This window comes from Triturus cristatus, chromosome 6, assembly GCF_964204655.1.
Source record: "Triturus cristatus chromosome 6, aTriCri1.1, whole genome shotgun sequence".
In the NCBI taxonomy this organism is placed as follows: domain Eukaryota; kingdom Metazoa; phylum Chordata; class Amphibia; order Caudata; family Salamandridae; genus Triturus; species Triturus cristatus.
Genome location: NC_140589.1, coordinates 83,067,500 through 83,139,588, shown reverse-complemented (window position 1 = coordinate 83,139,588; position 72,089 = coordinate 83,067,500). Strand labels below are relative to the sequence as shown.

Here is a 72,089-nt window from a genome sequence, read left to right as displayed (position 1 = left end):
ATATATACAGCAGTAGCACAAGTTCTTGATGGTCCTGATGAAAGCCTGATTACCATTTAATCCTTAGGCTGAAACATGTAGACCCTCTGGTTTTTGGACGTGAGCAGTTATTTTGTTAAAACTGCCTCTACACTGATTTTAACTTTGTCACTTGGATAGATATTATTAAAAGTTTATTTCTGTCCTAGTAGATGATTTTAACATTATCACTTTTTTCACTCTTTTATTTTATGCACTGCTTCCATCACCACCATTAATGCACAAGATAGCCATATAAAGATTCAGGGCACATACCTCATCTTAGATGAATGGAGAGGTTAAGTTTGCCCGTTCTACCTTTAGCCCTGATCAACTTTTGGGCTCAGAAAGGGCTATCGGATCCTAAATGATGTGGGCTGCTATTCTGGTGGCTGATGGGATTCATTATTCATTATGAAAATGTTAAGTGCTCTACTTGCTTGATCTAGTATTTTGGTTGACCCTAGATTTCTTTGTTGTTGTGATGGCGAGTAGAGTGGTCTTGGTGCTGTGGTTGCTGCGGAATCTGGATTGGGAGGGGTCGAGGATGGAGTGCACAAGGCTGCATAATTTGCCTTTTCCTGCTGCATAATTTACTCAACCCTGCTGCATGATATGCCCTCTCCTGCTGCATAATTCCAGTTTCCCTGACCATGGCTCTTCTTTCCAACCTGGGCCTGGAGGGTGAACCTGTGATAGAGGAATAGCCTGCCTGAGAAGCCTTTGGTGGGTTTCAGACCTGTCTTACTGTACTCAGCAGTGTACCTAGTCATGTGGTCTATTAGCCACCGTGTTGCGTGTAGAATGAGTAAACCTAAATTCTATTCCTGACTTCGACACCTGATCAAATTATCTCACCAAGGACAACTTTTCGTACAGATGCCCTGCTTCCTTCAGCTGCCACCATTGTGAGTCTCTGGAAACAAGCTAACCCAAAGGTAAGACCCACATTAGGAGAGTTCAACGTTGGTCCTTAAACTAGGCACCTTTCATGACAGGCTGAACTGCGGTGCATTGGGCCTCACTCACAAAGCTATTTGTGCATCAAAGTTGAACTGACATTCACGAACAGCCTTGTTTTTGGGTGTAAAATAACATTAATAAATCACAAAAGTCAGTTTTTCAGTCTCAAAAGGGTTTACTCACATCAGTGTTTCGGTATGAGTAAACCCCCTGATGAGGGCTCAGAGTGGGTGTTCCTGGGTGGAAATGCTATATGGATGTTTTTGAACAAATATGTATTCAAAAATAATTTTCCAGGCCATTCACACTCTACAAATGATCTAAGATTTTCTCCTGTTTTCACAAGACAAAATGTTCTGGTGTTTGTTTTCACATTGCAAAAAAGAATTTCTGGATTACACCACAAAAGAAGCGACTCCACGCATAACCTGGAAATGTTTTGGGAATTTCCAACAGTATGAACTCTCTCCCCATGTGGGATGGTAACCTGAGGTTGCAGACTTCCAACTGTTTTTAAGAATGGGGCAAAACACGGATGTTTTGTATATAGTCAGTGGTTAGCTGAAACAATGGCATTGATGCAGCCCTCATAAACCAACATTGGACATCCCTGAATTCTGCATCAACTAATCAAGCATTTACAGTAATATGTCCCTAGATGCATTATTACATCTCTTTCCTTTCAATACTACTGCTTCTCAAAAACAATATTCAATGAATACATGTTAACGAAGCATGGACATGTCACTGGAATGTAATTCCATATAGGATCTGGACATTTATTCCAATGCTCTTTGCACTGATATTACCAGCCAGCAATGAATGCAATATCTGCCCATTGTGTACATTACATATTAGGAGATGAGCACATCCTATTGGGGTCCATTTATGGACCCCCTAGGAGTGCCGAGGATACATGTGTGTCCTTCACGATGTCCAGTGGTCATTGCCTCATTTGCAATAGTGGATGGACACATGCAAAGGAGAGTACACCCTTGCACCAGTGTGGTATTACTGACGGGGGCAATGGGGCAAAGAGTCTCTCAGGAGCGTGTGCTACCTAGACAGTTAAAATGACCCCTATATCTAAGGGTAACTTTTAGGAGGCAGAACAGGGCTTTAACCCCCTTCTCCCGGAACCCTCTTGCAATAGCTTGAAGCAAAACTAACTTACATTAAGATTTTGTGTACAGCCAAAAGTAGTAAAGTTCCTCAAAAGTGTAAATTACTCAAAAGTGTAGGTTATAATGACGTGCTCGTTGTCCAGTAACCCAGAACCTTACTCTATTGTGGGATGCATTAGGCTGATGGGCACTCACTCAGGGGCATATCAACAAGGGCTTTATCTCTGCTTTTTTGGCTTTAAAAGCCAAAAAAGGAGAGATAAAACTAGCGCCCTATCAACAACAGGGTGCTAACATGCAAATTTGCATGTTAGCACCCTTTTACTCTACGCTTCCCCTTGCATCTCTAATGAGATGCAAAGGGGGCGTTTCAGAGTAAAATAATAGGAGAAATGTCGCTAAGCGACATTTCTTCTATTATCAAGAATGTCGCTAACCCTGTTAGAGACAAAAAAAGCAGCGCTAACCGCGGTTAACGCTGCTTTTTTACGTCTGGTATTTTTCTGACTTAGCCATGATATCCTATGGAAGGAGGATATCATGGCTAAGTTTGCCTGTCACTATCAACAAGGTAACGTGAGATTATCGCTGGGTTTCCAGCGATAATCTCACGTTAGCCTGTTAGCGTGAGGATTTTTATCGCTATTGAGATAAGCGTTGCTAATAGCACGCTATCTCAGCGATAAAAATTCACGCTAGCCGGCGATAATTATCCTAGCGCTAAGTGCGCTTAGAGATAATTATCGCCGGTTGTTGTTGATATGCCCCTCATTTACCACAATCATTACTCTATTGTGGGAAGCATTAGGCTGATAGGCACTCACTCGTTTACCACAATCATTACTCTATTGTGGGATGCATTAGGCTGATGGGCACTCACTCGTTTACCACAATCATTACTCTATTGTGGGATGCATTAGGCTGATGGGCACTCACTCGTTTACCACAATCATTACTCTATTGTGGGATGCATTAGGCTGATGGGCACTCACTCGTTTACCACAATCATTACTCTATTGTGGGATGCATTAGGCTGATGGGCACTCACTCGTTTACCACAGTCATTACTCTATTGTGGGATGCATTAGGCTGATGGGCACTCACTCATTTACTGTCAGCCTTATATTCATTTTCCTTTGACAGTGAACTTTACCTGTTGCACTGACCCTGACGTCGTGGCAGATACTGTGTGACATCTGCTCCCTTCTAAAGTTGCAGCGCAGCAGGCAGCGTTGCATGCTGGGACTCATTGCCTCAGGTTCCCAGGTAACTTCACTCTCCACTGCATTTATTAATCCTGATATTTTATTGATAAGGTATGTGGGTGGCACAGCGCCAAGGGTGGGATTATTCTGTCATCCGAGCTTGAGCTCTGTCTCTGCTCCAAGGTGACTGCAATAACACCTCATTCTTTGTTACACATCACCATGTTATAGATTCTCAATGAAGAGTTAATATCCAGCGGATTTTGGTTTAATAGGCGAGTGAGTCCGGTTGATTTCACTCACACTCTTCATCTAATCAGCAATTTTCACCAACGAATCCCCTAGGAGCCATTGTTTCTCCTGCATTGTCCTATAAACCGGCAGTTCAGGCAGGACTGTTTCCATTGGGCCAGGACCAAGCCTGAATTGCATATGGCATGTCACTATCTGCAGTGACGCACTGGATGAAAAATGATGCAGTGGAATGTAGCCCAAGCGATTAACAGTGGCTGGGACTTTAGAAAGCATTCCAGCTCAGCGTCTCAGTGTGACATCCTAAGTGCCATGAGTATGACATGGGGTGGGTCCCTTGCTTACATGGCCGCAGTCCAAGGGCTGCATCTTATGTTGATGTTCAACAAGGCAGAAAACAAAGGGGATGTGGCTAGGCGTTTCAGGGTGAACTGTTCCTATTCAATCAATCAGGATTCATAAAAACTTGGCAAATCACCCATGAGGGTCTTAAGGCACTGGAGTTGCTGGCTGCTTCACAGAGAAAGCAGTGAAAACGAGGCAAAAGCAGGAAGAAGCACTCAGAAAAAAGGGGGAGAAGGAGTAAACAGTAAAAAATGAGGGAATAGCAGAGGAAAGCACTCAGAAAAATGGGGGAGAGAAAGCGAAAGAAGTAAAATAAATGAGGCAAAGGCAGGAGAAAGTACTCAGAAAAACGGGCGGAAATGGAAGGAGAAAGCAGGAAAAACAGAGGGTAAAGCAGGTAAACCCCTCCGAAAAACTGCAGAAAGGAAGGATAAAGCAGTAAATAAAAAGAGGCAAAAGCAGGAAAAGCACAAGGAAAAATAGAGTCGCGAAGCCATACGCGACTCACATTATCACTTTTAATTCACCCTCATTAATGCATGCTTGCATACTTAGCGGGGTACTTGGTGCCCTATCACATTTCAAATTGGGCTTATGAAAAGCCAGACCCTGTCAATTTACGCACCACAGATCTTGCGCTTGTGAAAAAAATACTCTTTGTACAACTTGGTCCCTAGTAAGAGTGAAGCCTACAGCTCTCCAGCTGTAACACGAGTGAAGCCCACAGCCCTCCATCTGTCACAAGAGTGAAGCCCACAGCCTTCCATCTGTCACAAGAGTGAAGCCCACCTCTTGCTACAAGAGTGAAGCCCTCCAGCTGTCACAAGAGTGAAGCCCACCCCCCACCCCTTTTACAAGAGTGGAGGCCCACAGCTCCATGTGCAAGCGAGCCTTCAGTGATTTTATGTGTGAGGGTTCGAAACCCATGCCTGCACGACGGGGGCTCTTATGTTGTGTTCCAGGGCCCCGCCCCCTCGCATAGTGCACAAGGTATGCCCCGCACACCCCTTTCCACGCTCGGCCTCGAGGGACACATGGAGCAGTGCCCCCAGCTCTATGATGGCCCTCATGCCCCTCAAACATGCCCCCACGTGGGAGCAATGCCCAGGGGTACCACGAGCCCATGCGTGCACACTGCACCCCCGTCCCTGCTTGCACGCCCTACCTGCAGCACACGCACGCCCCACCTGTAGCACACGCACCCTACCTGCTGGTGCACACGCACTCACAAGAGCCGCCCAGCTCCGCACATGCACAACCAACACCAGAAATAGCCCCGAGCTGCAGGAAGTGAGCTCACAGGAAAGAGGCAGGGATCGGGGGAGAGGAGTGACGGAGGGTCAGGGGGAGGGTCCGGGGTGTGCAGGAGGAGAGCCCAGGGGCGTGCACACCAGGAGGAGGGCACAGGGGGCGTGCATTAACACTCACAAACACTGCCTGGCACTGGACAGAGAGTGTCAGAGGCAGGGATCGGGGAGAGGAGGGATGGAGGGTCAGGGGGAGGGTCCAGGGGGGCATGCACTCACAAGCCATACAGGAAAAAGCGGGCACTGGACAGAGAGTGTCAGAGTCAGGGATCTGGGAGAGGAGGGACGGAGTGTCAGGGGGAGGGTCCGTGGGCATGCACTCACACGCCGTACAGGAAAAAGCAGGCACTGGACAGAGAGTGTCAGAGGCAGAGATCGGGAAGAGGAGAGGGACGGAGTGTCAGGGAGAGGGTCCGGGGGACGTGCACTCACACGCCGTACAGGAAAAAGCATTTCCGTTGCTAGGAAACCAAAATGCAAAATGGCGTCGGGCTGTCCACAGTCCCTACGGACACGCGCATGCTGTCTGCTATGGACAAATGGCAAGAGCAGCCATGTTTGTCCATGCAGACGTGGGAACGCAAGCCCTTCGCAGAATCGATTCCAAAAGGTACTCGCAATGGCGAGTCCAGTGCATGCGCTGCTTTCGCTAGGCGAGACCTATAAACGAGGCAAATGCAAGAGAAAGCAGGGATGAAGCATGGTGGTGTAGCAGCACGGGAGAGCTAGGCCTGGGCTTAAGTCAGAAACAAGCCTGATTTGTATACGGCTGGTCACTGTCTAAAATGGCTCAGTGGATGAAAAACAATGCAATGGCATGCAGCACGAGCGACTGACAGCGACTGAGAACTTTGTAGTGTAACCATCATCTTTGTGTTTTTAAGATGTGTAACGTGCATGCCTGAAGAATATGGACCTCTCTCCCGGACCAGCTTTTCTCAAAACTAGCGTGCAATGTCGTATTCATGGTGTCCTACCACAAACTCTTCTTTTGTCAGAGATATATTCCAAGGAAGGGCAAAGATTAATCATGAGATTTATGATTATGAGGAAGGAAGACCTTGCAAAGCATTCCTTTTCTGAAATACCCCATTTAGCAGCTATCATTTGCCTGAGATTCTCTCCCCCCTCCTTGGGCCCAGTCCTACCTTATATACATTTCTTGTATACGAACGTCATACGGCAGGTGACCCTTAAAGTCGATCTGGCGATGTCTAGAAGGGGCGGGCTGCATTCCAAGCCTTGTGGGACTTGCCATGCAGTTTCAGGGCTGGTTACTTCTATTGATTTGTAATTGATGCAACCTTGATAGTTGACTCTCATTTGAGAGTTCATGTTTTGACTTAGGTCTTTATTAGACTCTTTTTTCGTACTACATTTACAAGAGTGCTTCTCCCGCTTGTTTGTTACCTGAAATCTATTTTGGTTAAGGTTAAGATTGGTGTCCTGCCCCATTTCACATTTAACACACTACAAAGCTGAGAGGAATTGCTATGCTTCTCTGCAGGGGTCTAGACTTTTCAATGGTGGCCACTGATGCAGATAAACAGAGAAGAGAGCTGGGCAAAAAGGGATCCTTGGGCTCAGCGGCCACCACAACTGTGGGGATCTACGGTACTAACGAGGACAAACATGGATTCTATGCATATGTTTACCCTAGAAGGATGTTCTGCTTTATTCCCATGTCCATAGATCACATTCATGCATTGACTATTTTTAATCTGTGGCGCTCTCCAAGCCAGAGCTATAGGTCCCTCTGTTGGACCATGCACCGGCCTTGGATGTTTGACGAAACAGCGTTCTGTGACCCAGGGTTTCGTGGCACTATACAAGACTCTATTGAAATTCAGAGGAAATATCTGTGAACCACCGCGAGTACAGGTGGATGAGAGCCTTGATGGGGAACAGTGGGGAGGGGGAAGGATATGCAGGAGGAATGCGGGGTATGAATATGTCGTATTGCATCTCAACGTTGTAATGTACTGGGAATGTGCTGTGCTGATTTTCACTATGTATATATGTCACATGGAAGAGCTTCACCTTGATGATGTTAAGGTTAATAAAATAAAACGATTCATAAAAAAAAAAAAGACTCTATTGACTGATACTTTGAGATGAACCACAATGTGGAGGAGAATGAGGCGACCGTGCACCTCAGCAGTGATTCGGGGCAGGCACATTTTGTCACTCTGCAGCCTTTGAATGGCAGCCAAAAAGGAAAAAGAAGATTTAGGGATTCTGGTGAAACAAGTCGAAATATTCTTTTTAAAAGTGACTCATTGAGTTTGAGGTGCGAGGTCCGAAGGCTCTGGATGGAACTCCACCAAATAACTATGAAAGAAGAAGCCCGTTAACCTCTATACATTCACCAACATTATTATGAAAAAGGTGATAAAACTGATAGGCTGCTAGCCAATAATCTAAAACATTTTAAAGACAGAAATTATATTAACAAGATCACAGATAATGACCAACATACCACTCTCCCAACAATATTCTGAAAGTCTTTACAGACCATTATACTACACGGTGCTCTTTCAAAGCAAACAGATCGAAGCGCAGAGACAAGATGAGTATCCAGACAAGAGGAGTATCCAGACAAGATGAGTATCCAGACAAGATGAGTATCTAGACAAGATGAGTATCCAGACAAGATGAGTATCTAGACAAGATGAGTATCGGTGACAAGATGAGTATCCAGACAAGATGAGTATCCAGACAAGATGAGTATCAAGAAAAGATGAGTATCCAGACAAGATGAGTATCGGTGACAAGATGAGTATCTAGACAAGATGAGTATCCAGACAAGATGAGTATCAAGAAAAGATGAGTATCCAGACAAGATGAGTATCGGTGACAAGATGAGTATCTAGACAAGATGAGTATCCAGACAAGATGAGTATCCAGACAAGATGAGTATCAAGAAAAGATGAGTATCCAGACAAGATGAGTATCGGTGACAAGATGAGTATCTAGACAAGATGAGTATCCAGACAAGATGAGTATCAAGAAAAGATGAGTATCCAGACAAGATGAGTATCGGTGACAAGATGAGTATCCAGACAAGATGGGTACCCAGACAAGATGAGTATCCAGACAAGATGAGTATCTAGACAAGATGAGTATCCAGACAAGATGAGTATCTAGACAAGATGAGTATCGGTGACAAGATGAGTATCCAGACAAGATGAGTATCCAGACAAGATGAGTATCAAGAAAAGATGAGTATCCAGACAAGATGAGTATCGGTGACAAGATGAGTATCTAGACAAGATGAGTATCCAGACAAGATGAGTATCAAGAAAAGATGAGTATCCAGACAAGATGAGTATCGGTGACAAGATGAGTATCCAGACAAGATGGGTACCCAGACAAGATGAGCATCTACACAAGATGAATATCCAGACAAGATGAGTATCCAGACAAGATGAGTATCCAGACAAGATGAGTATCAAGAAAAGATGAGTATCCAGACAAGATGAGTATCGGTGACAAGATGAGTATCCAGACAAGATGGGTACCCAGACAAGATGAGCATCTACACAAGATGAATATCCAGACAAGATGAGTATCCAGACAAGATGAGTATCCAGACAAGATGAGTATCAAGAAAAGATGAGTATCCAGACAAGATGAGTATCGGTGACAAGATGAGTATCCAGACAAGATGGGTACCCAGACAAGATGAGTATCTACACAAGATGAATATCCAGACAAGATGAGTATCCAGACAAGATGAGTATCCAGACAAGATGAGTATCTAGACAAGATGAGTATCCAGACAAGATGAATATCCAGACAAGATGAGTATCAAGAAAAGATGAGTATCGGTGACAAGATGAGTATCCAGACAAGATGAGTATCCAGACAAGATGAGTATCTAGACAAGATGAGTATCCAGACAAGATGAGTATCCAGACAAGATGAGTATCTACACAAGATGAATATCCAGACAAGATGAGTATCCAGACAAGATGAGTATCTAGAAAAGATGAGTATCTAGACAAGATGAATATCCAGACAAGATGAGTATCTAGACAAGATGATTATCCAGACAAGGTGAGTATCCAGACAAGGTGAGTATCCAGACAAGATGAGTATCTAGACAAGATGAGTATCTAGACAAGTTGAGTATCCAAAGATGAGTATCAAGACAAGATGAGTATCCAGACAAGAGCAGTATCCAGATAAGGTGAGTATCCAGACAAGGTGAATATCCAGACAAGATGAGTATCAGACACGATGAGTATCCAGACAATGAGTATCCAGACAAGATAAGTATCCAGACAAGATGGGTATCCAGACAAGATGAGTATGTAGACATGATGAGAATCCAGACAAGGTGAGTATCCAGACAAGGTGGGTATCCAGACAAGATGAGTATCCAGACAATGAGTATCTAGACAAGATGAGTATTCAGACAAGATGAGTATCCAGACAAGGTGAGTATCCAGACAAGATGAGTATCCAGACAAGGTGAGTATCCAGACAAGATGAGTATCTACACAAGATGAATATCCAGACAAGATGAGTATCCAGACAAGATGAGTATCCAGACAAGGTGAGTATCCAGACAAGATGAGTATCTACACAAGATGAATATCCAGACAAGATGAGTATCCAGACAAGATGAGTATCCAGACAAGATGAGTATCTAGACAAGATGAATATCCAGACAAGATGAGTATCTAGACAAGATGATTATCGGTGACAAGATGAGTATCTAGACAAGATGAGTATCCAGACAAGGTGAGTATCCAGACAAGGTGAGTATCCAGACAAGATGAGTATCCAGACAAGATGAGTATCTAGACAAGATGAGTAGCCAAAGATGGGGAACAACCTTTACAACGCAACTTTTACAACGCACTACCTTTACAACGCATTTTTTACAACGCATAATCCATTACAACGCATGACATTACAACGCATGACACTACAACGCATTTTTAAAAACTACCTTTACAACGCATTCCATTACAACGCATACTACCATTACAACGCATACCATTACAACGCATAATATTACACTACACTATCCAACACTTACCCTACTGTTGCACCCCCTGGAGTTAGAATAGTAATTTTTACCCCTATACTATCCAACACTTACCCTACTGTTGCACCCCCTGGAGTTAGAATAGTAATTTTTACCCCTATTCTATCCAACACTTACCCTACTGTTGCACCCCCTGGAGTTAGAATAGTAATTTTTACCCCTATACTATCCAACACTTACCCTACTGTTGCACCCCCTGGAGTTAGAAAAGTAACTTTTACCCCTATACTATCTAATACTTACCTTAAATGCAATTTAATATTATGCGTTGTAATGGTATGCGTTGTAAAGGTAGTATGCGTTGTAATGGAAATGCGTTGTAAAGGTAGTTTTTAAAAATGCGTTGTAGTGTCATGCGTTGTAATGTCATGCGTTGTAATGGATTATGCGTTGTAAAAAATGCGTTGTAAGTGCATGCGTTGTAAAAGTGTGCGTTGTAACGTCATACATCCTCCAAAGATGAGTATCAAGACAAGATGAGTATCCAGACAAGAGCAGTATCCAGATAAGGTGAGTATCCAGACAAGGTGAATATCCAGACAAGATGAGTATCAGACATGATGAGTATCCAGACAATGAGTATCCAGACAAGATAAGTATCCAGACAAGATGGGTATCCAGACAAGATGAGTATGTAGACATGATGAGAATCCAGACAAGGTGAGTATCCAGACAAGGTGGGTATCCAGACAAGATGAGTATCCAGACAATGAGTATCTAGACAAGATGAGTATCCAGACAAGATGAGTATCCAGACAAGGTGAGTATCCAGACAAGATGAGTATCCAGACAAGATGAGTATCCAGACAAGATGAGTTTCCAGACAGGGTGAGTATCCAGACCAGATGAGTATCCAGACAAGATGAGTATCCAGACAAGGTGAGTATCCAGACAAGATGAGTATCTAGACAAGATGAGTATCCAGACAAGATGAGTATCCAGACAATGAGTATCTAGACAAGATGAGTATCCAGACAAGATGAGTATCCAGACAAGGTGAGTATCCAGACAAGATGAGTATCCAGGCAAGATGAGTATCCAGAAAAGATGAGTATCCAGAGATGAGTATCCAGAGATGAGTATCCAGAGATGAGTATCTAGCTGGATATACTTTACCAGTTTTCCACAAAAACCTTCTAGCACTAGAGCAGGAGATTTTGAAAGAAGTCGTGAGAACGCATTTTAGAAAAGCCTGGTCGGAAGGGTCCGGGACCTGGTGGCCTCCCGGCCTCCTTCTATAAGGCCTACGCTCACATATTAGTAGACCAACCACAGAGAGTTTTTCATTTCTTGTCATCACGCTGAGTGACAGATTCTCTGTTACTGTTGCATCTCATGCTTTTGCTTAAACCAGCCAAGAACCCTCATAAGTGCAGTTCCTTCAGGCCAATTGCACTTCTTAATTGTGATGTCAAACTCTTTGCCTCATCCTGGTTTTTTGGAGGATGGTTGCTGTCCCCAGAAGAAATCCACCAGCGCTTTAACCTCACCAAGATCACCTTCTGCTCTGCCTCTGCCGCATTCGCACAGTCAATATGGTAGCCGATCTTTCTCCTATCTGGGCCCTCACCTTTGGAACAAACTACCTCAGAACACCCATGACTGCTCCAACTTTGCCTGCTTCAAAAAACTCCTTAAAACCTGGCTGTTCTAATTTCTCCAATCGTACAATTACCCCCATACCTGTTTTGCACTCCAGCGCCGAGAATCAGCCCTGCGGGGGTGATTCTCTGCGCTATATTAAGCTCATTTAACATAACAGAACATAACCACCTCTGATGACTTGAGACTCACTCAATTGAGGCATTGGGGCTCGGACTCAAAACGTGACATAAAAGAGAATCTTACTAGATCATCAAGTTCCCTGCCCTCTAGAATGTCTATTCATACATCAGTGTAGACATAAAGGCATCTCATGGCTCTATAAAAGTCTCCAACAACTTCATTCTCAACTCAAACACAGGCATATAAAGCTGTAGGAATACTAATTAGGGATAGAGATCCCAGAGTACTCTTTGTCAGCATATAGTGTTGTGCAACAGAAGCTTTGCTGCGTGTTCAACACAGGGAAAACGCTTACAAAATAATGACCCACTGGTACCTCCCACTGGTCCAACAAAAAGAAATGTTTGGTGGGTCAGACTTATGCTGGAGGGATTGCGGGGAGCGGGCACACTGCTACATATTTAATGAGGATGTACTCAAATTCAGACATTTTGGTGGGGGGTTTTATCCAAAGGCTAATACATTGAAATTGATTACGTCATCCTTATCTTGATGTATTGGTCCCCTGAAGTAGTTGTTGATGGGTCCCAGGATTTTCTGTGTATTAGAACCCTCAAATGTATCGAATGAAGTGTCGTAATCTCCATATTACATGCTTGCTGTTTGAAACCTGCTATCTTTTTTTCAGGCGATTGCGATCAGGAGATCCCTGCCTGAGTGGCATACCAGTCCCCCACTGGATTTGTATTCAACTATATTATATTTTCTGTGTTACACTTGATTACCCATACTTGCATTAACACTCATAAGGTCCTGATGAAGGCCGCTACACCTCTTAGGAGGGTATTAGGCTGCAACATGTCGACCACTATTGCACTTTATGATATCAAATTCCTCTCTGTCATAGCCTGTTTTAATTCTGGTCAGAGGACACTTGAATAAAACTAATTGCGTACCTCTGAACTAGTTTTAACCCACATGTTTTTGATCACATTCCACTTTCTTCACCACACCCTATTTACGTAAGGATTTCGTATTTCGTATACCTCTCTCAAATAAACAAAACATCCCTGAGTTTCTCCCTCTCAGAGAAGGTGTATTGGCCCGCACTATAACTAGGTTTATAGTGCATGGAGGTTATTGTATGAGGAAGCATGCCACCTTTGGCTGGGTGAGGGAAACCATCCAATAAAAGGGACGACCCCTTTATTGCACTAGCATTTTTCCTGCTTTGTAGACCCAGAGTTCCTGTATGCGTCTTTTGATTCTGATTTGGGGAAACAAGCCGTGCTGGTCTCTAAACCCCTACTCTGGCTGGCTTTTGGTGGGAGATTTTATCCCACCTCAATTCCACTACAGATGTAAGGGTGCCTATGTAGCCCTCGGTGCTTCTTCTGGGCTATCCAGGAGAGCCCAACATCACGCCCCTCACCACACCTTTAGACAAACTCCTCCTCCATCTTTTATGAGCGGCATGACTTTCTAGCACTCAGATTTGGAAACAACAGATAGCTCCCGAGCTTACCCTGTGTTAGAGTGAAGTATGGGCCATTTTCGCAATGGAGAAGCTGTGCACTTTAGTCAATGACAGAATTTTTTAGTCGATGGCAGAGTAAATTTGACTGAATACCATTACTGTGTATAACATATATGAAGCATTCTGAGGTCCTGGGGGTGATCTGGTGGCTATGTCTGGCGTTCTACGCTTTCTCAAATTTGCGATCTGTCTTCACCTCCTGAATCTAACAATGAGTCCTCTCTCCGAGGTTTCGATGCAGATACAATTGAATATCACATTTCGGAGGAGTCATTGTTCAACCCATCCATCAGATAATGCTTCCAAATGGTTAGATGTCCCATGCAATGCACCTCTTGATGAATGTTTAAGTACAGAGAGTTTCACTCCTTCCAGACCAGGAAGTTTGGTATCCCCTAAGTTAGGGAAGCATCATCTATTTCCAACGTAGGACTCACTTTGGCTCTACTAATTAGTATTGCACTTACTGACGTTAGGTATGTTAGTTCGTTGGGGATCCCCTGGTCCTGAAGAATGCCCATGACCGGTATTGGCTAGGAATATGGCAGAAACATGTTGGCAGATCATGGATGGTTGTGCTATTCAGCCTGCATTCCATACCAGTATTGTTTTTATCTGTACCAGAGGTTCCCACTAATCAAGGTGATAGCCCGGGTTTGCCTCTAGTTATTTTTAGTTTTCTGGATCCCTTTATGTCAAGTACAGTTTTATCTAAGAACTCCCTCTATTTCAAGGTTGAGATCGCCGTGGTGGTATCATCCAACCAGGCTGGGGAAGTGCCGTCCTTGATGAAGCATGTCATAAATAGTGAGTGAGGTCTCCTCTTCCAATAAGATTGGTATCGCGTAAGGGAATTCCCCAGTACCCAAATAGGGTTATTAGCATGGCATAGACCACAATAGGTCCGCCCCTTTCAACCATCGCACCTGTTTGTGTTGATTCTGAGTTTCTGTGGAGGACGTGCGTTGGCTTGCCTCTACCTCTACTACTGTGACCCACCCACATAACGGATTACCTTGCCCTACCCCGCAATGATTGGACCCAGAACTTTTGATGACCAAATTTGATTTACCCGTGCCATACCCAAACTAATGTATATCTAATATATTAACATGTTATGTATTATTCTGAAATCTGTGCTGCTTTTTTAAGGACAATAGAGAGGGGAAAACTTCAGGGGAAAGGTCTGCATATATTTTTCACTTTTGCTGGGTTTGATTGCAGAGAAAATTGTTTCACAATGGGTGGAAATTATTTCGCAGGGTACGGTAAAAATGTACAAGGGCCACCAGGAAACTCTGTGAGCATCGTGAAAAGCTGGAAGTTCACAAAACTTCAACTGCAGAAAAAAACATTTCACAACCCAACAGCGGGGAGATCTGTGCTCTGGTCAAGTGACACCTGCAAAGAGCTGCAATTAGAAACATAGGGGCATTTTATCAAGACAGGCGATAAAAGTATCGCCGCTTTAGCGGCAGAAAACTGTTCCTAAAACGGCGATAATGGGCTTGATAATATGCTCTATGGAATTCCAATTGAAGCTCAGGTTAGATGTCCTTCACATCTAACATGGGCTTCAATTGGAATTCCATAGAGCATATTATCAAGCCCATTATCGCCGTTTTAGCAGTGGTTTTCTGCCGCCAAAGCGGCGATAATTGTATCGCCTGTCTTGATAATATGCCCCATAAATACTTTGAGGGACTGGCCACTGCAATATGCACCACAGATACATGTATTTCTTTATTCCAGACTGTTTCAGCTTTCTCTTTAATCCCTGGCCTGGCCTTCGCAGCCTTGCTTGGTTGCCCACTCTCTGACCTGGATATTCTCTCCTTGGACAAAAATCTCTGTCGAGACACCAGATTAAGAGAGCTCTTTCAGCAGCTTAGAGGTCAGCCCCTTGTTTTGTCTGGGACACCGATGACTGTGATGCTTTCCAACAATTTCCCACAGCGACCTTGTGAGTCTAAGCCCCTCTCAAGTGCTCGGGCTTACCGCCCTGTGCTGCCTCCCAGAGTCCTGATCAAAGCACCTGTCAGCCAGGCCCAGGCCCTGTGCTCTGTGGCTCCCCCTGGTCTCACTTTTCTTAGAATTCTTCTTCTGTGTTCACTGGAATCCACACCTGCTGCTGTCTCTGTCATTGCAGTGCAGAGGCCTTTTGTAAAGCACACATGCCTGGCACTGGTGACTGAGAAACATTTCACCAAAGATTGAGGAATCTTGCACAAGCACCAGCACTTGTCACCAGTGCAATGCGATGTTTACACTGAGTGATCAGTGTGAGAACCACCTGTGCAGTGGCTAAGAATAACATGTTGCATTGGTCAGTCGTGCAAGGGCTGGTGCACCAGTGCCTGGTTAGAAGTGCACCATTGCTCCATCACTAGTTGAACACAAGTAATCCGGCCTCTGGGGGCGGTACACGCCTGTGGTGTTGGGCCTCAGGCCCACATCACGGAAATGAGGGACACAGACACCAGGAGATACATAGCAGTAACTGGCCCCGAGCACGTGCACCCGGGCCCTTTTATTAGCGGGGTCACGTTCCTCGTGACACCTGTGATGGATGGGTGTGTGGGTGTAGTGTGTCCAGCCCTCAAGGGAGTGGCTGGAAGTCCAGATACCTGCGGAACAGTAGAACGCCCTTCATTCTTGCTGCCCAATCTGATTGTGCTTGTCTGTACAGTTGCACCTTCCCACACTGACTGCCATATTGTGGCGCACAAGACACCAACACTCCAACTTACAGATAGAAATTCTATGTTTATTAGAAGTAAGTAGAGCACAGAACATGGAAAATATCCTTTAGTTTAGGATGCACAATCTAAAATGTCCCTATAACTGCTCTAACATAAACAAGTAATCAACCCTTCTCCCTCCACTAATGGTTTCTATTGCAAACTCTTCAATTTCAAGCACTCCCAACATTTGCATCGAGCCAGCGCGCGCTGGGACCAGACCTGCCTCTTTGCTCTGTTTGCCACCCCAGGGGGAGGGTCCTTCCCAGAGCTGTGCCACAGAGCGGTGGCCACCCCAAGGGGAGGGGGAGGGGGAGGGGGAGGGACGCCATCCCAGGGGGAGGGGGAAGGGTCCCTCCCAGAGCTGTGCCACAGAGCGGTGGCCACCCCAGGGGGAGGGTGAGGGTCCCTCCCAGAGCTGTGCCACAGAGCAGTGCCACCTGCCTCGAGCACTGCTCCGGCTCCACTGCAGCGTACCTCAAATATGTCCAAATGTGGTGTGGCACAGCTTGGCATTTCGTAGGAAAAGCCAGACTAATGCTTGGTTTGGTAGTTGAAGCTTTTACATGACAAAATATGGGATTTTTATGGCTGGGCACCCACCTAACATCTGCAGGAATGTGTCGTGTGGCGCTCTCATGGAAGTTCACCATCTCGCTTCCTTCTTCACTTTTACTTTAGTTATTTTCATTAATGTTTCCCCTTTATAGATTTCGAATGCACAGCGAGGAATGTATTGTTTTTAATAGAAACTTGAAAGGGACTTACATCCCGCCTCCTCTACATCCCACCTCCTCTCTTTCCTGGCTTCTCATTGGCCTCTGTGCGTGCCACTTACCTTTCCTCCATTTCTATTGGCTGTAGCATATTTCCCTGCATTTACCAATGCTTGTTCCTCGTCTGTTTCTCTTATCAGCTTTCCTCCGCCGAAATACTGTTAACATCTGCTTCGTTGGAACTATATTTTCATAACGTTTTGCCTTTTACAATTGCAGCATATTTATATAACAATTTATCACGCAGAGAGATTACGTGATTTGCATAGAATCACTCGATGCTGCAAGGTGCCGCCAAGACTCGAACCGGGATCCCCAGCTCTTAGTCAGCAGCTCTGGCCACTTCACCACATCCTCTCCACTACTGTGTTATCTGTCAGGAAGCTCTTTCCTCCTCCCAGACGATGATTGATGAAAACAGCTCTTTATTCATTACTTAGGTGAAAACGATGCATTACCAATGCTTGTTAGGTTTAGCGTTACCTAAGACCTTTTGAGTTAACTAAAAGTATATGTATAATAAACTTTCAGTCTGTCTTCTTCATCCATTGGCGTGCTATTGTGTCATTTACATATTTCTTCCACCTACTACACTAAACAACATGGGGCACAGGAGTCAGCCCACTTCAGCCATCGGTTAATTTTCTCACACAAACAATTTCCCTTCACTCAGTGCCAGGGGTTACTATGACAATGTGTTCTTTTTGAGTCTAAAACATTTTTTATTTTCAGCCATTTTTTTATGTTAGGAGGGTCCAGCTGCTCCCACAAAAGAAAACAAGCATTGACAAAGCCAAAAAGCTAGAAGCCTATGCCAGACATATTGACTTTGCCAATGCTTGTTTGACAGATATTATTGTGACTTTTTCAGAGTAAATCACCTACTTCTCACAACTCCCTCCCGTTTTACTTACTCTGCTCCTTCTCACTGAGGCTGGCTGCCTCTCCAGATGCTCTACTTGGTATTACAACTTTGTCAGGGGGTTCAATTAAGTTTCTGCCGTTGTGACTATAATGCAGGAAGTGTGTGGCGGACTTGCTCTGAAGTGATGGGACATCACTGTTCGCTATTCAAGTGATACTTTTGCGTCTGCCTGACTTATTATGCCGCCTTAGCTCAACTAATTGCAATCTTTTTAGGGGACTCTGGTGATCTGAAAAGGAAGTATCCATTGTAGCAGCCATGTTCTTCCATGTCCTGCCAAACTTCTGTAAAGTTTTTCAAGAAAACTTTCTGTGCATGCAGGTTTACGTCAGGGGAGCGACTATGGATGGTGGAGAGGCACCAATTACTGGTCCACCATGCTAAAAATGTTTGTGAGGGATGCAGAGCTCACCCAGGTAATTGCAGATTCTCAAGGCTTGGCAAGCACGGTCCAACCTCTTGCTGTTGTACATTCCTCCCATGTTGTCCACCATCTTGAGGGAGTCATCATTGGCCACCTTTGTGTCATCCTGACCTATCATTTATCCAAAGGAGGAGATCTTTTTTGGCTTTGTGCAGGCTCTTCAGAAGGGAGTGTCGCTTGCTTCTAGGCCTCCATTCATAGCCAGTTCACCAACTAGGAGGGATCCACCACGCCAGTAACACGGTTCATTGCGCTGCGGCTGCGCGTTGACCTGGGCTCCTTTGTCCTCATTCTGGTTCAGGTGCTTGATAAAATTGTGGCTTACATGCAGTAGAAGCTTTTATGTCAGGATATCAACAACAAAACATACCATGGAGTAATAAGCATTGTGGCTAAATAATATTTATCATTGGCTGTAGATTTTCTATTCTTAACTCCAGCGGGGTGATATTTTTGAAAACAATGTTTAGGATACAATATTTTTGTCAGGCAATATTTAGGCCTCCATCCTTTGGTATCACACCGATGTGCAGCGTGGTTTGTTCAAATGTGCTTTGTTTTCACGAAGCTCGCGATTAATGGAGCAAGACGTTTGACCATGAAGAGAAAGGTGCTGTTTCATCACAGCTTGCTTTTTCCGAAATATATCATGGGTATTTAATAATAACAATTGGTGCTTGATTGTGTTCTGGCACAAAATGGCTGCAAGTCGGTCTGAGCTTCATGGTTAACTGAGGTCGTCCACCAGTTTTGCACAGAAACTATTTAGTTCTCGGTTGTATTTCCCTTTTTTCGACCCAAGACTTTGTAAACAGATCGATATCATGTACGTCGACTCAGCAAGCTGCCAGGAGCTCCTCAAGTGACATCACATGTCCTTTGACACCCGATGACATCACAGGTTTGACTTCCTCAAACATCCTTACCTACTATTTCCAACCTGGTGGGCTATGTGAAGAGCAAGGAAGGGAAACAAAGAAAGTAAACATGCATCTCAGAGCCCTGCTTACCCACTGCCTCTGCAGCTGCCTTCATGACTCTGAAAGGGGGGTTAGCAGGGGCAGTGGTAAGGGTAGCAAGGACAGGCCAGGGGTAGCAAGGCCAGGAGTAGCACAGACAGGGCCAGGGGTAGCAATGACACGGTCAGGGGTAGCAAGGACAGGGCCAGGAGTAGCAAGGACAGGGCCACGAGTACCAAGGACAGGGCCAGGAGTAGCAAGGACACGGCCAGGGGTAGCAAGGACAGGGCCAGGAGTAGCAAGGACAGGGCCAGGGATCACAAGGACGGGACTACAGCTACCAGGGCCAGGAGCAGCAAGGACAGGGCCAGGGGTAGCAAGGACAGGGCCAGGTTTAACAAACACAGGGCCAAGAGTAACAAGGACAGGGGTAGCAAGGACACAGCCAGGGGTAGCAAGGACAGGGCCAAGGGTAGCAAGGACAGGGCCGGGTTTAACAAACACAGGGCCACGAGTACCAAGGAAAGGGCCAGGGGTAGCAAGGACACAGCCAGGGGTAGCAAGGACAGGGCCAGGGGTAGCAAGGACAGGGCCAGAGGTAGCAAGGACACGGCCAGGGGTAGCAAGGACAGGGCCGGGGTAGCAAGGACAGGGCCAGGGGTGCAAAGACAGGGCCAGGGGTAGCAAAGACATGGCAGTGCCAGAGGTAGCAAGGACAGGGCCAGAGGTAACTAGGGCAGTGCCAGGTTTAACAAACACAGGGCCATGAGTACCAAGGAAAGGGCCAGGGGTAGCAAGGACATGGCCAAGGGTAGCAAGGACACAGCCAAGGGTAGCAAGGACAGGGCCAGGGGTAGCAAGGACAGGGCCAGAGGTAGCAAGGACACGGCCAGGGGTAGCAAGGACAGGGCCAGGGGTAGCAAAGACAGGGCCAGAGGTAGCAAGGACACGGCCAGGGGTAGCAAGGACAGGGCCAGGGGTAGCAAAGACAGGGCCAGAGGTAGCAAGGACACGGCCAGGGGTAGCAAAGACAGGGCCAGGGGTAGCAAAGACATGGCAGTGCCAGAGGTAGCAAGGACAGGGCCAGAGGTAACTAGGGCAGTTCCAGGTTTAACAAACACAGGGCCATGAGTACCAAGGAAAGTGCCAGGGGTAGCAAGGACATGGCCAATGGTAGCAAGGACACAGCCAGGGGTAGCAAGGACAGGGCCAGAGGCAACAAGGACATGGTCAAGGGTAGTCAGGACAGAGCCAGGGATAGCAAAGGCAGTGCCAGGGGTAGCAAGGACAGGGCCAGGGGTGGCAAGGGCATGGCCAATGGTAGCAAAGACACAGCCAGGGCTAGCAAGGACAGGGCCAGAGGCAACAAGGACATGGTCTGGGGTAGTCAGGACAGAGCCAGGGATAGCAAAGGCAGTGCCAGGGGTAGCAAGGACAGGGCCAGGGGTAGAAAGGACAAGGACAGGGGTAGCAAGGACAGGGCCAGGGGTAGCAAAGGCAGAGCCAGGGGTAGCAAGGACAGGACCAGGGGTAGCAAGGACACGGACAGGGGTAGCCAGGACAGGGACAGTGGTAGCAAGGGCAGTGGCAGGGGTGGCAAGGGCAGTGACTGGGGTAGCAAGGACAGGGCCAGGGGTAGCAAGGACAGGGCTAGGAGTAGCAAAGGCAGTTCCAGGGGTTGCAAGGATAGGGTCAGGGGTAGCAAGGACAGGGCCAGGGGTAGCAAGGACAGTGCCAGGGGTTGCAAGGATAGGGCCAGGGGTAACAAGGGCAGTGCCAGGGGTAGCAAGGACACAGCCAGTGCAGCAAAGACAGGGCCAGGGGTAGCAAAGACAGGGCCAAGGGTAGCAAGGACAGGGCCGGGGGTAGCAAAGACAGGGCCAGGGGTAGCAAGGGCAGTGCCAGGGTTAGAAAGGACAGGGACAGGGGTAGCAAGGACAGGGACAGGGGAGGCAAGGGAAATGCCAGGGTTAGAAAGATCAGTGCTAGGGGTAGCAAAGACAGGGCCAGGGGCAGCAAGGGCAGTGCCAGGGGTAGCAAGGACAGGGCCAGGGGTAGCAAATACAGGGATACGGGTAGCAAGGGCAGGGCCAGGGGTAGCAAAGGCAGTGCCAGGGTTAGAAAGAACAGGGCTAGGGGTAGCAAAGACAGGGCCAGGGGCAGCAAGGGCAGTGCCAGGGGTAGCAAGGACAGGGCCAGGGTTAGCAAGGACAGGGCCAGAGGTAGCAAAAGGCAACCCAGGAGGAGCTGCTCCTGTCACTGTCTGCTTCTGATGGACATCCATGCGCCTCAGCATGCCTCCTGCTTTCAGGCTCTCCCTACATGCCGATGCATGACACTGCACTTTCAGCACATCCGCTCTGAAATGATTATTTGACTTAAGTAAACTTGTAGGCCAGAGATCTCATGTCTCTTTGCTGGGTTTTGCTTTTAAAGCACACAACGTTTATCATTTTCAGTTTATTTAGGCACAACCAAACGCCAGGTGTGGGTTTGTAACTCATCGGTGGGATAAAGTTTGTTTGAAAAGCTGCCCCTCTTTATAAACATGTTCAGAGAAGGTTTATTCGAGTCACTGTTCCTAGAAATGTTCTTCTGCCTGGGTGAGGTGGACTGCGGCCATGTCCACATCACCCCTGGGGCCTCCGGCTCTTGGCTCCCTCTGGACAGGATGACAGAGCTGGAGGTGGACACTGACATTCTGGGCTAACCAGAGAGCAGCTGCTGTGCAACCCCACCCTGCATCCAGCTGCTGAGCACTGACAGGCGTTGCTTCTGCTTTATCTGAGGCCTGTAAGTCCCAGATTAGAAAGACAGGCCAATCACCTAGGAAGAGTCCCCTGGACCCTAGAGACTGCCAAAGGGTTGACCTTACCTAGAGCATTCAGGCCTCTACCTACTGAATACAAGAGGGTGTGCTTACAGTTCATGGCTTACAGTCTATTGCTGCACAAGTATTTCTTAGGACAGTGAATGCACCCCTGTGTCCCACTGCAGACTGGAGCGGCTGCCTCTGTGCCGCTGCGGCATTCAAAATCTGACAACATGGATTCCGCCTCCAGATGTTCCTCCAACCAATGGACTGCGCCAACTCAATTATCTTAACCGAAAAAGGTAGTGTGGATGTCGGTCAGATGTTGAAATGAGTCATTAGAATCCAAATCCGCCTTTATCAACAGGAGTCACTGATTGCCTATGTCCCGGTACACAATTAAGGTATTCCCGCATCACTGTCCTCGTTCTTGGGTGGTATTGGGTTGTGTACAGATTTATTAGGAAGTATAGTGTGTGTTACTGAGTTCTGAGTCTCCAACTCCACACCACCTTCCTGAGTGAGCCTACGTTCTCGCTCAATATGCCTGACTGAGCCTCTAGTCCCACACCAGCTCCCTAAATGAGCCTCTAACCCCACACCACATCCCTGAGTCATCCTCTAACCCCACACCTCATCCCTGAGTGAGCCTCTATTCTCACTCAGTATTCCTGATTGAGCCTCTAGTCTTACACCAGCTCCCTGAGAGATCCTCTAACCCCACACCACATCCAGACTGAGCCTCTAACCCATTCCACATCCAGAGTGAGCCTCTAACCCCATACCACATCCAGAGTGAGCCTCTAACCCCATATCACATCCAGAGTGAGCCTCTAATACCATACCACATCCAGAGTGAGCCTCTAACCCCATACCACATCCAGAGTGAGCCTCTAATACCATACTACATCCAGAGTGAACCTCTAACCCCGTACCACATCCAGACTGAGCCTCTAACCCATACCACATCCAGTGAGCCTCTAACCCCATACCACATCCGGAGTGAGCCTCAAATCTCACACCACCTCCCAGGTGAGCCTCTAACCCCACACCACATCCCTGAGTCATCCTCTAACCCCACACCTCATCCCTGAGTGAGCCTCTATTCTCACTCAGTATTCCTGATTGAGCCTCTAGTCTTACACCAGCTCCCTGAGAGATCCTCTAACCCCACACCACATCCAGACTGAGCCTCTAACCCATTCCACATCCAGAGTGAGCCTCTAACCCCATACCACATCCAGAGTGAGCCTCTAACCCCATATCACATCCAGAGTGAGCCTCTAATACCATACCACATCCAGAGTGAGCCTCTAACCCCATACCACATCCAGAGTGAGCCTCTAATACCATACTACATCCAGAGTGAACCTCTAACCCCGTACCACATCCAGACTGAGCCTCTAACCCATACCACATCCAGTGAGCCTCTAACCCCATACCACATCCGGAGTGAGCCTCAAATCTCACGCCACCTCCCAGGTGAGCCTCTAACCCCACACCTCATCCCTGAGTGGTCCTCTAACCCTACACCTCATTCTTGAGTGAGCCTCTATTCTCGCTCAGTATTCCTGATTGAGCCTCTAGTCTCACACCAGCTCCCTGAGAAAGCCTCTAACCCCACACCCCATCCGGAGTGAACCTCAAACCCCACAATACATCCTTGAGTGATCCTCTAACCCTACTCCATATCCCTGAGTAAACCTCTAGCATCACACCACCTTCCTGAGTGAGCCTCTAATCGCACTCACTATTCCTAAGTGAGGCTCTAGTCCCACACCACCTCCAGAGGCAGCCTCTAACCTCACTACCTCCCGAGGCAGCCTCTAACCTCACCACCTCCCGAGGCAGCCTCTAACCTCACACCACCTCCTGAGGCAGCCTCTAACCTCACCACCTCCCGAATGAGCCTCAAACCTGACACCACCTCCTGAGGCAGCCTCTGACCTCACCAGCTCCCGAGGCAGCCTCTAACCTCACCACCTGCCCGAGTGGGCCTCAAACCTGACACAACATCCCTGAGTAAACCTCTAACACCACACCACCTTCCTGAGTGAGCCTCTAATCTCCCTCAAAATTCCTGAGTCAGGCTCTAGTCCCACACCACCTCCCTGATTGAGCCTTGGACTGGCTGACCCACTCCTCACAGAGCCCAGTGCTGAATGGGTGTACTTGGTGCTCAGTTTACAGGACTCATAGTAGGACAATCCTGGGATATTTCAGGCCAATGAAGTCAGGCTCCACGATTGACGTCCAGTGACCCCTGTGTGCCCAAAGGCCCCTGAACCAGGCTGGCAAACTCTGATTTCAGGCATCTCCTATTTGCTGCAGAGGGACTCGGGAAAGGGCAAACGGTGGAAGCTACAAAAAGCAAACAGGACTCTTGAATCCATGTACAGCTGCTTCTTATATAACCCTGAGTGCAGCAGCCACAACAGCAGCACTGCAGGTACCAAAGGACCACCCCTAATAGACATCCATGTCCACAAAACCCCACCAATGATCAGCCATGATAAAACAATGCACAGTGCTGTGGTCCAATAACTCCAAGCCATGACTGCTGGTCTCCATGCTGTGCCAGCTCAGCATTGCCTCTAAAGGGGTCTACCATCTTTCTGTGGCCGGCTCGTGGGCCAGAAATGCAACACAATTTGGACTTCCCCAGACTGAGAAAGACCAACATAAGCAAAATGACCTCCCCTACCCTCTGAAAGCCTAACTCAAACCTGCCTGGCACTCACTCACAGCTCTCCTAACACACAACATCACCTGATTGCACTTATCAGTTCCACCTGCCACAAATACACATACACAAAAAAGGCAACGCAAGAACTGACCTCTACTCTGGCCAGTTAGATGTCCAATCACCTCTGACACCTTAATTCGTTCTAGCTTGAGTGCCTGATTCACAAAGAGCCTGCGTACTCGTGGCGAGGCCCCGCAGTCATGGGGGAGTCTCCACACTCGTGGCGAGGCCCCGCAATCGTGGGGGAGTCTCCACACTCGTGGTGCAGGCCCCACAGTCGTGGGGAGAGTCGCTACGCTGGGAGCGGAATCTCCGCAGTGAGAATTCCCATTGCGGACATTCCGGTTCAAGTGCAGAGACTCTCCCACTACTGCGGGGCCTCGCCACAAGTGCGGAGACTCCCCCCATGACTGCGGGGCTTTGCCACAAGTGCGGAGACTCCCCCCATGACTGCGGGTCCTCGCCACAAGTGCGGAGAAGCCCCGGGGCCTCGCCACAAGTGCGGAGACTCTCCCATGACTGCGAGGCCTCGCCACAAGTGCGGAGACCCCTCCATGACTGCGGGGCCTCGCCACAAGTGCGGAGGTTACCCCATGACTGCGGGCCCTCGCTACAAGTGTGATTCTCCCCCCATGATAGCGGAGCCTCGCCACAAGTGTGGAGACTCCCCCCATGACTGCAGGGCCTCGCCACAAGTGCGGAGACGCCCCGGGGCCTCGCCACAAATGGGGAGACTCCCCCAATCACTGCGGGGCCTCGCCACAAGTATGGAGACTCCCCCCATGACTGCGGGCCTCGCCGAGGACTCCCCCCATGGGAGTGGTGCCTCGCCACAAGTGCGAAGACTCCCCCCATGACTGCGGGGCCTCGCCACAAGTGCAGAGACCCCCCCCCCCATGACTGTGGGGTATCGCCACAAGTGCGGAGACACCCCGAGGCCTCGCCACAAGTGCGGAGACTTCCCCAATGACTGCAGGGCCTCACCACAAGCGTGGAGACTCCCCCCAGTACTTCGGGGCCTCGCCACAAGTTCGGAAACTCCCCCCATGACTGCGGGGTTTTGCCACAAGTGCGGAGACTCCCCCCATGACTGCGGGGCCTTGCCACGAGTGCGGAGACTCCCCCCAAGACAGAGGGACCTCGCCACGAGTACGGAGACTCCCCCCATGACAGCGGGGCCTCGCCACGAGTGCGGAGACTCCCCCCATGACTGCGGGCATTCGCCACAAGTGTGGAGACTCCCCCCATGACTTCGGGGCCACGCCACAAGTGGGGAGACTCCCTCCATGACTGAGGGGCTTCGCCACAAGTGCGGAGACTCCCCCCATGACTGCAGGGCCACGCCACAAGTGGAGAGACTCCCCCCATGACTGCGGGGCTTCGCCACAAGTGCGGAGACACCCCCCATGACAGTGGGGCCTCGCCACAAGTGGGGAGACTCCCCCCATGACTGCAGGGCCTCACCACAACTGCGAAGACTCCCCCCATGACTGCGGGGCTTCGCCAAAAGTGCAGAGACTCCCCCCATGACAGCGGGGCTTTGCCACAAGTGGGGAGACTTCCCCATGACTGCGGGGCCTCGCCACAAGTGGGGAGACTCCCCCCATGGCTGCGGGGCCTCGCTACAAGTGCGGAGACTCCCCCCATGACTGAAGGGCCTCGCCACAAGTGCGGAGACTCCCCCCGTGATGGCGGGGCATTGCCACAAGTGCGGAGACTCCCCCATGACTGCGGAGCCACGCCACAAGTGCGGAGACTCCCCCCCATGATTGCAGGGCCTCGGCACAAGTGCGGAGACTCCCCCATGACTGCGGTGCCTGGCCACAAGTGCGGCGACACCCCGGGGCCTCGCCACAAATGTGGAGACTCCCCCATGACTGCGGGGCCTCGCCACAAGTGCGAAGACTCCCCCCATGACAGCGGGGCCTCGCCACGAGTGTGTAGACTCCCCCCATGACTGCGGGGCCTCGCCACGAGTGCATAGACTCCCCCCATGACTGCGGGGCCTCGCCACAAGTGCGTAGACTCCCCTCATGACTGCGGGGCCTCGCCACAAGTGCGGAGACTCCCCCATGACTGCGGGGCCTCGCCACAAGTGTGGAGACTCTTCCATGACAGCGGGGCCTCGCCACAAGTGGGGAGACATCGCCCATGACTGCGGAGCCTGGCCACAAGTGCGGTGACTCCCCCCATGACTGCGGGGCCTCGCCACAAGTGCGGAGACTCCCCCCATGACTGTGGGGCCTCGCCACAAGTGCGGAGACGCCCCCATGACAGCGGGGCCTAGCCACGAGTGCGGAGACTCCCCCCATGACTGCGGGGCCTCGCCACAAGTGCGGAGACTCCTCCATGACTGCGGGGCCTCGCCACAAGTGCGGAGACTCCCCCATGACTGCGGAGCCTGGCCACAAGGGCGGTGACTCCCCCCATGACTGCGGGGCCTCGCCACAAGTGCGGAGACTCCCCCCATGACTGCGGGGCCTCGCCACAAGTGCGGAGACTCCTCCATGACTGCGGGGCCTCGCCACAAGTGCGGAGACTCCCCCATGACTGCGGAGCCTGGCCACAAGGGCGGTGACTCCCCCCATGACTGCGGGGCCTCGCCACAAGTGCGGAGACTCCCCCCATGACTGCGGGGCCTCACCACAAGTGCGGAGACGCCCCCCATGACAGCGGGCCTAGCCACGAGTGCGGAGACTCCCCCCATGACTGCGGGGCCTCGCCACAAGTGCAGAGACTCCGCCCATGACTGCGGGGCTTTGCCATAAGAGCGAAGACTCCCCCCATGACAGCGGGGCCTCGCCACGAGTGCGTAGACTCTCCCCATGACTGCGGGGCCTCGGCACAAGTGCGGAGACTCCCCCCATGACTACGGGGCTTTGCCACAAGTGTGGAGACTCCCCCCATGACTGCGGGGCCTCGCCACAAGTGCGGAGACTCCCCCCATGACTGCGGGGCCTCGCTACAAGTGCGGAGACTCCCCCATGGCTGCGGGGCCTCGCCACAAGTGCGGAGACTCCCCCCATGACTGCGGGGCCTTGCCACAAGTGCAGATACTCCCCCCATGACAGCAGGGCCTCGCCACAAGTGCAGAGACTCCGCCCATGACTGCGGGGCTTTGCCATAAGAGCGAAGACTCCCCCCATGACAGCGGGGCCTCGCCACGAGTGCGTAGACTCTCCCCATGACTGCGGGGCCTCGGCACAAGTGCGGAGACTCCCCCCATGACTGCGGGGCTTTGCCACAAGTGTGGAGACTCCCCCCATGACTGCGGGGCCTCGCCACAAGTGCGGAGACTCCCCCCATGACTGCGGGGCCTCGCTACAAGTGCGGAGACTCCCCCATGACTGCGGGGCCTCGCCACAAGTGCGGAGACTCCCCCCATGACTGCAGGGCCACGCCACAAGTGGAGAGACTCCCCCCATGACTGCGGGGCTTCGCCACAAGTGCGGAGACACCCCCCATGACAGCGGGGACTCGCCACAAGTGGGGAGACTCCCCCCATGACTGCAGGGCCTCGCCACAAGTGCGAAGACTCCCCCCATGACTGCGGGGCTTCGCCACAAGTGCAGAGACTCCCCCCATGACAGAGGGGCTTTGCCACAAGTGGGGAGAGTTCCCCATGACTGCGGGGCCTCGCCACAAGTGGGGAGACTCCCCCCATGGCTGCGGGGCCTCGCTACAAGTGTGGAGACTCCCCCCATGACTGAAGGGCCTCGCCACAAGTGCGGAGACTCCCCCCGTGATGGCGGGGCATTGCCACAAGTGCGGAGACTCCCCCATGACTGCGGAGCCTCACCACAAGTGCGGAGACTCCCCCCCATGATTGCAGGGCCTCGGCACAAGTGCGGAGACTCCCCCATGACTGCGGGGCCTGGCCACAAGTGCGGCGACACCCCGGGGCCTCGCCACAAATGTGGAGACTCCCCCATGACTGCGGGGCCTCGCCACAAGTGCGAAGACTCCCCCCATGACAGCGGGGCCTCGCCACGAGTGTGTAGACTCCCCCCATGACTGCGGGGCCTCGCCACGAGTGCATAGACTCCCCGTATGACTGCGGGGCCTCGCCACAAGTGGGTAGACTCCCCTCATGACTGCGGGGCCTCGCCACAAGTGCGGAGACTCCCCCATGACTGCGGGGCCTCGCCACAAGTGCGGAGACTCTTCCATGACAGCGGGGCTTTGCCACAAGTGGGGAGACTCCCCCCATGACTGCGGGGCCTCGCCACAAGTGCGGAGACTCCCCCCGTGATGGCGGGGCATTGCCACAAGTGCGCAGACTCCCCCATGACTGCGGAGCCTCACCACAAGTGCGGAGACTCCCCCCCATGATTGCAGGGCCTCGGCACAAGTGCGGAGACTCCCCCATGACTGCGGGGCCTGGCCACAAGTGCGGCGACACCCCGGGGCCTCGCCACAAATGTGGAGACTCCCCCATGACTGCGGGGCCTCGCCACAAGTGCGAAGACTCCCCCCATGACAGCGGGGCCTCGCCACGAGTGTGTAGACTCCCCCCATGACTGCGGGGCCTCGCCACGAGTGTGTAGACTCCCCCCATGACTGCGGGGCCTCGCCACGAGTGCATAGACTCCCCGTATGACTGCGGGGCCTCGCCACAAGTGGGTAGACTCCCCTCATGACTGCGGGGCCTCGCCACAAGTGCGGAGACTCCCCCATGACTGCGGGGCCTCGCCACAAGTGCGGAGACTCCCCCATGACTGCGGAGCCTGGCCACAAGGGCGGTGACTCCCCCCATGACTGCGGGGCCTCGCCACAAGTGCGGAGACTCCCCCCATGACTGCGGGGCCTCACCACAAGTGCGGAGACGCCCCCCATGACAGCGGGCCTAGCCACGAGTGCGGAGACTCCCCCCATGACTGCGGGGCCTCGCCACAAGTGCAGAGACTCCGCCCATGACTGCGGGGCTTTGCCATAAGAGCGAAGACTCCCCCCATGACAGCGGGGCCTCGCCACGAGTGCGTAGACTCTCCCCATGACTGCGGGGCCTCGGCACAAGTGCGGAGACTCCCCCCATGACTACGGGGCTTTGCCACAAGTGTGGAGACTCCCCCCATGACTGCGGGGCCTCGCCACAAGTGCGGAGACTCCCCCCATGACTGCGGGGCCTCGCTACAAGTGCGGAGACTCCCCCATGGCTGCGGGGCCTCGCCACAAGTGCGGAGACTCCCCCCATGACTGCGGGGCCTTGCCACAAGTGCAGAGACTCCCCCCATGACAGCAGGGCCTCGCCACAAGTGCAGAGACTCCGCCCATGACTGCGGGGCTTTGCCATAAGAGCGAAGACTCCCCCCATGACAGCGGGGCCTCGCCACGAGTGCGTAGACTCTCCCCATGACTGCGGGGCCTCGGCACAAGTGCGGAGACTCCCCCCATGACTGCGGGGCTTTGCCACAAGTGTGGAGACTCCCCCCATGACTGCGGGGCCTCGCCACAAGTGCGGAGACTCCCCCCATGACTGCGGGGCCTCGCTACAAGTGCGGAGACTCCCCCATGACTGCGGGGCCTCGCCACAAGTGCGGAGACTCCCCCCATGACTGCAGGGCCACGCCACAAGTGGAGAGACTCCCCCCATGACTGCGGGGCTTCGCCACAAGTGCGGAGACACCCCCCATGACAGCGGGGACTCGCCACAAGTGGGGAGACTCCCCCCATGACTGCAGGGCCTCGCCACAAGTGCGAAGACTCCCCCCATGACTGCGGGGCTTCGCCACAAGTGCAGAGACTCCCCCCATGACAGAGGGGCTTTGCCACAAGTGGGGAGAGTTCCCCATGACTGCGGGGCCTCGCCACAAGTGGGGAGACTCCCCCCATGGCTGCGGGGCCTCGCTACAAGTGTGGAGACTCCCCCCATGACTGAAGGGCCTCGCCACAAGTGCGGAGACTCCCCCCGTGATGTCGGGGCATTGCCACAAGTGCGGAGACTCCCCCATGACTGCGGAGCCTCACCACAAGTGCGGAGACTCCCCCCCATGATTGCAGGGCCTCGGCACAAGTGCGGAGACTCCCCCATGACTGCGGGGCCTGGCCACAAGTGCGGCGACACCCCGGGGCCTCGCCACAAATGTGGAGACTCCCCCATGACTGCGGGGCCTCGCCACAAGTGCGAAGACTCCCCCCATGACAGCGGGGCCTCGCCACGAGTGTGTAGACTCCCCCATGACTGCGGGGCCTCGCCACGAGTGCATAGACTCCCCGTATGACTGCGGGGCCTCGCCACAAGTGGGTAGACTCCCCTCATGACTGCGGGGCCTCGCCACAAGTGCGGAGACTCCCCCATGACTGCGGGGCCTCGCCACAAGTGCGGAGACTCTTCCATGACAGCGGGGCTTTGCCACAAGTGGGGAGACTCCCCCCATGACTGCGGGGCCTCGCCACAAGTGGGGAGACATCGCCCATGACTGCGGAGCCTGGCCACAAGTGCGGTGACTCCCCCCATGACTGCGGGGCCTCGCCACAAGTGCGGAGACTCCCCCCATGACTGCGGGGCCTCGCCACAAGTGCGGAGACGCCCCCATGACAGCGGGGCCTAGCCACGAGTGCGGAGACTCCCCCCATGACTGCGGGGCCTCGCCACAAGTGCGGAGACTCCTCCATGACTGCGGGGCCTCGCCACAAGTGCGGAGACTCCCCCATGACTGCGGAGCCTGGCCACAAGGGCGGTGACTCCCCCCATGACTGCGGGGCCTCGCCACAAGTGCGGAGACTCCCCCCATGACTGCGGGGCCTCGCCACAAGGGCGGTGACTCCCCCCATGACTGCGGGGCCTCGCCACAAGTGCGGAGACTCCCCCCATGACTGCGGGGCCTCACCACAAGTGCGGAGACACCCCCCATGACAGCGGGCCTAGCCACGAGTGCGGAGACTCCCCCCATGACTGCGGGGCCTCGCCACAAGTGCAGAGACTCCGCCCATGACTGCGGGGCTTTGCCATAAGAGCGAAGACTCCCCCCATGACAGCGGGGCCTCGCCACGAGTGCGTAGACTCTCCCCATGACTGCGGGGCCTCAGCACAAGTGCGGAGACTCCCCCCATGACTGCGGGGCTTTGCCACAAGTGTGGAGACTCCCCCCATGACTGCGGGGCCTCGCCACAAGTGCGGAGACTCCCCCCATGACTGCGGGGCCTCGCTACAAGTGCGGAGACTCCCCCATGGCTGCGGGGTCTCGCCACAAGTGCGGAGACTCCCCCCATGACTGCGGGGCCTTGCCACAAGTGCAGAGACTCCCCCCATGACAGCAGGGCCTCGCCACAAGTGCAGAGACTCCGCCCATGACTGCGGGGCTTTGCCATAAGAGCGAAGACTCCCCCCATGACAGCGGGGCCTCGCCACGAGTGCGTAGACTCTCCCCATGACTGCGGGGCCTCGGCACAAGTGCGGAGACTCCCCCCATGACTGCGGGGCTTTGCCACAAGTGTGGAGACTCCCCCCATGACTGCGGGGCCTCGCCACAAGTGCGGAGACTCCCCCCATGACTGCGGGGCCTCACTACAAGTGCGGAGACTCCCCCATGACTGCGGGGCCTCGCCACAAGTGCGGAGACTCCCCCCATGCCTGCGGGGCCTTGCCACAAGTGCAGAGACTGACCCCATGACAGCAGGGCCTCGCCACAAGTGCGGTGACTCCCCCCTCTGACTGCGGGGCCTCGCCACAAGTGCAGAGACTCCACCCATGACTGCGGGGCTTTGCCACAAGTGCGAAGACTCTCCCCATGACTGCAGGGCCTCGCCACAAGTGCGGAGACTCCCCCCATGACTGCGGGGCTTTGCCACAAGTGTGGAGACTCCCCCCATGACTGCGGGGCCTCGCCACAAGTGCGGGGACTTCCCCCATGACTGCGGGGCTTTGCCACAAGTGCGGAGACTCCCCCCATGACTGCGGGGCCTCGCTACAAGTGCAGAGACTCCCCCCATGACTTTGGGGCCTCGCCACAAGTGCGGAGACTCCCCCCATGACTGCGGGCCTTGCCACAAGTGCAGAGACTTCCCCCATGACAGCAGGGCCTCGCCACAAGTGCGGAGACTCCCCCCATGACTGTGGGGCCTCGCCACAAGTGCGGAGACTCCCTCCATGACAGCGGGGCTTTGCCACAAGTGCGGAGACTCCCCCCATGACAGCGGGGCCTCGCCACGAGTGCGGAGACTCCCTCCATGACAGCGGGGCTTTGCCACAAGAGCGGAGACTCCCTCCATGACAGCGGGGCCTCGCCACGAGTGCGGAGGCCCTTTGTGAATAAAGCCCTCAGTGAGTGGGGTGACTCGTACAAACTCACTCATGAAAATCCTTGCATTCATGTATTTCTTGGCAACAGAAACAGCTCTGGTCCTTTGTGCAAGAGACTGGCAGAAGAGAATAACACCCTCCTCAGGTGTCCAACATAGACCTGGGAGGGTGTGTCCATGGTAAATATGGTAATAACTACTGATTACCTAAATTATTTTCATTTAGTGTCATTGGATATATTTATTTTATGGGCCTATCCTGAAAATCTGGTTTATATCCGGATATCTGAACCTATGTTGAACACCACTTCAGGACAGAGATGATTCAGGGACCTCATGGGAGAGACCGAGAGTCAGATGTAGAACCCATTCTGGCTCTGCAGTGCAGGAAACCTACTTTTAACAGGGAATCATGGGCAATAGTTGGGTCTCTCACGATACTCCAGCCATGGGTCTGAGACAAACCACTGAGCAGGACCATCTGTAGGGGTTATTAGGGTAGGGACCTCAGTGGTGGTATTTAGAAACATGTGAATTAAGTGCCTTAAGCTCATCTAGTAAAGGAAAAGGAGAGAGAGATTTGCACTAGTGAAGAGGTCAAGGCAAATGCACCAACACTGTCAACTATGCCAGACGTGAGCTTACACATGGAAGTGGCAGGAACCCCTGTCAGAGTCACCTGCAACAAGGACACTGAAGGCAAATGATGGTCAACCCGGCTCATATGATTCATTTGGAGCTGAGGGTGAACCCCAAAAGTGTGATCCCCCAAGTAAGAATAAGTTGAGGAGGGTGACAAAAGCAGTAGTACCTTGATGATGTCATCAAGCAGTAGTAGCAATAATAGTAAGAAAGATGTGTGGGTCCCTGACCATAGCACCCACCAACATAGCACGAACGTGGACAGATTACCGCTCCTTAAAACGAGTAAATATTCATCGCCATCCTGTGTTGTCGAGGAGAACACTAATGATGCAGGGAAAGATTGTGTACCCATTATTTAGTTAAGAAGTGAACCTCATCTCCAGATATCATTGATGACTGTTTCACAACACTCAGGGTAACGCAGCATAATCACAACTTGAAGCTGTTGGGGATTGTGAAAGAAATACAAAGGAGCCTTTTCCTTGCTATTAACTCCTCTTATCAAGACACTCCTTTTGCAATACGGTCTTCTCTTCGATGAGGGAGGCTATTATATATTAAATTCTTAAGCTGGGGAGCACCCCACACACTGCACCTCATATAGTCCAATAGTTTTATTGAATTTAGAGGCTAAAATATACACAAAACTTAGTTTAGGCCAACAGAATAGACTCCATCCTACCCAACCTGATACATCGGTCCAGCTCCATCCAAGGCCAACCAACACATGCAGGACTGTCCACCTGATCGAGAAAGCAACATAAACGAAGAACCCAGCTATTTTACTTTCTTTGGGCATTGAAAAAGCCTTTGATTGGGTGGACTGGTCTTTCTTTTTGCAAATTCTGCTCCGGTTCGGGTTTGGCCCAGTGTTCATAGCAACGGCGAGGGCTAGTTATCGGACCCCTACATCACTGGTTAGGTGAATGAATGGAAGGAGATCACGGACCACAAAACAGGGATGTCTCCTGTCTCCTCTTCTGTTTGCTCTTAGTATAGAGCACTTGCAGGCATGAATTAGAGCAGATGCACAGATAAGGGGAATTACCTTTGGTCAGGTAGAGCATAAGATAACCCTTTTTGCTGATGATGTCCTGGTCTTACTGAGTGCACCACAGACTTCCCTTTCCGAGGTTCAGCAAAAGGAATTCAGAAAGTTCCAAATCCGGATGTTGTGCATAAGGGTAACTTTCTTCCTCTGCTGTAGGCTCTACGTGGGGATATTCAGAGAGGCTCCGTTGACTTCATGGTCTACTACAGGGTGACACGGTTGCATTGTATTGCTGATTGGTCACTTCAAGAAGCAGACAAACATTGTCCGTATTTGAATAGAGCGGTGGTGGGCTGATACCTATGGGACCTATCTTTTTAAAACAAAATATGATAGGCCTGAAACAGATACCTGAGCACGCCTACAAAGGCCTCTGTCACTGAATGAGAAGCATACATGGGCAGATCTCAATGTACTACTTTCCTTCTCACACTCTTACCCTCTATACCCTGGCCTTTACACCCTCTCTCAAACCAGGCCCATTTGACACGTGACGACTATCTCAGATGTCAGAGCCCAAGCCTCCTGTTCACTTAGTTGGGGCCGATACTAGTTGCTTGAGGGGCAAGTTCTGCAGAGATGAAGGGCTCTTTGAAGAGATCCCCTTGCTATGCTGGTGTAAAGCGGTGAGGGTATTTTCACATGCTCCCTTACCCTTAAATACGGGGTCAGCCGAATGAGCCTTCGCTTGGCTTTCGGCTCCTGACCTGACTCCACGCCCCCTTTCTTGTTCATGAGACTGTTTGCTTTTCAACTGGCTCTACTATTTTTGACCTCGATGAAGGGTTGACTTCCCTGCGGTCGCGTTTGCTCCGATAACGCGCGCCGCTACATTTTCCCCACAGCTGACTTCTGACGAGCCTTTTGAAATTGACGCGCGGCCGCGTCTGCCTGCAAGTTAATCGCGACCGTGTTCAAGGACCGTTACAAACTCGTCTCCTCCCTTTCCTGTTTTGCCTTGCAAGTCCCTGCACCTCCCAATCTGTTCCTGGACGAATTCCAAAACTAAACCTGCTACTTTGTTGCAAGACACACGTTGCACGTTCGCTTCTCTCGTTTGAAGAAGCCTTTATTATTTATCTTTTCTGGCACATTTATCCTGACACTACGTTCAAGGTAGGATTCCTTGAGCGGTGCCCATTGTTTTTACTCATTTCTCTGACCACAACTGCGTTTGTGTGTAAAGAAGCATTTGCCTGCAAGCCATGTTTGATGCAGTCTGTTGCCTATGTGTTTTCCCTGGAGATGTCCAGCTGGTAAATGGATTCTTCGTCTCTGCAGAACAAGCATTTAATAACTTAGTCACCTCTAATGTATCTGAGGGGGGAAAATTCTGATAGTTGTTTATTCTTGTTTCCTTAGGCTACCACACTTCTTGCCTCTCCTTCCGACCTGACACCCTTGAGCCTACTAGGGGAATTAAGAAGTGGTCACTTGTCCTGAGTTTATTCCCCACATCTAATTCAGTAAGTTATCTTGCATGAGAATTACTGACTCTTCATATTTGGTGCTATCTTTGGGAGTGTGGGGAGCTTCTCTTCGTTCCTGTGGATTGGGCCCGTTTTCAGGTTAGTGGCTCGCGCGACATCAGACATGGTCTGTGGCCCTGAGGTATTAGAATCTGAGGCCTGTAAAACAAAATGTTGTCTATATGAATTTGAACGATTTAATTATTTATAACTTTGCCACTGGGTTTCGCAGCTTCAGATCCCCTACCCCTAAATTCAAATTCATCTCTGATCGACTAATAATGCGGAATCGCTTCGGGGGAGCCAAGATCACTAAGCGGCTATCTGGAAATAGGTGGGACCTCCATCAATTTCCTTATGGTACAATGGAGAGACTCTCTTCTATGATAATTATAAAATATTTGATCAATGTGCACTCCATTCCAGAGGTCTGAAGATCATTGGTTCAGAACTTGTGAAGGAAATATCACTTGCTCAGGGTTAGAAAGGAGGTATAGATCTGCAGATATTGGGAGTTAGAAGAAGTAAATGCAAGCACTGTCAACAATAATTCAATATGATTGCATGAAAGCTGCAACTCAGAAGGGCAGTAAAGGTTCAGTGACAACCACAGGTCTATAGCTGAAATGTTTATTCCTTTCTACTCCCCATGTATGTGCCTTCTTAAGTTTCACCATGGACCTCCACAGGAGAAAGCACTCCTTCCACAGTTTCCTCCTGTACATTTGCTTTATTGAAAGAAATATTTTCCAGTTATCTTGATTGTCTTCAGATTCGCTGTTACCTTCTTGTTAAGTTTTGATGCTTTATTACCACTAAGGGGAAACTAGTGAATCGTCAATAAAAATAAAAATAGACCACTGTTGGGAAAGTTATATTCCCTGCATTGTAAACTGATGTGCAACACTGCCCTAAGTAACCTGACTGCATGGGAAACTGGTATCTTGATTTTCTTTTGGCCCCAGCGCACATAAAATCCTGTGTGCGCACTGATATTTATACCCAAAATTGGCCATGAGACCACTCTGAGATCAGCAATGGTGCAAGAAATGGTACTCACAAGCGAACACAGGACTACCATCAGGTGTCAATGGGACATGTGCTGTGAGTAGTGGAGGCGGGGTACCGTTTTTGAATCCATTCCATTTGACAGGCCTTTTCACCTGATTCAAGGTGAAAGCACAATGCCAGAGGGTACGCTCAAGTAAAGTTTTGCTTCATGTTATACCCAGACCCTTCGCTGATATCCCTGCACCTATGTCAAATACTTGTGTATTGATGGTGAGTGGTAGCAGGACTCCATGTTTTTAGTGAGCGTCTGTGTAGACTGAAGCCAGTGGGATCCATTTTGGATTGCCCTGGATTGACAAAGCACAAGATGGCGTTTGTGATTCAAGCCTGCGGCGGCCTGCATTCCAGAGCAGGAGTGTGTAGCCCTAGACACTGAAGTGTGGGAGGGTGGAGAGAGGACTGTCGTTAGAAATTCTGTGGTAACTTTTGTAGCACGGGATTACTGCTTAGGCCTTCCTGAGCAGAACAATTCAGTTAATGGTGGAGTATGGAGTGAGTCTGCATATTCACTTCTTGGAAGTTTCTGGGCAGAGGCTGGTCCTTTTGGGCCCGATTCACAGAACTAACTTAAGACAAAATCCTAAACTTACTACCATTTTGGTATTCACAGAAGGCACTTACTCATTTTGGGATTCACAGAAGGCACTTACTCACTTCGGTATTCACAGAAGTTAGGAGTCCTAACTTTAGGACTCCTAAATGCCTTCTGTGAATACCGAAAGTCTTAAAGTTAGGTTTTTTCTCAGTTTAGGAGTAGTAAAGTTAGGACTCCTAACTTTACTACTCCTAAACTGAGAAAAATCCTAACTTTAAGACTTTCGGTATTCACAGAAGGCATTTAGGAGTCCTAAAGTTAGGACTCCTAACTTCTGTGAATACCGAAGTGAGTAAGTGCCTTCTGTGAATACCAAAATGGTAGCAAGTTTAGGATTTTGCCTTAAGTTAGTTCTGTGAATCGGGCCCTTTGTCTTCCCCTGAGCGGCCTGTCCAGGAAGGCTAATGACAGCCAGATTCAGAGCTTCACATTTACTCTGCTCATGGTATGGATACTCTTGCATAGTGCCAGGCTCACAATCACCTGCTGGGTGAACCATCACCTTACACACAAATTGTGTCTGACGTACAAGCTGGAAAGTGAAAAGGGGCCAACCCAAACTGATCCTTTGGCTTTAAGCAGTGGATCCGTACCTGCTGTTTGGAAATTGTGCATAAAAGTGTGACCCAAACATTTCCATTGAGTTCCAGTTCCAGTTCCAGGGTTCTTTACTGAATAAGGAGGTGGGGTACACTGCAGAGTACTCAGAGATCTGCTTTGATTGAGAGCTTTTTCCACTGACTGACAAGCTCCCACAGTTGAGGGGACATCACCATAAGTCTGCACATCGTCCTGGACAATTGTGGGTCTGCTAGAGAACTTTGAGCTAGCCTGCTTGCTGAGAGGGGAGAAGGAGTGACTTTTCCAGCCTAATTAGAATCTCAACCAGGAGAAAGGAGCTACCCAGGGAAAGCGTACTGCTGTGGGAGTGAGCCCAGAGTGGACCTGAGGGTATCCGAGGGTCTTCTAGCCCCCCCTACTTGCCCAAGATGATCCACCATGTATCTGTCAGTCACAGGTGCCCAACACAGAGCGACCACCACATAGGAAGACCAGGGGGCCTGTGGCGGCTTTTCCTTTGTTGCATCCAGAGAGAGGACTGTGACCTTGCACCACAAAATAGAGAAAGGAATCCCCCAGCTGTGAGCTCGGGACCTGCGCCCTCTCTGTGCCGCTGCGGCATCCATTGACCTGACACAAAGAGAAGAAGGCTGGGCTGCCTAAACAAGCCCCTGCAACTGCCACTACTCATGCTGTGCAGTTGTATACTGCAAACCTGTTCTTGGAAATCTTGAGTGCGATTCACCTCAGGCCTGAATGTAACACTAACTGAGAACTTGACTAAAGATAATGGTGGGTCTTTGTTGAGATTATTGCAACCCACCTAGTCACGGCATACAGACTGACCTGTGGGTCACAGTACTCAAGATAACTGGTCCATTTCACCATACAGAGCCTTCACCTGTGCTTAAGTCTAAAGCTTCTGTTAGTCTGGCTAGCAACCCCATTTGAAGCCGTAAAATACCTTTTTCTGTAATGTCGCATATTCCTTGATTAGAACATTGGAATGTTGGGAGCTCCATTCAAGACAAGGCTGGTAGAGGCCCGGAGCTCCAACTAGGGGCGTAACACAGGGGGCCCCCAAGCTGCAGGGGACCCCCCCCGCCCAGTACTCGGGCCTCAGTGCTCCGGATTAAATCCGGAATGGGAGCCCCTCCGTAAACCTTGCAGGGGGGCCCCCTCAGCTTTCGTTAGGCCAGTGGCTCCAACATTCCAATGTTTGTCGTTCACACCGCTTGCTGTGAACAATGGCCTCATGGAGCGCTATCAAATTTAAATCTCCTCAGGCTCACTAAGGCCTTTGTTTTATTTGTTAGAATGTTATGTCCTCTAGCGGCGGAAGCTTCTGATAGCCTTATAGCCAACCGTAGCTGGGCTATACCGGCCATTAAAGGCCCACTCCCTTGTTAAAGGCCCTTTCAGGCCTTTAGCGCTGGAATGTACCTTTAATGACCAGTATATAGCCCACTACAGTATAAGGTTATAATATTGAACTGTGATGTGATTAAAGTACTTCTCTTTTTAAAATTATGGTATTGGGCTGGACTATTGTTTACCCGCTTGAGTTCTGTGTGTCTGCCCCCCACACTGCCTCCTTGAGATGTCTTAGACTGCTCATCCTCGCTACCCTGAGAGTCAAACTCCCTGGGGAGTGCTTGGCCCATTTCGCAGTTCCACAGTAAAATGGACTCCTAGGACACTAGAGTCAAAAGACCCCAACCGTTACAGCTGTGGCTTAGTTGCCCCTGCCTGTCCCATGACCTCCTGAACCAGGTTTGACAACCATTGAGCAGGAAGCCAGAGGAAGCTTCAGATATCCGTGTTCTGCCAAACAGCCCCTCCATTGGTTTGCATGCATGGCGCAGTGCACATTAACATGGAGGACCTGCTGCACCATTCAAGTCAGGTCCCTTTAACTGCAAGGTAACTACAATTGTGACTGCCTATTTAGTAGTCAAATATAGCTATCTGAGGAGGCCAGCAGGGCTCACGGGTGGTGGGGCGGGTACAGGGAAGGAGGTGCAGAGGATGGGTTGTGGTTAGTGTAAAAAAAAAAAAAAAACACTTACCTTGCTGCCGGGTACCTCGTCTCTGCTCCTGCTCCTGCTCTCCTTGTCTTGACTCAAGGAACAGGAAGTACAGCCAGGTTCCCCTGACCAATCACAATGCTGCAATGCATGGGCATGTTCTCCATGCAGGCTGTAATGCAGCCTGCATGGAGAATGGGGAAACGACGCATGACTAGTTTGGGTGGCCCGAAAGGGCTGACCAAACAGTCAGTGTGCACTTACGAGTCGGCAAACCACTCCTACCCTGCCCTGCTCAAAGATCATAAGGACCAAATAGATTAAGTGGAATAAATCAATCCGATGAGGCCTACAAAGGGCAAAGAATAGTACTGAGGCATGAATAGGAAACGCCACAAAATTTCTAAGGCTAAATTATCTGCTCTACACAACTAAGTAATAACAAGCAAGCATTTCAACACACTGTTAGAAGCTGTCTGCCTTGTCCAAGGGAAGAGGGACTGCACTTTTGCGAGGGATGCCAGCAATGATTGTTCATTATACCCTCGAGCTTTAAATCTTCCTATGCTAGCTTCTGCACTGGAAATAAAATCTGCCTCACTAGTACAGTTTCTCTTTATCCTGAGCAATTCGCCATAGGGAATGCTCAGGACCAATCTAGGAGGATGACTGCTTGTCGAGTGTAAAGTGGAATTCCCAGCCGTTGGTTTCCGAAACAATTGTGTGTTGATCTTCCCCGCATCAATAAAAACCTCTAAATCAAGGAAATTCACACTTACAGAGCTTATTTCAACTGTAAAGCGCAGATTATTCTCATTGACATTTAGAATGTCTGTATATCTCAAAGCTGATTCTTGTGACCCTCTCCAAACTAGGAAAAGATCATCTATATACCTGTACCAGGCTACTATTTTCTGTGTCCATTCCCCATTGGTGGACGACCAGGCCACCTGCTCCTCCCACCAGCCCACAAACAAATTCGCGTAGCTGGGGGCGAAGCAGGTGCCCATGGCTGTACCTGTAAGCTGTTTGTAGCACTGGTCCTGGTATAGAAAAATATTGTTTTCAAGGCAGAAAGTAATAAATTCTAACAGCATGGTATTATGTTCCGTAAATTTCACCGAACGAGTATCTAGGAAGGATTTTACAGCTTGAGTCCCATCGGTGTGCGAAATATCGGTATATAAGCTAGCTATGTCCATAACTTTCCTTGTCCTTCATAAACACATAACTAGCATACAATCACCTTCCCGCCAATTGATCTGTTCCACATGTCCCAGGAAATCTTTAGTGTCTCTAATATAACTGCGTAAATTCTTCACAAAATCAGTCAAAAAGTAATCAATATAAACAGACATGTGTTCAAGCAGGCTACCTTGTGAACTCACTATGGGTCTACCTGGTGGCCTGTTCTTATCTTTATGTACTTTCGGTAGATGGTAAAAACTGGGAATCACTGGATTTAAACACCTCAAGTACAAATATTCTTCCGATTCCACCAATCCTTGCTCATACCATTTTCTAAGTAGTTGATGGCACTTTGATATACTCTCAAGATAGATTTTCTTATCGATTTTCTCATAACAAGAGGGATCTGATAATTGTCGTATTGCCTCATCGTTATAGGCCTCATAGGTTTGGAGCACTACATTGCTCCCCTTGTCCGAGGGTTTCACAATTACATTAGTGTCTGCTTTAATGTTTGCTATAGCCTTAATCTGGCCTTGAGTCAAATTTGATTTGTTCCCCATAGGTCTCGTTCGCCATTTCATCAGTTCTTTAGACACTACCTCCACAAACACATCAATATTGTCATTGGGCATCTGAGGTAGGAATGTTGACACTGGTTTAAATGGACTACCACCTCCAATTTGTTCTATTCCTGTTAATGCAGAAATATCTCTTCCAACTGTATCCTCATTTTCCATTCCCAGTTCTTTCAGGGTCTGTAATGCTGGTAAGTCTCGTCCAGTTAGAATGTCAGTTTGCAGCCCTGTTTGATTAGTTGCTGTTTGTTTCTTTGGCCTGAGTTTGTAGAATTTATGTAGTTTTAATTTACGGGCAAATTTAAACAAATCGATTCTCGTTTGTGTATATTCAAGATGTTTCTGAGGACAAAAGGATAATCCCAATTTTAATACCGATTCTTCGTTCTTTGTTAGATTCTTGGGGGTTAGATTTATGATTGTTAAGTTGTTATCCATCTCTGAACCTATTTCCGTTTGTTGTAACGGTTGCTCCTGGTTGTGGGCGGTGAGTACTTGCTTTTTGCGCCACTCGCCTCCCCTCCGCGTGGGCCGCCTCTTTGATTCTCGGGTGGCTTGCCTCTTGCCTCTTGTACCAAGACCCCTGGTGGACTTAATAGCAATGAGGAACTTACTGTGCATCTAGGATAGAGGGCTCTCTACCTTAGGAACGGTCACACCAAACAGGGTATTCAACTATATTCAGAAATTCAGAAAAATAGATATATTTTAGAAATGAATTAAAGATATTGAAGAATATCTAAGCATGACTCTGATGATTAATGCATAATGTATTCTCTCTGTCAACTATGTATTCTCTCTGTCAACTGAGTAATGAATTAATTTTAATGAGGTTTTAATTTCTTGTCAAGCTTTGTCATTTTCCTGCTAAATTGTGTCATTGTGAAAGAGATTGTGATTCAAATGCTGGTTATCCGAAATTCAAGGAGGATTTATACAATGATAGCGCCTGGGCCCATATAGGGCTTAATTGTTTTGACAATTCCATGTAGACATTAAGGCCCATTCAGGGCGTGATATAGTTTTGGAAAAATGAATTACGTGAATACAAACGTCATGGTATTACCAGGAAATTGTCTTAAAGTATGAACTACAATCGACAAATGATGTTATACCATTTCAAAATGGCGCTCATGAATTACATGAATTAGTCCTTTGTTGATGTTGCTAAACAGGAAATGTGGTCAGATGTAAATGTATATAAAAAATGGCCGTTTCTGGCGCGCCCCAATACCACCGAGGAAGGCGTTGCCGAAACGCGTCTGGTTGGAGCGTTGTGAGTCAAAAATAAATCTATTGACTCTCCCCCGCGAGTGCTGTGTCTTTTCTGGAGTGAGAGGAGGCGTGCAGCGTTAATATATATATATATATATATATATATATATATATATATTCCTGCTCCTGCCTGGTGTCGTCTTGCGAGATGCACTCGGAAATCGATGGAGAGCTCCAGGCTTCAGCCCTCAAAATCGGTACGGAAGCGCCAGCCAGCTGATCCCTCTCACAGTCCTGCTACCACCTTTGCCTGACGCATTTCAAATCTTACATTCTTCCTCAGAGGCTGGTTGTAGCGGGAAATTTGGCACTGTCCAACCACCGTCCCTCTTTATACACGTAGTTGCGCGCCCTCTGATGGGCCGCTCATGATGAGTCTGCGCTGTGTCTTCTGGGAGTAGTAGTGTTAGCGGAGAATGTTGGCATCCCCTTACAGTGCATTGATAAAACTGTTGGTAGATTCAAGCCCACGGTTGGGCCTCAGTCAGCGTGCGCTTCCTAAATCCCACGTCGAAATCCCACATCCAGAGGCAAGTTGTATACTCGCCCCCGTGGCCCCCAACTTCATAGGGTGGTGCATACTCGGCGGCACGACCGCCGCCTCAATAATCCTGCTCCTGCCTGGTGTCGTCTTGCGAGATGCACTCGGAAATCGATGGAGAGCTCCAGGCTTCAGCCCTCAAAATCGGTACGGAAGCGCCAGCCAGCTGATCCCTCTCACAGTCCTGCTACCACCTTTGCCTGACGCGTTTCAAATCTTACATTCTTCCTCAGAGGCTGGTTGTAGCGGGAAATTTGGCACTGTCCAACCACCGTCCCTCTTTATACACGTAGTTGCGCGCCCTCTGATGGGCCGCTCATGATGAGTCTGCGCTGTGTCTTCTGGGAGTAGTAGTGTTAGCGGAGAATGTTGGCATCCCCTTACAGTGCATTGATAAAACTGTTGGTAGATTCAAGCCCACGGTTGGGCCTCAGTCAGCGTGCGCTTCCTAAATCCCACGTCGAAATCCCACATCCAGAGGCAAGTTGTATACTCGCCCCCGTGGCCCCCAACTTCATAGGGTGGTGCATACTCGGCGGCACGACCGCCGCCTCAATATTCCTGCTCCTGCCTGGTGTCGTCTTGCGAGATGCACTCGAAAATCGATGGAGAGCTCCAGGCTTCAGCCCTCAAAATCGGTACGGAAGCGCCAGCCAGCTGATCCCTCTCACAGTCCTGCTACCACCTTTGCCTGACGCGTTTCAAATCTTACATTCTTCCTCAGAGGCTGGTTGTAGCGGGAAATTTGGCACTGTCCAACCACCGTCCCTCTTTATACACGTAGTTGCGCGCCCTCTGATGGGCCGCTCATGATGAGTCTGCGCTGTGTCTTCTGGGAGTAGTAGTGTTAGCGGAGAATGTTGGCATCCCCTTACAGTGCATTGATAAAACTGTTGGTAGATTCAAGCCCACGGTTGGGCCTCAGTCAGCGTGCGCTTCCTAAATCCCACGTCGAAATCCCACATCCAGAGGCAAGTTGTATACTCGCCCCCGTGGCCCCCAACTTCATAGGGTGGTGCATACTCGGCGGCACGACCGCCGCCTCAATATTCCTGCTCCTGCCTGGTGTCGTCTTGCGAGATGCACTCGGAAATCGATGGAGAGCTCCAGGCTTCAGCCCTCAAAATCGGTACGGAAGCGCCAGCCAGCTGATCCCTCTCACAGTCCTGCTACCACCTTTGCCTGACGCGTTTCAAATCTTACATTCTTCCTCAGAGGCTGGTTGTAGCGGGAAATTTGGCACTGTCCAACCACCGTCCCTCTTTATACACGTAGTTGCGCGCCCTCTGATGGGCCGCTCATGATGAGTCTGCGCTGTGTCTTCTGGGAGTAGTAGTGTTAGCGGAGAATGTTGGCATCCCCTTACAGTGCATTGATAAAACTGTTGGTAGATTCAAGCCCACGGTTGGGCCTCAGTCAGCGTGCGCTTCCTAAATCCCATGTCGAAATCCCACATCCAGAGGCAAGTTGTATACTCGCCCCCGTGGCCCCCAACTTCATAGGGTGGTGCATACTCAGCGGCACGACCGCCGCCTCAATATTCCTGCTCCTGCCTGGTGTCGTCTTGCGAGATGCACTCGGAAATCGATGGAGAGCTCCAGGCTTCAGCCCTCAAAATCGGTACGGAAGCGCCAGCCAGCTGATCCCTCTCACAGTCCTGCTACCACCTTTGCCTGACGCGTTTCAAATCTTACATTCTTCCTCAGAGGCTGGTTGTAGCGGGAAATTTGGCACTGTCCAACCACCGTCCCTCTTTATACACGTAGTTGCGCGCCCTCTGATGGGCCGCTCATGATGAGTCTGCGCTGTGTCTTCTGGGAGTAGTAGTGTTAGCGGAGAATGTTGGCATCCCCTTACAGTGCATTGATAAAACTGTTGGTAGATTCAAGCCCACGGTCGGGCCTCAGTCAGCGTGCGCTTCCTAAATCCCACGTCGAAATCCCACATCCAGAGGCAAGTTGTATACTCGCCCCCGTGGCCCCCAACTTCATAGGGTGGTGCATACTCGGCGGCACGACCGCCGCCTCAATATTCCTGCTCCTGCCTGGTGTCGTCTTGCGAGATGCACTCGGAAATCGATGGAGAGCTCCAGGCTTCAGCCCTCAAAATCGGTACGGAAGCGCCAGCCAGCTGATCCCTCTCACAGTCCTGCTACCACCTTTGCCTGACGCGTTTCAAATCTTACATTCTTCCTCAGAGGCTGGTTGTAGCGGGAAATTTGGCACTGTCCAACCACCGTCCCTCTTTATACACGTAGTTGCGCGCCCTCTGATGGGCCGCTCATGATGAGTCTGCGCTGTGTCTTCTGGGAGTAGTAGTGTTAGCGGAGAATGTTGGCATCCCCTTACAGTGCATTGATAAAACTGTTGGTAGATTCAAGCCCACGGTTGGGCCTCAGTCAGCGTGCGCTTCCTAAATCCCACGTCGAAATCCCACATCCAGAGGCAAGTTGTATACTCGCCCCCGTGGCCCCCAACTTCATAGGGTGGTGCATACTCGGCGGCACGACCGCCGCCTCAATATTCCTGCTCCTGCCTGGTGTCGTCTTGCGAGATGCACTCGGAAATCGATGGAGAGCTCCAGGCTTCAGCCCTCAAAATCGGTACGGAAGCGCCAGCCAGCTGATCCCTCTCACAGTCCTGCTACCACCTTTGCCTGACGCGTTTCAAATCTTACATTCTTCCTCAGAGGCTGGTTGTAGCGGGAAATTTGGCACTGTCCAACCACCGTCCCTCTTTATACACGTAGTTGCGCGCCCTCTGATGGGCCGCTCATGATGAGTCTGCGCTGTGTCTTCTGGGAGTAGTAGTGTTAGCGGAGAATGTTGGCATCCCCTTACAGTGCATTGATAAAACTGTTGGTAGATTCAAGCCCACGGTTGGGCCTCAGTCAGCGTGCGCTTCCTAAATCCCACGTCGAAATCCCACATCCAGAGGCAAGTTGTATACTCGCCCCCGTGGCCCCCAACTTCATAGGGTGGTGCATACTCGGCGGCACGACCGCCGCCTCAATATTCCTGCTCCTGCCTGGTGTCGTCTTGCGAGATGCACTCGGAAATCGATGGAGAGCTCCAGGCTTCAGCCCTCAAAATCGGTACGGAAGCGCCAGCCAGCTGATCCCTCTCACAGTCCTGCTACCACCTTTGCCTGACGCGTTTCAAATCTTACATTCTTCCTCAGAGGCTGGTTGTAGCGGGAAATTTGGCACTGTCCAACCACCGTCCCTCTTTATACACGTAGTTGCGCGCCCTCTGATGGGCCGCTCATGATGAGTCTGCGCTGTGTCTTCTGGGAGTAGTAGTGTTAGCGGAGAATGTTGGCATCCCCTTACAGTGCATTGATAAAACTGTTGGTAGATTCAAGCCCACGGTTGGGCCTCAGTCAGCGTGCGCTTCCTAAATCCCACGTCGAAATCCCACATCCAGAGGCAAGTTGTATACTCGCCCCCGTGGCCCCCAACTTCATAGGGTGGTGCATACTCGGCGGCACGACCGCCGCCTCAATATTCCTGCTCCTGCCTGGTGTCGTCTTGCGAGATGCACTCGGAAATCGATGGAGAGCTCCAGGCTTCAGCCCTCAAAATCGGTACGGAAGCGCCAGCCAGCTGATCCCTCTCACAGTCCTGCTACCACCTTTGCCTGACGCGTTTCAAATCTTACATTCTTCCTCAGAGGCTGGTTGTAGCGGGAAATTTGGCACTGTCCAACCACCGTCCCTCTTTATACACGTAGTTGCGCGCCCTCTGATGGGCCGCTCATGATGAGTCTGCGCTGTGTCTTCTGGGAGTAGTAGTGTTAGCGGAGAATGTTGGCATCCCCTTACAGTGCATTGATAAAACTGTTGGTAGATTCAAGCCCACGGTTGGGCCTCAGTCAGCGTGCGCTTCCTAAATCCCACGTCGAAATCCCACATCCAGAGGCAAGTTGTATACTCGCCCCCGTGGCCCCCAACTTCATAGGGTGGTGCATACTCGGCGGCACGACCGCCGCCTCAATATTCCTGCTCCTGCCTGGTGTCGTCTTGCGAGATGCACTCGGAAATCGATGGAGAGCTCCAGGCTTCAGCCCTCAAAATCGGTACGGAAGCGCCAGCCAGCTGATCCCTCTCACAGTCCTGCTACCACCTTTGCCTGACGCGTTTCAAATCTTACATTCTTCCTCAGAGGCTGGTTGTAGCGGGAAATTTGGCACTGTCCAACCACCGTCCCTCTTTATACACGTAGTTGCGCGCCCTCTGATGGGCCGCTCATGATGAGTCTGCGCTGTGTCTTCTGGGAGTAGTAGTGTTAGCGGAGAATGTTGGCATCCCCTTACAGTGCATTGATAAAACTGTTGGTAGATTCAAGCCCACGGTTGGGCCTCAGTCAGCGTGCGCTTCCTAAATCCCACGTCGAAATCCCACATCCAGAGGCAAGTTGTATACTCGCCCCCGTGGCCCCCAACTTCATAGGGTGGTGCATACTCGGCGGCACGACCGCCGCCTCAATATTCCTGCTCCTGCCTGGTGTCGTCTTGCGAGATGCACTCGGAAATCGATGGAGAGCTCCAGGCTTCAGCCCTCAAAATCGGTACGGAAGCGCCAGCCAGCTGATCCCTCTCACAGTCCTGCTACCACCTTTGCCTGACGCGTTTCAAATCTTACATTCTTCCTCAGAGGCTGGTTGTAGCGGGAAATTTGGCACTGTCCAACCACCGTCCCTCTTTATACACGTAGTTGCGCGCCCTCTGATGGGCCGCTCATGATGAGTCTGCGCTGTGTCTTCTGGGAGTAGTAGTGTTAGCGGAGAATGTTGGCATCCCCTTACAGTGCATTGATAAAACTGTTGGTAGATTCAAGCCCACGGTTGGGCCTCAGTCAGCGTGCGCTTCCTAAATCCCACGTCGAAATCCCACATCCAGAGGCAAGTTGTATACTCGCCCCCGTGGCCCCCAACTTCATAGGGTGGTGCATACTCGGCGGCACGACCGCCGCCTCAATATTCCTGCTCCTGCCTGGTGTCGTCTTGCGAGATGCACTCGGAAATCGATGGAGAGCTCCAGGCTTCAGCCCTCAAAATCGGTACGGAAGCGCCAGCCAGCTGATCCCTCTCACAGTCCTGCTACCACCTTTGCCTGACGCGTTTCAAATCTTACATTCTTCCTCAGAGGCTGGTTGTAGCGGGAAATTTGGCACTGTCCAACCACCGTCCCTCTTTATACACGTAGTTGCGCGCCCTCTGATGGGCCGCTCATGATGAGTCTGCGCTGTGTCTTCTGGGAGTAGTAGTGTTAGCGGAGAATGTTGGCATCCCCTTACAGTGCATTGATAAAACTGTTGGTAGATTCAAGCCCACGGTTGGGCCTCAGTCAGCGTGCGCTTCCTAAATCCCACGTCGAAATCCCACATCCAGAGGCAAGTTGTATACTCGCCCCCGTGGCCCCCAACTTCATAGGGTGGTGCATACTCGGCGGCACGACCGCCGCCTCAATATTCCTGCTCCTGCCTGGTGTCGTCTTGCGAGATGCACTCGGAAATCGATGGAGAGCTCCAGGCTTCAGCCCTCAAAATCGGTACGGAAGCGCCAGCCAGCTGATCCCTCTCACAGTCCTGCTACCACCTTTGCCTGACGCGTTTCAAATCTTACATTCTTCCTCAGAGGCTGGTTGTAGCGGGAAATTTGGCACTGTCCAACCACCGTCCCTCTTTATACACGTAGTTGCGCGCCCTCTGATGGGCCGCTCATGATGAGTCTGCGCTGTGTCTTCTGGGAGTAGTAGTGTTAGCGGAGAATGTTGGCATCCCCTTACAGTGCATTGATAAAACTGTTGGTAGATTCAAGCCCACGGTTGGGCCTCAGTCAGCGTGCGCTTCCTAAATCCCACGTCGAAATCCCACATCCAGAGGCAAGTTGTATACTCGCCCCCGTGGCCCCCAACTTCATAGGGTGGGGCATACTCGGCGGCACGACCGCCGCCTCAATATTCCTGCTCCTGCCTGGTGTCGTCTTGCGAGATGCACTCGGAAATCGATGGAGAGCTCCAGGCTTCAGCCCTCAAAATCGGTACGGAAGCGCCAGCCAGCTGATCCCTCTCACAGTCCTGCTACCACCTTTGCCTGACGCGTTTCAAATCTTACATTCTTCCTCAGAGGCTGGTTGTAGCGGGAAATTTGGCACTGTCCAACCACCGTCCCTCTTTATACACGTAGTTGCGCGCCCTCTGATGGGCCGCTCATGATGAGTCTGCGCTGTGTCTTCTGGGAGTAGTAGTGTTAGCGGAGAATGTTGGCATCCCCTTACAGTGCATTGATAAAACTGTTGGTAGATTCAAGCCCACGGTTGGGCCTCAGTCAGCGTGCGCTTCCTAAATCCCACGTCGAAATCCCACATCCAGAGGCAAGTTGTATACTCGCCCCCGTGGCCCCCAACTTCATAGGGTGGTGCATACTCGGCGGCACGACCGCCGCCTCAATATTCCTGCTCCTGCCTGGTGTCGTCTTGCGAGATGCACTCGGAAATCGATGGAGAGCTCCAGGCTTCAGCCCTCAAAATCGGTACGGAAGCGCCAGCCAGCTGATCCCTCTCACAGTCCTGCTACCACCTTTGCCTGACGCGTTTCAAATCTTACATTCTTCCTCAGAGGCTGGTTGTAGCGGGAAATTTGGCACTGTCCAACCACCGTCCCTCTTTATACACGTAGTTGCGCGCCCTCTGATGGGCCGCTCATGATGAGTCTGCGCTGTGTCTTCTGGGAGTAGTAGTGTTAGCGGAGAATGTTGGCATCCCCTTACAGTGCATTGATAAAACTGTTGGTAGATTCAAGCCCACGGTTGGGCCTCAGTCAGCGTGCGCTTCCTAAATCCCACGTCGAAATCCCACATCCAGAGGCAAGTTGTATACTCGCCCCCGTGGCCCCCAACTTTATAGGGTGGTGCATACTCGGCGGCACGACCGCCGCCTCAATATTCCTGCTCCTGCCTGGTGTCGTCTTGCGAGATGCACTCGGAAATCGATGGAGAGCTCCAGGCTTCAGCCCTCAAAATCGGTACGGAAGCGCCAGCCAGCTGATCCCTCTCACAGTCCTGCTACCACCTTTGCCTGACGCGTTTCAAATCTTACATTCTTCCTCAGAGGCTGGTTGTAGCGGGAAATTTGGCACTGTCCAACCACCGTCCCTCTTTATACACGTAGTTGCGCGCCCTCTGATGGGCCGCTCATGATGAGTCTGCATCCCACAGAGGGCGCGCAACTACGTGTATAAAGAGGGACGGTGGTTGGACAGTGCCAAATTGCGGAAGCTTGAGCTGCAGTATTGGGCCTCATAACTTTGTGTTGCATGGCAAGTGCTTTAGTGGGATGTTCCGTGCCCATTTCTAATGAGGCCGCCCTGAAGGGTCCTGGGCTCCAGAAACGGAAGATTGTTGTTTGATGTTAAGTGAGGAGCCTGACTCACTCACGCCCCCAACCTACGGAGGATATGCTAATCAGCGAAAATGGGATGCGTGTGGAAGGGATTCGAGCAGGATGATTCCTGCTACGATCGTGCTGCAACAGATGGTTTCTGCTGGTCGCACGCAGAATGGAAACACTGCGGCATTTCACCTGACTGCTTTTATACTTGAACCACTTGAACATCAGTGCAGGTAACGAGCACCTAAGTCCAACAAGGCTCAAATGTAAGGACTTCCAGTTTAAACATTTTTTGATTGCACTGCACTGTGGGAGTTGATGTTTCAAGCTGTCACGTGATTAAAAATCTTTTAAATAGCACGCCCAAGCGCACGTTGGTGTCTCCTTCCTCCTGTGATCAAGGCTATACAGCCGAAACGTTAGGGAAAAGGGAAGCAGGCGCTGCTGGACTATGCGGAAGCTTGAGCTGCAGTATTGGGCCTCATAACTTTGTGTTGCATGGCAAGTGCTTTAGTGGGATGTTCCGTGCCCATTTCTAATGAGGCCGCCCTGAAGGGTCCTGGGCTCCAGAAACGGAAGATTGTTGTTTGATGTTAAGTGAGGAGCCTGACTCACTCACGCCCCCAACCTACGGAGGATATGCTAATCAGCGAAAATGGGATGCGTGTGGAAGGGATTCGAGCAGGATGATTCCTGCTACGATCGTGCTGCAACAGATGGTTTCTGCTGGTCGCACGCAGAATGGAAACACTGCGGCATTTCACCTGACTGCTTTTATACTTGAACCACTTGAACATCAGTGCAGGTAACGAGCACCTAAGTCCAACAAGGCTCAAATGTAAGGACTTCCAGTTTAAACATTTTTTGATTGCACTGCACTGTGGGAGTTGATGTTTCAAGCTGTCACGTGATTAAAAATCTTTTAAATAGCACGCCCAAGCGCACGTTGGTGTCTCCTTCCTCCTGTGATCAAGGCTATACAGCCGAAACGTTAGGGAAAAGGGAAGCAGGCGCTGCTGGACTATGCGGAAGCTTGAGCTGCAGTATTGGGCCTCATAACTTTGTGTTGCATGGCAAGTGCTTTAGTGGGATGTTCCGTGCCCATTTCTAATGAGGCCGCCCTGAAGGGTCCTGGGCTCCAGAAACGGAAGATTGTTGTTTGATGTTAAGTGAGGAGCCTGACTCACTCACGCCCCCAACCTACGGAGGATATGCTAATCAGCGAAAATGGGATGCGTGTGGAAGGGATTCGAGCAGGATGATTCCTGCTACGATCGTGCTGCAACAGATGGTTTCTGCTGGTCGCACGCAGAATGGAAACACTGCGGCATTTCACCTGACTGCTTTTATACTTGAACCACTTGAACATCAGTGCAGGTAACGAGCACCTAAGTCCAACAAGGCTCAAATGTAAGGACTTCCAGTTTAAACATTTTTTGATTGCACTGCACTGTGGGAGTTGATGTTTCAAGCTCTCACGTGATTAAAAATCTTTTAAATAGCACGCCCAAGCGCACGTTGGTGTCTCCTTCCTCCTGTGATCAAGGCTATACAGCCGAAACGTTAGGGAAAAGGGAAGCAGGCGCTGCTGGACTATGCGGAAGCTTGAGCTGCAGTATTGGGCCTCATAACTTTGTGTTGCATGGCAAGTGCTTTAGTGGGATGTTCCGTGCCCATTTCTAATGAGGCCGCCCTGAAGGGTCCTGGGCTCCAGAAACGGAAGATTGTTGTTTGATGTTAAGTGAGGAGCCTGACTCACTCACGCCCCCAACCTACGGAGGATATGCTAATCAGCGAAAATGGGATGCGTGTGGAAGGGATTCGAGCAGGATGATTCCTGCTACGATCGTGCTGCAACAGATGGTTTCTGCTGGTCGCACGCAGAATGGAAACACTGCGGCATTTCACCTGACTGCTTTTATACTTGAACCACTTTAACATCAGTGCAGGTAACGAGCACCTAAGTCCAACAAGGCTCAAATGTAAGGACTTCCAGTTTAAACATTTTTTGATTGCACTGCACTGTGGGAGTTGATGTTTCAAGCTGTCACGTGATTAAAAATCTTTTAAATAGCACGCCCAAGCGCACGTTGGTGTCTCCTTCCTCCTGTGATCAAGGCTATACAGCCGAAACGTTAGGGAAAAGGGAAGCAGGCGCTGCTGGACTATGCGGAAGCTTGAGCTGCAGTATTGGGCCTCATAACTTTGTGTTGCATGGCAAGTGCTTTAGTGGGATGTTCCGTGCCCATTTCTAATGAGGCCGCCCTGAAGGGTCCTGGGCTCCAGAAACGGAAGATTGTTGTTTGATGTTAAGTGAGGAGCCTGACTCACTCACGCCCCCAACCTACGGAGGATATGCTAATCAGCGAAAATGGGATGCGTGTGGAAGGGATTCGAGCAGGATGATTCCTGCTACGATCGTGCTGCAACAGATGGTTTCTGCTGGTCGCACGCAGAATGGAAACACTGCGGCATTTCACCTGACTGCTTTTATACTTGAACCACTTGAACATCAGTGCAGGTAACGAGCACCTAAGTCCAACAAGGCTCAAATGTAAGGACTTCCAGTTTAAACATTTTTTGATTGCACTGCACTGTGGGAGTTGATGTTTCAAGCTGTCACGTGATTAAAAATCTTTTAAATAGCACGCCCAAGCGCACGTTGGTGTCTCCTTCCTCCTGTGATCAAGGCTATACAGCCGAAACGTTAGGGAAAAGGGAAGCAGGCGCTGCTGGACTATGCGGAAGCTTGAGCTGCAGTATTGGGCCTCATAACTTTGTGTTGCATGGCAAGTGCTTTAGTGGGATGTTCCGTGCCCATTTCTAATGAGGCCGCCCTGAAGGGTCCTGGGCTCCAGAAACGGAAGATTGTTGTTTGATGTTAAGTGAGGAGCCTGACTCACTCACGCCCCCAACCTACGGAGGATATGCTAATCAGCGAAAATGGGATGCGTGTGGAAGGGATTCGAGCAGGATGATTCCTGCTACGATCGTGCTGCAACAGATGGTTTCTGCTGGTCGCACGCAGAATGGAAACACTGCGGCATTTCACCTGACTGCTTTTATACTTGAACCACTTGAACATCAGTGCAGGTAACGAGCACCTAAGTCCAACAAGGCTCAAATGTAAGGACTTCCAGTTTAAACATTTTTTGATTGCACTGCACTGTGGGAGTTGATGTTTCAAGCTGTCACGTGATTAAAAATCTTTTAAATAGCACGCCCAAGCGCACGTTGGTGTCTCCTTCCTCCTGTGATCAAGGCTATACAGCCGAAACGTTAGGGAAAAGGGAAGCAGGCGCTGCTGGACTATGCGGAAGCTTGAGCTGCAGTATTGGGCCTCATAACTTTGTGTTGCATGGCAAGTGCTTTAGTGGGATGTTCCGTGCCCATTTCTAATGAGGCCGCCCTGAAGGGTCCTGGGCTCCAGAAACGGAAGATTGTTGTTTGATGTTAAGTGAGGAGCCTGACTCACTCACGCCCCCAACCTACGGAGGATATGCTAATCAGCGAAAATGGGATGCGTGTGGAAGGGATTCGAGCAGGATGATTCCTGCTACGATCGTGCTGCAACAGATGGTTTCTGCTGGTCGCACGCAGAATGGAAACACTGCGGCATTTCACCTGACTGCTTTTATACTTGAACCACTTGAACATCAGTGCAGGTAACGAGCACCTAAGTCCAACAAGGCTCAAATGTAAGGACTTCCAGTTTAAACATTTTTTGATTGCACTGCACTGTGGGAGTTGATGTTTCAAGCTGTCACGTGATTAAAAATCTTTTAAATAGCACGCCCAAGCGCACGTTGGTGTCTCCTTCCTCCTGTGATCAAGGCTATACAGCCGAAACGTTAGGGAAAAGGGAAGCAGGCGCTGCTGGACTATGCGGAAGCTTGAGCTGCAGTATTGGGCCTCATAACTTTGTGTTGCATGGCAAGTGCTTTAGTGGGATGTTCCGTGCCCATTTCTAATGAGGCCGCCCTGAAGGGTCCTGGGCTCCAGAAACGGAAGATTGTTGTTTGATGTTAAGTGAGGAGCCTGACTCACTCACGCCCCCAACCTACGGAGGATATGCTAATCAGCGAAAATGGGATGCGTGTGGAAGGGATTCGAGCAGGATGATTCCTGCTACGATCGTGCTGCAACAGATGGTTTCTGCTGGTCGCACGCAGAATGGAAACACTGCGGCATTTCACCTGACTGCTTTTATACTTGAACCACTTGAACATCAGTGCAGGTAACGAGCACCTAAGTCCAACAAGGCTCAAATGTAAGGACTTCCAGTTTAAACATTTTTTGATTGCACTGCACTGTGGGAGTTGATGTTTCAAGCTGTCACGTGATTAAAAATCTTTTAAATAGCACGCCCAAGCGCACGTTGGTGTCTCCTTCCTCCTGTGATCAAGGCTATACAGCCGAAACGTTAGGGAAAAGGGAAGCAGGCGCTGCTGGACTATGCGGAAGCTTGAGCTGCAGTATTGGGCCTCATAACTTTGTGTTGCATGGCAAGTGCTTTAGTGGGATGTTCCGTGCCCATTTCTAATGAGGCCGCCCTGAAGGGTCCTGGGCTCCAGAAACGGAAGATTGTTGTTTGATGTTAAGTGAGGAGCCTGACTCACTCACGCCCCCAACCTACGGAGGATATGCTAATCAGCGAAAATGGGATGCGTGTGGAAGGGATTCGAGCAGGATGATTCCTGCTACGATCGTGCTGCAACAGATGGTTTCTGCTGGTCGCACGCAGAATGGAAACACTGCGGCATTTCACCTGACTGCTTTTATACTTGAACCACTTGAACATCAGTGCAGGTAACGAGCACCTAAGTCCAACAAGGCTCAAATGTAAGGACTTCCAGTTTAAACATTTTTTGATTGCACTGCACTGTGGGAGTTGATGTTTCAAGCTGTCACGTGATTAAAAATCTTTTAAATAGCACGCCCAAGCGCACGTTGGTGTCTCCTTCCTCCTGTGATCAAGGCTATACAGCCGAAACGTTAGGGAAAAGGGAAGCAGGCGCTGCTGGACTATGCGGAAGCTTGAGCTGCAGTATTGGGCCTCATAACTTTGTGTTGCATGGCAAGTGCTTTAGTGGGATGTTCCGTGCCCATTTCTAATGAGGCCGCCCTGAAGGGTCCTGGGCTCCAGAAACGGAAGATTGTTGTTTGATGTTAAGTGAGGAGCCTGACTCACTCACGCCCCCAACCTACGGAGGATATGCTAATCAGCGAAAATGGGATGCGTGTGGAAGGGATTCGAGCAGGATGATTCCTGCTACGATCGTGCTGCAACAGATGGTTTCTGCTGGTCGCACGCAGAATGGAAACACTGCGGCATTTCACCTGACTGCTTTTATACTTGAACCACTTGAACATCAGTGCAGGTAACGAGCACCTAAGTCCAACAAGGCTCAAATGTAAGGACTTCCAGTTTAAACATTTTTTGATTGCACTGCACTGTGGGAGTTGATGTTTCAAGCTGTCACGTGATTAAAAATCTTTTAAATAGCACGCCCAAGCGCACGTTGGTGTCTCCTTCCTCCTGTGATCAAGGCTATACAGCCGAAACGTTAGGGAAAAGGGAAGCAGGCGCTGCTGGACTATGCGGAAGCTTGAGCTGCAGTATTGGGCCTCATAACTTTGTGTTGCATGGCAAGTGCTTTAGTGGGATGTTCCGTGCCCATTTCTAATGAGGCCGCTCTGAAGGGTCCTGGGCTCCAGAAACGGAAGATTGTTGTTTGATGTTAAGTGAGGAGCCTGACTCACTCACGCCCCCAACCTACGGAGGATATGCTAATCAGCGAAAATGGGATGCGTGTGGAAGGGATTCGAGCAGGATGATTCCTGCTACGATCGTGCTGCAACAGATGGTTTCTGCTGGTCGCACGCAGAATGGAAACACTGCGGCATTTCACCTGACTGCTTTTATACTTGAACCACTTGAACATCAGTGCAGGTAACGAGCACCTAAGTCCAACAAGGCTCAAATGTAAGGACTTCCAGTTTAAACATTTTTTGATTGCACTGCACTGTGGGAGTTGATGTTTCAAGCTGTCACGTGATTAAAAATCTTTTAAATAGCACGCCCAAGCGCACGTTGGTGTCTCCTTCCTCCTGTGATCAAGGCTATACAGCCGAAACGTTAGGGAAAAGGGAAGCAGGCGCTGCTGGACTATGCGGAAGCTTGAGCTGCAGTATTGGGCCTCATAACTTTGTGTTGCATGGCAAGTGCTTTAGTGGGATGTTCCGTGCCCATTTCTAATGAGGCCGCCCTGAAGGGTCCTGGGCTCCAGAAACGGAAGATTGTTGTTTGATGTTAAGTGAGGAGCCTGACTCACTCACGCCCCCAACCTACGGAGGATATGCTAATCAGCGAAAATGGGATGCGTGTGGAAGGGATTCGAGCAGGATGATTCCTGCTACGATCGTGCTGCAACAGATGGTTTCTGCTGGTCGCACGCAGAATGGAAACACTGCGGCATTTCACCTGACTGCTTTTATACTTGAACCACTTGAACATCAGTGCAGGTAACGAGCACCTAAGTCCAACAAGGCTCAAATGTAAGGACTTCCAGTTTAAACATTTTTTGATTGCACTGCACTGTGGGAGTTGATGTTTCAAGCTGTCACGTGATTAAAAATCTTTTAAATAGCACGCCCAAGCGCACGTTGGTGTCTCCTTCCTCCTGTGATCAAGGCTATACAGCCGAAACGTTAGGGAAAAGGGAAGCAGGCGCTGCTGGACTATGCGGAAGCTTGAGCTGCAGTATTGGGCCTCATAACTTTGTGTTGCATGGCAAGTGCTTTAGTGGGATGTTCCGTGCCCATTTCTAATGAGGCCGCCCTGAAGGGTCCTGGGCTCCAGAAACGGAAGATTGTTGTTTGATGTTAAGTGAGGAGCCTGACTCACTCACGCCCCCAACCTAAGGAGGATATGCTAATCAGCGAAAATGGGATGCGTGTGGAAGGGATTCGAGCAGGATGATTCCTGCTACGATCGTGCTGCAACAGATGGTTTCTGCTGGTCGCACGCAGAATGGAAACACTGCGGCATTTCACCTGACTGCTTTTATACTTGAACCACTTGAACATCAGTGCAGGTAACGAGCACCTAAGTCCAACAAGGCTCAAATGTAAGGACTTCCAGTTTAAACATTTTTTGATTGCACTGCACTGTGGGAGTTGATGTTTCAAGCTGTCACGTGATTAAAAATCTTTTAAATAGCACGCCCAAGCGCACGTTGGTGTCTCCTTCCTCCTGTGATCAAGGCTATACAGCCGAAACGTTAGGGAAAAGGGAAGCAGGCGCTGCTGGACTATGCGGAAGCTTGAGCTGCAGTATTGGGCCTCATAACTTTGTGTTGCATGGCAAGTGCTTTAGTGGGATGTTCCGTGCCCATTTCTAATGAGGCCGCCCTGAAGGGTCCTGGGCTCCAGAAACGGAAGATTGTTGTTTGATGTTAAGTGAGGAGCCTGACTCACTCACGCCCCCAACCTACGGAGGATATGCTAATCAGCGAAAATGGGATGCGTGTGGAAGGGATTCGAGCAGGATGATTCCTGCTACGATCGTGCTGCAACAGATGGTTTCTGCTGGTCGCACGCAGAATGGAAACACTGCGGCATTTCACCTGACTGCTTTTATACTTGAACCACTTGAACATCAGTGCAGGTAACGAGCACCTAAGTCCAACAAGGCTCAAATGTAAGGACTTCCAGTTTAAACATTTTTTGATTGCACTGCACTGTGGGAGTTGATGTTTCAAGCTGTCACGTGATTAAAAATCTTTTAAATAGCACGCCCAAGCGCACGTTGGTGTCTCCTTCCTCCTGTGATCAAGGCTATACAGCCGAAACGTTAGGGAAAAGGGAAGCAGGCGCTGCTGGACTATGCGGAAGCTTGAGCTGCAGTATTGGGCCTCATAACTTTGTGTTGCATGGCAAGTGCTTTAGTGGGATGTTCCGTGCCCATTTCTAATGAGGCCGCCCTGAAGGGTCCTGGGCTCCAGAAACGGAAGATTGTTGTTTGATGTTAAGTGAGGAGCCTGACTCACTCACGCCCCCAACCTACGGAGGATATGCTAATCAGCGAAAATGGGATGCGTGTGGAAGGGATTCGAGCAGGATGATTCCTGCTACGATCGTGCTGCAACAGATGGTTTCTGCTGGTCGCACGCAGAATGGAAACACTGCGGCATTTCACCTGACTGCTTTTATACTTGAACCACTTGAACATCAGTGCAGGTAACGAGCACCTAAGTCCAACAAGGCTCAAATGTAAGGACTTCCAGTTTAAACATTTTTTGATTGCACTGCACTGTGGGAGTTGATGTTTCAAGCTGTCACGTGATTAAAAATCTTTTAAATAGCACGCCCAAGCGCACGTTGGTGTCTCCTTCCTCCTGTGATCAAGGCTATACAGCCGAAACGTTAGGGAAAAGGGAAGCAGGCGCTGCTGGACTATGCGGAAGCTTGAGCTGCAGTATTGGGCCTCATAACTTTGTGTTGCATGGCAAGTGCTTTAGTGGGATGTTCCGTGCCCATTTCTAATGAGGCCGCCCTGAAGGGTCCTGGGCTCCAGAAACGGAAGATTGTTGTTTGATGTTAAGTGAGGAGCCTGACTCACTCACGCCCCCAACCTAAGGAGGATATGCTAATCAGCGAAAATGGGATGCGTGTGGAAGGGATTCGAGCAGGATGATTCCTGCTACGATCGTGCTGCAACAGATGGTTTCTGCTGGTCGCACGCAGAATGGAAACACTGCGGCATTTCACCTGACTGCTTTTATACTTGAACCACTTGAACATCAGTGCAGGTAACGAGCACCTAAGTCCAACAAGGCTCAAATGTAAGGACTTCCAGTTTAAACATTTTTTGATTGCACTGCACTGTGGGAGTTGATGTTTCAAGCTGTCACGTGATTAAAAATCTTTTAAATAGCACGCCCAAGCGCACGTTGGTGTCTCCTTCCTCCTGTGATCAAGGCTATACAGCCGAAACGTTAGGGAAAAGGGAAGCAGGCGCTGCTGGACTATGCGGAAGCTTGAGCTGCAGTATTGGGCCTCATAACTTTGTGTTGCATGGCAAGTGCTTTAGTGGGATGTTCCGTGCCCATTTCTAATGAGGCCGCCCTGAAGGGTCCTGGGCTCCAGAAACGGAAGATTGTTGTTTGATGTTAAGTGAGGAGCCTGACTCACTCACGCCCCCAACCTACGGAGGATATGCTAATCAGCGAAAATGGGATGCGTGTGGAAGGGATTCGAGCAGGATGATTCCTGCTACGATCGTGCTGCAACAGATGGTTTCTGCTGGTCGCACGCAGAATGGAAACACTGCGGCATTTCACCTGACTGCTTTTATACTTGAACCACTTGAACATCAGTGCAGGTAACGAGCACCTAAGTCCAACAAGGCTCAAATGTAAGGACTTCCAGTTTAAACATTTTTTGATTGCACTGCACTGTGGGAGTTGATGTTTCAAGCTGTCACGTGATTAAAAATCTTTTAAATAGCACGCCCAAGCGCACGTTGGTGTCTCCTTCCTCCTGTGATCAAGGCTATACAGCCGAAACGTTAGGGAAAAGGGAAGCAGGCGCTGCTGGACTATGCGGAAGCTTGAGCTGCAGTATTGGGCCTCATAACTTTGTGTTGCATGGCAAGTGCTTTAGTGGGATGTTCCGTGCCCATTTCTAATGAGGCCGCCCTGAAGGGTCCTGGGCTCCAGAAACGGAAGATTGTTGTTTGATGTTAAGTGAGGAGCCTGACTCACTCACGCCCCCAACCTACGGAGGATATGCTAATCAGCGAAAATGGGATGCGTGTGGAAGGGATTCGAGCAGGATGATTCCTGCTACGATCGTGCTGCAACAGATGGTTTCTGCTGGTCGCACGCAGAATGGAAACACTGCGGCATTTCACCTGACTGCTTTTATACTTGAACCACTTGAACATCAGTGCAGGTAACGAGCACCTAAGTCCAACAAGGCTCAAATGTAAGGACTTCCAGTTTAAACATTTTTTGATTGCACTGCACTGTGGGAGTTGATGTTTCAAGCTGTCACGTGATTAAAAATCTTTTAAATAGCACGCCCAAGCGCACGTTGGTGTCTCCTTCCTCCTGTGATCAAGGCTATACAGCCGAAACGTTAGGGAAAAGGGAAGCAGGCGCTGCTGGACTATGCGGAAGCTTGAGCTGCAGTATTGGGCCTCATAACTTTGTGTTGCATGGCAAGTGCTTTAGTGGGATGTTCCGTGCCCATTTCTAATGAGGCCGCCCTGAAGGGTCCTGGGCTCCAGAAACGGAAGATTGTTGTTTGATGTTAAGTGAGGAGCCTGACTCACTCACGCCCCCAACCTACGGAGGATATGCTAATCAGCGAAAATGGGATGCGTGTGGAAGGGATTCGAGCAGGATGATTCCTGCTACGATCGTGCTGCAACAGATGGTTTCTGCTGGTCGCACGCAGAATGGAAACACTGCGGCATTTCACCTGACTGCTTTTATACTTGAACCACTTGAACATCAGTGCAGGTAACGAGCACCTAAGTCCAACAAGGCTCAAATGTAAGGACTTCCAGTTTAAACATTTTTTGATTGCACTGCACTGTGGGAGTTGATGTTTCAAGCTGTCACGTGATTAAAAATCTTTTAAATAGCACGCCCAAGCGCACGTTGGTGTCTCCTTCCTCCTGTGATCAAGGCTATACAGCCGAAACGTTAGGGAAAAGGGAAGCAGGCGCTGCTGGACTATGCGGAAGCTTGAGCTGCAGTATTGGGCCTCATAACTTTGTGTTGCATGGCAAGTGCTTTAGTGGGATGTTCCGTGCCCATTTCTAATGAGGCCGCCCTGAAGGGTCCTGGGCTCCAGAAACGGAAGATTGTTGTTTGATATATATATATATATATATATATATATATATATATATATATATATATATATATATATATATAGTTGTATAGTGTTGTAATTGCATTTATATGACGCTTGCTAACCATGACGAGCGTCTAGGCGTTTTTTCGGCGAGTAGCACGCTACTCCAGAGCCCATAAAGGATTAGTGGTGAATTAGTGTAGTGAAATATGAAAGTAATTTGAGTGGTGGATATTTTAGTCAGTTATTTGGATTCTAAAGGATAGTGGAGAGATAGAAGAGGGAAAAAGGTTTGCATTTATATAGCGCTTATATATATATTTATATATAAATATACACACACATATACACATATACATATACACATATAAGATAAAGCAGGCGACTCTGAATTAAATGCTTGTTGGAGTGAAATACTGAAACTCTACCTGTGATGTAACGATTCGGGGTGTAAACACTGCGAAGGGGCCGCAGCCCACCCATTGGCTGCCGTAACATTGCCGCATTTGCGGATACGCGTGACCCGTGCCCGCGAGGTGTGCCTGAAAGCTCGTGCCTGTTTCCAGTTAGATAAGATCCTTTTCATTGCTACGATTAAAAGCGGATCAAGGGGTAGAGTTCCGTCTCGTGCAAACTGCATCTTTAATTGGAAGTTGTAAAACCTGCACAGGATAGAGGCTGGCCTGTTTCGTTTCATCAGTCGAGCAAGGATAGGTGGAGGGAACAAAGGGTTTATCACCGCCTGTGTCAGAAAGGAAAAGACTATAAAACAGGAAAGTAACTTCACGTTCCCCCTAAAATGATGGAGTCTGTACATGGCTTCCTTCTGCATCTTTATTGGAGCATGCTGTGTCCTCGCCAGCGAATGAGCTCATTGGTCGGGATCCAACATCCAATGGAAGCGCTTTGGTTCCTCACAGGCTGACAGGCGTCCTGGGTTGGACTAGGCATCCTTTGAGGGGACACTTGGAGCGAATGTAGCGCCTTGTGGCGAGTGCTGGGTTAAGAGCGCTGGGGTGTCCAGTCACATAAGTGTGAGCTGCTCACGGTACAAGTGAGTGCCCGCTCCTTAATGTCCACTCATTTCACAACCACTCACTGCTCATCAGTAACGACTTTGACACTGATCACTGTGAGCCTTGCACTGTCTGTCCATCACGGAGGGTTTTCACGCTGCTCACCAGTGCCGCCTCCTTGTACGGTCCACCAGACGAAGCCTTTCACGTCGCGTACCAATGCCGTCTTTTCACATGCCCAACAATGCCACCTTCTCACAATTCCCGCTAGTGACACGTCTTTAGACTGCCCACCAGCGCCTTCTGCCCCCACTGTTCACGCCTGGCAGCTATCTGCACTTTCCATCAGCACCTCGTCGTCTTGACCATCAGTGCCAACTCCTCACTGCCACTTTGTGTCAGCTTCTTGCAGTGCCTACCAGTGCCGGATTCCCACAATGCTCGTCACCAGTGTTGCTTCAGTTCCGGCCCACTGGAGCAAGTGCCTCGCATTGCCTACCCACTAGTGCAACCTTTTCACAATGCTCACTAGTGGCGTCTCCTTAACCAGCCACAGTCTTCTGGTGTCTGCTCTTCAAACTGCCAATCAATGCCAGGGCCTCACTGCTCACCAATGGGAGCGCCGGCGCCTCGTGCTGTCCATCACTGATACTGCCCCACACTGCCCACTATTGGCATCTCCTAAACAGCCCACAAGTGATTCCCTTTCTGCTGCACACCAGAGTATGTTTCTACAACTGATCAACAGTGGCAGCTGCTCACAGTGCCTGGTAGTCACACTGCCCATCACTGCTAACTTAACACTGCCCTACCACGTCAGCTGCTCACACTTTCCAAACGGGGCGTCCTCTCGTGCTGCCTCTAGCTTCAGATTCCCACACTGCACACCGGTGCTGCCTCTGTATACCGCCCACTAGAGCTACCCGCCTCCCTCCCTACTCCCTACTTTGGCGCGCAGTTGCGCTATGGACTGATGCTTCTTCCCCCCTCAACCGGTGTCTCAAGAAGGCATCGCCGGTGTGCGCACACGGGTTCCCGAGGGTCGCGGACCTGGCGGCTCATGATCTCACTCCCGTGCCCGAATATGTGTGTAAATATTGTGCTCATGCACAGTGCTGCTATACCTTCGGGTCGAGTTCGCGCGATATAAAAGTGCTATTTACAGCAATGGTCGCGCAGTCCGATCCTGACCCCACGTGACACTTTGTAACCTGCATCTCGATCCCCCCCCCACCACAGGAACTGCACGCGGTGAGTGTGTGCATGCATAGTTTCTGCCTTTTCAGCTCTGCAACCATTGACAATCATTGACAATCCAAGAGTGCTAATTGACGTAGGTCCGACGTTACGTTTTTCATATGGCTGGATGCAACGTCAGAAACAGCATTATGCAAGGCGGCCGGCTCCCTATGGTTTGGGGCCTAATGGGGTAGTGGGAAAGCACGTAGGCATGTTACTGGTTCTATCCGGAGGTCGGAAGGAACAGCGACATACAGGTCAGGAGGCCCACCACTCTAAACTAAGTAAGCAAGCACATGTGTTAAGCCTCGTCCTTATTTATTTTGCCCTCGCCCCCCCTCGCTCAGCCGACTCTAGGCCCGGGGCGGCGCGCCTGCATGTCTCCTCGAGTGGCATGTGCAGGCAGAGCCCGAGGATGCTTGGCGACCGGGAGATAATTATGTGGGAGTAATTGAACTGGTGCTTATGCGGAATATCCCGGCCGATTGTGCGCCAAGCAAATAACAAATATATATTCATTATATATTCGCGCCACCACCACATCTTTGCCTAGCAAGCGCGGCTTTGGTGCTGGTAACCAGGGTAGAGCCTCGGGGTTGCGTCCTGTGATTTTGAGAAAATCGCTTAATCTCCCCGTGCCTGGATAGGAAATGAAAATACTGACCATGTGCAGTCGCCGACTTTAGTGCAGGAAACCAGGGTTCGAGCCTCGAGGTCGTGTCCTGTGATTTTGGGTAAATCACTTAATCTCCCCCTGTGCCTGAGTATGCAATGTAAAGGCAGTTCTCATGTACAGCTCTACAATACCTTCGGGTCGAGTCCGCATGCTTTGCGAACTGAATGTCGAATCTAGAAGGTGTCGCTCCTAGTACACATGACAGACACTAGTTTCAGGATTGCCCATGCTGCAAATGGTACGCCACCGGTTGCCACCGTGGCGAAGCTGTACCAGCACTAAGCCTGAAAGTAGTGGTAAACACCACATAGAGCCTCATGGCGTCAGGGCATTATTGACCATGCAGCATTCGCAACATTCAGAATAGGGCCGGTAGTTGCACCAAAGTTTACGGTTGGTTCCCACAGACTTGTCTGCCCCCAAGGTTATCCTCTAGGGGTTAGAACTCGAGACTAAGGGGGCATCTCCTGCTTCGGCGTCACAAATAAGCGACAGCTACGCTGGGGTGGAGTTACCATGCAGGTCCTGCCACCACTGGGTTCCCCCCAGGCGATGGGATCAATCTAAGTGGGAACACGAAGTCTACGGTCTTGGGAAACTTCCAGCGGTAGGGCATTTAGCAACAGATAAAGTATCAGCGTGTAGGTAACAGACATCTGCTCTCCAGCAGCACCGTGCCCTGGGAGCACGCGCGTTGCCCTAACTCTGAGGCCTACCCATAGGGGGGCCGAGTAGCAAAACAAGTAAATAGGTTCCATAGCTGGGTGAAACCACCATCATTTGGAGATAGGCCCAGGTAAAAAAGGGTTTCTTCATGTCTAGAGGACCATTGCGGTTGGGGGTATCCCCCAACAGAATCACTGGTTGCGTACTGCAGCTGCAGGAGACTGAGATCCTGGTTTATGGACACTTTTACCGCGCTCAGGGAGTGCTGCCAGCCTACATATGGCGCCGCTGTCCCAATAACTGGGGTGTCAGCGGGGCAAACACAAGGGGACATTATGTCAATAGAACATTTGTCACGCCCAGGGTGCACTAAATCTCTACTTCAACGGAGCAGGAATTTGGCACCGCTGGGGATGCTCTGGGTTTGTGGGGGGGGCACCCCCTGCCACCCTATTACTAGGGAGCATGATGGGAGGGGCGAAGTAGGACTTAGTCAATCCTCAATGCTTGAACTTTACAGACAGCGCGCAATGCTTAAGCCAGACAGATTCCCGAAGCTGGGATGCCTAGCGCAATGCTTAAGCCAGACAGATTCCCGAAGCTGGTATGCTTAGGGGGTTTAATCACTGAGGGATCTGTAGGGGCATAACTCCCATAAGGAATAAGGGATGGTGGGCAGGGGCAAGAGTCGCCCCTTGCCCATGGTCACGCGCGGGCAGCTAGGAGCCCTCCTGTGCTCCAGGTTTAGCAATCAGAGGGGACTGGCCAAAGGTTAAGTAAAACCCTTCTCGCCTTAATAGCCAAAGAGGGCAGGCCCAGAATTGTGAAGAGGTGTAACCTTCCCGCAGGGGGGCGAATAGTTCTTGGCACATCTTCGCAGGCCCAACGGGTCCTTTATTTCAGCAGACCCTATCCGATTGGGATGGCGTCTCGGGCTTTGGGGACATAGATGGGGCCATCTACAACACCAGGAGCTATAGCTCACTGGTAAGTCTTGGGCCTGTGGATATAAGGGATCTCACAGGGTTTGAGTCCCGCTAGCGCTGTCACACTGTCATGAGGTGACAGAATTTCAAACTCTTCTTTCTTCTAGGATGGTTCCCTTCCTGCTAGTTGCAGGAAGCCCTAGATAGGAGAGGTTGCAGGTAAGACTATAGCGGGTTGGTGGGGGGCCCTGGCTGCGACGGTGAGCCGCCTCCAGGGCTGTGGGGAGTTACATCGCCCGTAAGATAACCCACCCATTACATATTCTGGAATGATGTAATAAACCTGCAGCATTGTTACCCAACACCAACTGTCTTGTGTGTGTCATTTGGGTAACCTACTATGGGGGAGGGGGGACAGTGGGGTGCCCCTGGGGGTACTATGCCGCTGACCGCGGCCCCCGCAGGGGGCCAATTGGCGGTCGGTGCCTTAGTGCCCCCGGGGCACCGGTCACCCCTCCTCACCCCCTCCCACGGGGGGGGGGGGCGGGGACGCAGACCGGAGCCCCCCTGGTCGGGCAGGTCGGGAGTGACGCGCAATGCGTGTCACTTCCTGGCCCTGGTGTGAGGGGGAGGCTATTTAGCCTTCCCCCACCCTCCTGGCGACCTCTTTGTCGCCCACCTCGCCATTTCCCTCCCTACCGCTTACCCGGCGTAGGAGTTGGGTGGGGGGGGTTTCTGAGCGTTGTAATGTTTTCTTTTATCGTTGCAGGCGGAGTTACAGGGCGATCTGGAAGCAGGCCGGTACAAAGGGTACCTCTGCGCGGCACCATAGGGGTGCCTGAGCCAAAACAGAGGAGCCTCAGGGGAGGTCCCGGAAGCCGTGTCGGCGCCCCGCTAGTCCTGCGGGCGGTTGTGGGCCTGAACAACCGGGGGCTTGCTAAGCGACGCTCCGCCCCGAGAGGGGGAGCGTGAGTAGAAAATTACCAACGGCACGTGATCGTAGAAAGAATCATCAGGCGGGCAGGCGACCCAGTTGGTTGCCTGCCCTTGGATCGCCCGTAAGATAACCCACCCATTACATATTCTGGAATTATGTAATAAACCTGCAGCATTGTTACCCAACACCAACTGTCTTGTGTGTGTCATTTGGGTAACCTACTAGGGGGAGGGGGGACAGCGGGGTGCCCCTGGGGGTACTATGATTACTGGTAGTAGTTATTTTGCATTGCACACTAGTTTCTTCGCCTTAAACAGCCCACCATCACCTCCTCCTCACGTTTCACAGCAGTGCATCTTTCTCACATCAGTCACCAGTCCCAGCTACTCACACTGATTATCATCTCACTACACCGCACCACGGCCTGCTCATTATTTGTATCAGAGCCTGCTCGCCACACTGCTCACAAATACCTATTTGTCAGACTCCCTGCTAGAGGCAGCTACTCACACTACCAACCACTGGTACATCCTCACAAGGATGGCCGGTGCAGCCTCTTCACGTTTCACACCAGTACCTGACGGTGGCACTGCCCACATGCACCTGCCACTCAAAGTGTTAACCACTCCGAGCTCTTCACACTTTCTGCCAACATCCTACCAGCGCAAGCTTTTCACACTGCTCACCAGTACTGGTGACACACAGCTCACCAGTGCTTACTTGCTGCACTGCTCACCAGTGCTTGCTTGTCACACTGCTCACCAGTGCTTGCTTGTCACACTGCTCACCAGTGCTTGCTTGTCACATCACTCACCGGTGCTTCCTTATCACACTGCTCACCAGTGCTTCCATGTCACACTGCTCACCAGTGCTTGCTTGCTGCACTGCTCACCAGTGCTGGCTTGTGACACTGCTCACCGTTGCTTGCTTGTCACACTGCTCACCAATGCTTCCTTGTCACACTGCTCACCAGTGCTTGCTTGTCACACTGCTCACCAGTGCTTCCTTGTCACACTGCTCACCGGTGCTTGCTTGTCACACAGCTCACCGGTGCTTGCTTGTCACACAGCTCACCAGTGCTTGCTTGTCACACTGCTCACCAGTGCTTCCTTGTCACACCGCTCACCAGTGCTTGCTTGTCATACTGCTCACCGGTGCTTCCTTGTCACACTGCTCACCAGTGCTTCCTTGTCACACCGCTGACCGGTGCTTGCTTGTCACACAGCTCACCGGTGCTTGCTTTTCACACCACTCACCTGTGCTTGCTTGTCACACTGCTCACCAGTGCTTCCTTTTCACACTGCTCACCAGAGCTCGCTTGTCACACTGCTCACTAGTGCTTCCTTATCACACTGCTCACCAGTGCTTCCTTGTCACACTGCTCACCAGTGCTTGCTTGTCACACAGCTCACCAGTGCTTGCTTGTCACACTGCTCACCAGAGCTTGCTTGTCACACTGCTCACCAATGCTGGGGACACACAGCTCACCAGGCCTAGTTTCTCAAGCAAATCACAATGTGAACTTTTCACACTGTCCAAAACTGCCATCTTCTTGCACTCCCCCCCCCCCCCACGAGAGCCAGCTGCTGCTAGCCCCTCACACTACCCTCTAATTTTGGATTCTCCTAATGCCCACCAATGCCAGGTCCTAGCACTGCTCACCAGTGCTGGCTCCTTACACTGAGCCCAGGACTGGTTCCTCAGAGTGCCAACTAGTGCTGTCTCCACTCTTTGCGCTACAATGCTATTGCCTTATACTGGCCACTAGTGCTTGTTCCTAACAATGTGCATCGGTGCCTGATTCTCACATTTCCCACCAGCGCCAGCAGCTCTATTCACACTAATTACCAGTATCCTCTCCTTATTTACCCACCAGCTTCTCACACTGCCAACCAGTGCAAGGTCCTCATATCATCCCCAGTGCGGGGCTGCTCACACTGCCCACCAGCGCACAGTCCTCACACCACCAGCAGTGCAGGGTCATCACACCACCCACCAGCGCAGGGTCCTCACACCACCCACCAGTGCAGGGTCCTCACACCACCCACCAGTGCAGGGTTCTCACACCACCCATCAGTGCAGGGTCCTCACACCACCCCTAGTGGAGGGTCCTCACACCACCAACAGTGCAGGGTCCTCACATCACCCACAAGTGCAGGGTCTTCACACCACGCACCAGTGCAGGGTTCTTACACCACCCACCAGCGCAGGGTCCTCACACCGCCCACCAGTGCAGGGTCCTCACACCACCACCAACAGTGGACGACCCTTACACCACCAGCAGTGCAGGGTTCTCACATCACCCACCAGTGCAGGGTCCTCACACCACCCACCAGTGCAGGGTCCTCACACCACCCACCAGTGCAGGGTCCTCACACCACCACCAGGGCAGGGTCTTCACACCACGCACCAGTGCAGGGTTCTCACACCACCCACCAGCGCAGGGTCCTCACACCAACCACCAGTTCAGGGTCCTCACACCACCAACAGTGCACGATCCTCACACCACCAGCAGTGCAGGGTCCTCACACCGCCACCAGCAGTGCAGGGTCCGCACACCACTAGCAGGGTAGGGTCCTCTCACTAGTGCAGGGTCCTTACACCACAAATCAGTGCAGGGTCCTCACACCAGTGCAGGGTCCTCACACCACCCACCAGTGCAGGGTCTGCACACCACCCACCAGTGCAGGGCCCTCACACCAGCCACTAGTGCAGGGTCCTCACACCACCAACAGTGCACAGTTCCCACACCACCAGCAGTGCAGAGTCCTCACACCACTCACAAGTGCAGGTTCCTCACACCACCCACCAGTGCACAGTCTGCACACCACACACCAGTGCTGGGTCCGCACACCACTAGCAGGACAGGGTCCTCTCACCAGTGCAGGGTCCTCACACCACCCAACAGTGCAGGGTCCTCACACCAGTGCAGGGCTGCTCACACCACCCACCAGTGCAGGGTTCTCACACCTCACACCACCCATCGGTGCAGGGTCCTCACACTACCAACAGTGCATGGTCCTCACACCACCAGCAGTGCAGGGTCTTCACACGACTCACCAGTGCAAGGTGCGCACATCACCCACAAGTGCAGGCTCCTCACACCACAACCAGTGCAGGGTCCTCTCACCAATGCAGGGTCCTCTCACCAATGCAGGGTCCTCATACCACCCTTAGGGTGCAGTGTCCTCACACCAGTGCAGGACTGCTCACAACAACCACCAGTGCAGGGTCCTCCCACCACCCACCAGTGCAGGGTCCTTTCACCACTAACAATGCACGGTCCTCACACCACCAACAGTGCAGGGTACTCACACCACCCACCAGTGCAGGGTCCTCATGCCACAACCAGTGCAGGGTCCTCACACCACCCACCAACAGTGCAAGATCCTCACACTGCCCACCAGTGCAGGATCCTCACACCACCAACAGTGCAGGGTCCTCACACCACCCACGAGTGCAGGCTCCTCACACCACCCAGCAGTGCAGGGTCCTCACACCACCCACCAGTGCACGGTCCTCACACCACCCACGAGTGCAGGCTCCTCACACCACCCACCAGTGCAGGGTCCTCATGCCACAACCAGTGCAGGGTCCTCACAACACCCGCCAGTGCAGGGTCCTCACGCCACAACCAGTGCAGGGTCCTCACACCACCAACAGTGCAAGGTCCTCACACCACCCATGAGTGCAGGGTCCTCACACCCCCCCACCAGTGCAGGGTCCTCACACCACCCACGAGTGCAGGGTCCTCACACCCCCACCAGGGCAGGGTCCTCATGCCACAACCAGTGCAGGGTCCTCACACAATCCACCAACAGTGCAAGCTCCTCACACCACCCACCAGTGCAAGGTCCTCACACCACGCACCAACGCAGGGTCCTCACCCACGCACCAGTGCAGGTTCTTCACACCACCCACCAGTGCAGGGTCCTCACACCACGCATCAGTGCAGAGTCCTCACACCCCCACCAGAGCAAGGTCCTTACACCACACACCAGTGCAAGGTCCTCACATCACCCACCAGTGCCAGCTTCTCACATGTCCCATCAGTGCAGGGTCCTCACACCACCACCAGCAGGGCAGGGTCCTCACACTTCCAACAGCGCAAGGTCCTCACACTGCCCACCAGTGCCGGGTCCTCACACTGCCCACCAGTGCCGGGTCCTCACACTGCCCACCAGTGCAGGGTTCTCACACTGCCCATCAGAGCA

General features: G+C 51.0%; 1 long non-coding RNA gene across 1 annotated transcript; it reads left to right on the top strand.

The window, feature by feature from the left end:
• Window positions 1–35,613: 35,613 nt before the first annotated feature.
• Window positions 35,614–67,998, top strand: LOC146813797 (uncharacterized). Its single transcript, XR_014962443.1, has 3 exons — window positions 35,614–36,111; window positions 36,218–36,321; window positions 67,708–67,998. It is a non-coding gene; the product is annotated as an uncharacterized LOC146813797 (long non-coding RNA).
• The last annotated feature ends 4,091 nt before the right edge of the window (window positions 67,999–72,089 follow it).